This window comes from Lagopus leucura, unplaced genomic scaffold, assembly GCF_019238085.1.
Source record: "Lagopus leucura isolate 7727_CA_CO unplaced genomic scaffold, USGS_WTPT01 Super-Scaffold_100018, whole genome shotgun sequence".
Lineage (NCBI taxonomy): Eukaryota > Metazoa > Chordata > Aves > Galliformes > Phasianidae > Lagopus > Lagopus leucura.
In genome coordinates this window covers 12,277,884-12,349,972 of record NW_024962272.1, presented here as the reverse complement: position 1 = coordinate 12,349,972, position 72,089 = coordinate 12,277,884, and the positions used below count along the sequence as shown (strand labels likewise).

General features: G+C 39.6%; 1 protein-coding gene across 1 annotated transcript; it reads left to right on the top strand.

Moving 5' to 3' along the window:
* The first annotated feature begins 12,811 nt into the window (after positions 1-12,811).
* SLC28A3 (solute carrier family 28 member 3) lies at positions 12,812-51,877 on the top strand. Its single transcript, XM_042877491.1, has 18 exons — positions 12,812-12,868; positions 19,180-19,281; positions 23,292-23,374; positions 27,896-27,987; positions 29,452-29,641; positions 31,606-31,750; positions 33,222-33,335; positions 34,754-34,831; positions 38,659-38,739; positions 39,893-39,973; positions 40,965-41,090; positions 42,189-42,319; positions 43,163-43,331; positions 45,018-45,215; positions 48,295-48,376; positions 49,389-49,487; positions 51,125-51,248; positions 51,775-51,877. Exons 1-18 carry the CDS (start codon positions 12,812-12,814, stop codon positions 51,875-51,877), a joined length of 2,055 nt encoding a protein of 684 aa, XP_042733425.1.
* Positions 51,878-72,089: the final 20,212 nt, after the last annotated feature.

The window sequence follows — 72,089 nt, the reverse complement described above, 5'->3', positions numbered from 1 at the left end:
AGGCATGACCTTCCCCTGGTGAAGCCGTGCTGGCTGTCTTGGATCACACACTGATTCCTCCTGTGATGAAGCATGTTGTCCAGGAGGATCTGTTCCATGATCTTTGCAAGCACAGAGGTGAGACTCACCAGCCTGTAAATTGCAAGAATAAGAATAAGTGTATCAATTTTTAAGTTCGTTGGCAAGCCCCATCCAGTAGGATGCCATGAGTACACTGCTTACTAACAGAGCTAACCAAAATTCATTAGCTGCTTTCTTTCAAAATAAAACAAAAATAGACCCTTTCGCTTTATGTAACATCCCCAGTGAATAAAGTAGTCACACAAATGAGATAACCTGCTAGCTCTCTTACGTTTGAATTTCTGGCTCAAGCCATAAAATCACTAACCACCAGGTAAAGGTTATCAGAAAATGTGAAGTGAGGCCTCTGATATGGACTGGCATTCTTCTCTTCTGCCAGTAAGTTATTTCTGGAATAAGAGATGTTATACTTTTCTACTCCATCACAAAATCTAAACAGGAGACAAGAACTCTGCATGTATACAAGTGCCTTGTCTAGATGCAAATACTGGGGGACCAGCAACTCAAACCTATGTTGAATACACCTCAAACAGCATTTAGTACTCTAACATAGTAAGATACTTCACAGCAACACCTCCAAGAAAGGCATAAGATTTCAGCACACCCCTTCCAGGTTTTTCCCATTGGCTTGCTCTGTACACAAACTTTCCGCAGCTCTGTTCTGAAGCATAAACTGTCCTTATGAAGCACAGACTGTCCGTAAGGAATATGAAAGAAAAGAAAGCTCTGGGATTTATATTCCATTTCTGAACTACGTCTTTGACTTGTGGATGTTGATGTTTTGTTTGTTGTTTGAATTCTCAGTTTTAAGTGGTATCAGATCAGATCAGTACTCTTCAGAATACTCCTGTATACTATGACAGAAGAGCACTAAAAATCACTATTATTCAAGAACTATGTGATGCAAACATGTGTTGCAGTAACTACAATACTACCTCCTATCAGACTTACTCACTTTTTAGCTCACTTACAACATGCTTTTAATGAGGTGTTAAGTATTTCAATTAAAGGCAAATGCTGTGGAGAGATCTTTGCTTCTCACAGATGTGCTACTTAAATATTTCCCCTTCTCCACTCCCCTGCTGTTCCCCTGCAACTACTTGTCTGCTGGAGGTTGCCACCCTTGCTGAACAATGTGTGTGTGACGGATGCTTAATTCACTTCCCACAAAACCAGCTGCACCAATTTAAACAGTTCATATAGTGGTTTGAATTAACTTCGTTTATTTTGTATGATCTGGATTAGGGAGTATTCCAGGATCCTTTTAAGCAACCACAATTGTGGGTGGTGGAAATTTCAAGCCAGCCAAGAAAAACACCAAAAAGAGCAGGCAGTAATGTTTTCAGTTGGTGCTGGTGCACTCAAAACAGAGCATCTGCTCATAAAATAAAAAGAAGCTTTGGAGGCAGTAGTACTAGAGATTTTCACCACTGAACCAACCAAAATTGTGAATTTGATATTAAATTAGCAATGGTAAGTAATTTCTGATCCAATAGAACTTTGGAGAAAAGTGACACATTATTCTTGATCCAAAATAAAATTGGACAAGTAAACCCCAAGCAAAATATATTAAAACAACTTTGAAAAAGAAGAGTGAATTTAAATTTCTTCTGTGCTTTATGAAGAATACATCTTTTTTGATCTACATACAATTATTCAAAATCAAATTTTCCAGCTTCTGGTACTGCTGCTTCACAGAAGCTGATTCTGGGATGTTGTTATTTTTCTCATGATTTAGAATCACAGAACCACCAAGGTTGGAAAAGACCTAAAAGATCATCCAGTCCAACCGTTCACCTATTCCCAATAGCTCCCACTAAACCATGTCCCTCAACACAACATCCAGTCTTTAAACAGTCTTTATTTGTTGTAAGAGAATGCATGCTTCCTGAGTGTTTGAGAATTCAGAGAAGTCTGTCTATAGAACATGAACTCTACACAGCCAACGGTGATGAGGGAGGCCCTGTTTTACAGTGAAACTATGGAGACAGAAAGGCTGATTATGACTCTAGGAAAAACTGGAACAGCCTTCTTCATGCAAAACAGTCTTACTTCATGTGTAAACCTATGATAACTGAACATACCAAGATCACTGGGATCATGAGTGAAGAAGGAAGCATCTCATATTTAGGCAAATAGACAAAAACTTGACAACACTCAAATGGCAATGCAGATTTACCCTGTGTGGAAAACTTTGCATATCTCTTTGATTTTAATATTCTTCTGATATTCTGAAATACTGTCTTACTATCTGCAAGCCTTTCCTCCCATGCTCAAGCCAAGAGCAAACATTTTCAGTGATGTCTTTATGAGTTTAATTATTGCCCATAAATATAAACTGGTAGATTATGTTCTGATCCAACAATCTTTTCTTAAAATTACATACTGATGACCAAAATTTTCAAAACATTCAAAATCAAATATAATAGTGTTGCTTGGGCCAGATGATGGCCTGGAAGACTTGAATTTATCCTAAGTATTGCTTGCGTTAGCTAATATAATTGGAATAAAAGGTACAACAAAAAACAAAAGCAAACTTACAGAATTAATCATTCTTGACCAGAATGGAATAGAAATCAAATCCAGATATGTCTTTGAAGTGATCACTGTAAAGTCCAAAAAGTGGAAAAAAAAAAAAAAAAAGACATATCTGTGAAGAAAATCTCTTCGGTTATGTAGCATGAATCTCTAGTCCTGTTTCAGATTATAATTCTGCAGCTCAGGCACATCTCTACACTTGGGGCAGACTCCCCACTATACAATAGCTTCTTTAAACATCCAAGATTGAATAAAATTTATAGGTGAATTTAATAAGTTTCTATTATTATTTTTATATTTCCTCGAGGCACTGCAGAGAAACTGAGCATGAATAAATCAGGTTATTCAAACACGCATACAGAAATATACTAACCAATCCTAAAAAGATTTGAAAAACTGCTGTCAGTGAGAGTTTCATTTTTATGACTGACATTTGCAGCTTTAGATTAAATTATGGCACCTATATATAATGGGCATTTTAGAAATCAAGTCATTAACATCTTTGTACTCAAGGAGATAATGGGGCACTCCCTCCAAGAATTCATTTCGCATATAAAATAGCAGTGGAGCCAAAAATAGCATTGCACATTCTGGAGCACCACCTACTGGCACTTCATCTGTTCTCTCACTACTAGTAACAACTAGTTTATCTGATTAATGTTTTTTTTCTCAGAAGGTTTGGATTTCCTTTCATTAGTTGTCATTATTCAGGGGAAAATGATATTTTAAGAGAAAGTAGAGTGATTAAATTAATCAATAAAAAGTGGTGCAAATTCTTAATCCCACTATAAATGCTGGAAAATCTATCAACCTCTTCCAAGTACAGAGAACATTTTTAGACATTTCCATGTAAGGGAATTTCAGATTCCAAAGGGTTCGGCTGCAGAACAAGATTGCTCTGTTCATTGCTGTCTTGCTTATCCTGTCAATGCCAGTCATGCCTTTGGGAAACTAGAAGGGGCCAAAGCTCTCCTCTCTCTCCCCAAACACACACATATATGCATCTTAACATCTCCTGGAGCCATAGTGATTTCAGCAAATGTTTTCAATGGGCCCCACAACTTCACAATTTTGATTAGTTCAACTCTCAACTCCCAGCAGTATTGCTCCACTTAGCATAAATTATTAATTTATTACAGACCATTTCAAGGGAACAGAGGAATAATTCAGCGGGATAAAGACATCAACAGCAAAAAAGGAGATGGAGACTCTTAGTGAGAGGGAAATCTCTGTTCCCAGCTTTTCAGATGAAAACAGGTGGAATGATGCCTCAACTGGATATGAAAACTTCCTAGCTTCATCCCCAAATTAATTAATTACTCAGTGGATCTGATCCAAAGTCACTAAAAATATGCAATGTTAAAGTTATACTGCTTTACATCAGCTGGGGAACTGTCTTAGCATTTTGCAGGGATTAAGTTCTATCTTGCATGATTTTCTTTTCATTTCTAACATTGCATATTACAACAAAAAGGCAGTTTTGAGCAATGTGGGTGAATGCATGATTCTTGCATATCTAAAGCTGTGAAAAGCACGTAACAAGACCACAGAATAAGTTTCACCAAAACAAGCAGGAAAAAAAAAAAAAAAGATACATTATTCTTGTTCTAATTCACTGCAAACTCAAAGTTGCATTAAGAGAGCAGATATTTACCCAGAGTAAATGTTTGGCATTTTACAGTTTAACCAGAATGTAGATTTTACTATTTGCACCACAAACACTCAAACACTTCTGTCTGCTGCTCATATCTGGAAAAAAAAAAAAAAAAAAAAAAAAAAAAAGTAAACAAGCAAACAAACAAACAAAATCCAACAATACAACCAATAAAACAAAAATAAGCATTTCCACATCTTACTTGATAATAGGGTAGGGCTGAAAATGTGCCACAGACTACAAGTTTAAGGACATAGAAGAGGACAGAAATAGTATTTGATATACATACGCTTCACAAATTCTTCATGGCATAGCTTTTGTTGTGAGCTACACTGCACTTGCCAACTCCCCCCAGAATGGGTAGTTGCCAACATCTACCTCTGGCACTGGTGTACAATATTACAAGGGATTTCTTCAGTCATCTGCACAGAGGATGTAGCCCCATATAACCATTTCTAAGGGTATTCCCAGTGCCAGGTAATTAGTAAGCTCTGTAGTAAGCTGTTCTGCACAGGTCTTGGGAATCACTCTACCTATTCACCTGTCACAACAATCCTAAATTAACTGTTAATCAATATAACCCCTATCTATATTATCAACTGCATTTTGATAGATTTCAAATAACTGTTCATAAAATTTATGTCCTGAGATTGAGCAGATAGGACTCAATAATAACTCCTGAGATCAAAGGCCAACAAAACCAACCAGAAAAACACAGTACTTAAAGCAAAATCATGCCTGAAAACAACGACAATCAAATTGAAAAATTGTAAATGGAATCCATTGTCCTTCTCTTCTTCCTCTGTGATTCTCTCTTTCCCTTCTTTTCCCCAGCCAAAAAAGCCCACAGCTCTTCCAAGGCTGCAATGAGAACAGTGTTGGTAATGGAGTTACTGATGCAAGAACCCTATGCACATACTGCCATCAAGTGCCCAGCACATCTGTCTGCAGTGCAGGCTCCTGTTGGCAGTTACATGTGAAGGTGTGCACTTTCATGAGCCGTGGAGGCTTATAAATGAGTTCCTCTGGCACAGTGCCACAGCACTGAAGGATCTGCACATACAGCTAAAGGCAAAAACAATCCTCCCCAAGGCAGCAGAGCTGCATAAGATTTAAACAAAAAGCCATCCTTTCTACTCATGGCATTGTCTGTGCGTTTGCAAGACCTATTCCATCTCTTCGTGTGCCCCCAAAATTGAAACAAAATCCTCTTCCCTGATTCAGCACTTTGGTGTGTTGGCAAGGGCTTCAGGATAAAGAACAGTGAGAGGTATGGAATTGTGGCCAGCAGCCACAAAGGGCTGGCACCAGCATGAAGAATACCCTGAGCATAACGCAGCATGGCCCTGCAGTGCCTGGGAGGACAAAGCATTTTTTTATAATCGGTGACTTCAGTGAAGAAAACAAACTCTTCAGACAGGCATATGAGCTTTTTCCTTATCATTCTTCTGACCCATCTGGTACATCACAAGAATCTAGATCAGATATGTTCTCACTATTAATAATTTTAGTAATATTTTCACTGTTACTTTGAGCAGTTATAGTATGATGAATGTTTTCCAAGAGCAGGAAAAAAAAAAAGGCAAAAAAAAAAAAAAAAAGGCAAAAAAAAAAGGCATGTCCTCTGGCTATGTTAAATGTTACACTGTAAATGATTGTATCAGCAGCATGAACAGATGCCGCGAGAGAAACAACTGCAAATGATAGTCAGTAAGACAAACCAGCCGGGAAGTTTTCTGGCCAAATAAACTTCAGAGGGCCTTGAAGAGAACTGCTTTTGGACAGAAAAAGTGCAACTTTGTAATGTAGGAGATAATAGGACAATAGGTTGAGATACAGGAAAGAGAGGAAAGAAAGGACTAAATGAAAACATTAGTTTAAGAAGATTGAGGTAGGGGGAAAATACAATTAATTTAAATGAAGATTAAAGCAAAGTATGACTACATGGGACACTCAGACACAGCAGACATGAATTTGTAGGTTAATTGCTGCAGTGTTGTATGAAGCTTAAACTTGAATACTAAAATCCTGAACACAGTGTAGAAAATAATCAGTGAGGTGTTTCCAGGTGAGGTGATCCAAGACACTATACAAGAATTTAACTTTAAAGGCAAGTGTGGGTTAGATTATTTTCTGTGTGTAAAATATTGGTATTACAGTAATTAGCATTACTTGCCTTAGTTGAACTTGCTGATCCTTACACTATGTCAGATAGAAAATCCTTTATTGGGAAGACTAGACATATAAACAAGCTAAGGAATAATATAATGTAAAGCAGCAATTACAGACAGCTTATCTAGGAGATACCAGGTGACAACAGAAGGGGAATTTTGGTGTCAGTGAAAGAAGAGGCAATCAATGGTTTGGCTGCTGCTTTGCTTTGGCAGAGGCTCCAGGGCTAGATGTGATTTCTGTATCTGGGTGTCCACAGGAGAAGCCAGAAATTTCTCCCAAGTCACATTTCATAGAATCATAGAATCACCAAGGTTGGAAAAGACCTAAAAGATCACCCAGTCCAACCGTTCACCTATTCCCAATAGCTCCTACTAAACCATGTAAAAACCATGTAATTCAATTCTTGTCAGGAAAACTGATCCAAATGTACACCAACAACCATACTCATTCATATGCATTAACAATATAATTTTGTTCTGTTATTTGGTCAAGGAGTGAGGATGTACATATGAATAATCATGTAAAGCAATAGTTAAGATAATGCTTATATTTGCTTATATTCACTTTCCAAGCCTCAAAGACAATTTGAAAGATCACTGCTTAATAACGATGACATTGCAGGATAAACAGAAGCTTCCTACTCTGTCAGTCTCTGAGTGTGGCCTTTCTGGGGTACACCACACATATGCTGAATTTCTGCTACCAACAGATGTTACTCCACTGCTTAGAATAAGTTATTGAAGTTTTCCTTCCACCCAAGGAAAAAAAGGGGAGAAGTGAACCTGACCTTTCATAGTTAGTCCCATCAATCACTGCAAGGACTGTAATACAATTCCCACACACTGTGGTCTGGCGCTGCCTAACTAATCTCATACACAGCTGGTGCAGGGCAGCTCAGCAAGGTAATTTGCTTCCAGTGGAATTTTCAAATATGCTTTAAAGTACTCAAGTATAAAGCTTTGTAAAATGAATAATCTGTCACGAATGATTAGAACTGCCCTTAAAGGAGTTAGTCAGAAAGTCAGAAACAGATGTGTCAAGTAGTTAGCTTACTGGTTATTTGTGGCCAGAAGAGAGCTTTTCTGATAAAGGCCCTGACCAGAAAGTGTCAGTGGGCAACTTGTTGATGTGAGGAAAAGTCACAACTAGAAGCAAGGACAGAAAAGGAATTACTAAATACTTCTATGGTGTTTTTACCAAGATGTCTCATGCTTTTTACTTCATTGTACACTGTATATGTAGATATACATACACAGACACATATATATGTATGTGTATATATATATGTATGTACACATACGTATTTCATATGGTGTTCATTATTCAGGTAGCATTTGCTACTTCTCTGGCACAAAATATATTTTTTCTTGTTACGCTCTATACGCAATTCCATATTTAACTAGAACACCTTTCTTGGCTACATAGTTACAGTTCCTGTCTGCTTTTATATATATATATATATATTTCTTTTGGTTCCAGTAGTAAATAATTTAATTTTTCTCCTACTCTTCCTTTTAAGCAGAGTGTTACTCCACAAGGTGCCCTTCTCCTTCCACATTGCTGTATGTTTGGATACACAATTCAGGCTTGGAAATGGAGCCTGCAAGTATTTGAACTTGACTTTCTTTTCAGTACTCTTCTTTCCTTTCTAATTCTTCAGAATATTATTTTTCATTCACTAGTGGTGCTGAAGGATCACAATAGATCCATACTGGGCAAAACATGAAATTCAAAGATGTGCAGAGGAACTGCAGAATTAGGGTAGTATGGTTAGGTTGCAGTTGGACTTGATGATCTTTAAGGTCTTTTTCAACCTGAGCAATTCTATGATTCTATGATTCTGTGATTAAATTGCAACTTCTGAAGAGATGCGCCAATATTAAAAGCAATGGCACGAGGGCATGGGATCAGATCACTGAATACAGTAGGAAACATTTGCATCCAGAGACTTTGTGTAATATGTATCAGTCAATTATGAAAGTGTTTCCTGTGTTGGTTAGTTCAACAAGAACTAGTTATTTCTGCAATAATACTGTGCATCACCTGTCATTGGATCTAGGTAGCAAAAAATCAGCTAGAGGGAGCTCTGTTGTTGAAAAAGCTGGCAGAAAAAAATTACAAATTAAATACGGTGAACTGGAATAGATGATGGTTTTGTCTGTCAGAAACACAGGAAGAAAATTTCTTCAGATTAGGTTATGTCAGTTTTATGAAATAGATTGCTTTCACTAGCAGTATATTTAAGAAATTCAAAAAGGTCATTAGGTCAGCAAATATTTAACTGAAAAGGTACTAATAAACCATTAACACACATAACCTGCAGTGTGAAAACATAATAAACGTGGAAGATGAGAGCTTTGGATTTTTTTTGAAGCAGAGTAGACAAGACCTGCAAAATAGAGATTGCAAATCTAAACTACCCATGGAAAGATTAGCTGTGGAAACACAAGTTCTGCTGGCAGAAGGATTAATCCTCTGTTGATTTTCCAAATCCACTTATGTTCTACTAAATCCTTTGCCTTGACAGGCAAGAGGAAGTTTTATGTCTCTTGGAGCTGAAAGGTCTATATCCTGAACTACTTAACGGAGAGAAGCGGCAACTCCTTATAGTGTATTGTGTTTGGAATATACATATATATTTTTTTTACTCTTAGGAATAGTTCCAAGTCTGGTATCTCAGAAGACAGGCAAAAAAGGGAGATGACAGGTGAAACGTGTTATGTTGGAGTCTCCAGACTCCAACATAGGTTCCATTTCATTCATGGACAAAACTGGTCTAGCAACAATGCTGTGATGCTGAGGCACCTGCCTCCCTACAAATGTGCCCCAGGCCAAAACCTCCCCAAAAAGCCGGATTCAAACTCTTTATCAGGATGATAACAACTTTTGCTGTGTTAAAAGCATGTGTTAACAGTGGAATTTAGCCACTGTTAGCCTCTTCATCTCATCAGCTTCTGTAAAGACTTGAACTTCTAAACAGCTATTAAAAATTCAAAAGAATGTTTTAAATGGTGCCTCTCCTTCCCCAGGCATCAGCAGTTTAAAAAAAAAAAAAAAAATCCTTGGAGGTCTAACTGAGCAAGCATGTTGCTTTTGGCTGGAGTAGTATTTCACAACCCAGGGAATTCTCTTCTCTTCTGAAACATATTTTACTTCAACTCTGCATCTGGTCAAAAAGTGTAAAGCATACAAATATGGAAAATACCAAAATATGCCTTATCATGTTTTAAGTATTTCAGTGAATTGATTCTCTGGTATTTGTAGGAAAAGATTCTTTCTTTCTTTTAAAAAGTTTTGATGTTCCTATTTCTTTCAAGTTGCCTTCAGCATTCAAGGGATGACCTTTGACAGGATCATACTGGGTGTTCCCATCACACCAAGCTGAGAGACACTATGTTTTCTCTAGTACATCTAGGGAACCAATACAAGTGAGAGATTTAGCTCAGACATTTCAAGTAAATAGGTTATATTCAAACCCATTTGTCTTCAAGACTTGATGTCCACACTGGGTTCACTTGCTCTTGCTGTAGACACATGGAATATTTATTTAAATCTACAGTGAATGCTCATTCTGTTTCAAATTCATTCATCACATTCACCTTGTGACATGTAATTAAAGCAAGACTGCTAACAAAAATCAATGAGAAGAAAAAAAGACGAGTAATTTGCCCCAAAATAACTTGCATTGTTATGGTTCTATAGCCTTATTAAAAACCTTTTTTCTACTTCCTCTTGAAAGCACACACAACTCATGTCCTTTTGCAGGCCTAGTTAGCTGCATTAGATGAAAAATACTTCTCAGAGTAGTATGCTATATGAAGAGTACTGTACTTGAAGAAAAATACTTTGGGTATGGTACATTCCAGTCCTTTTTTCCCTACTAAATTTACTTTGATAGTAAGAAGACTCTGTGGCTAGAGGACTGTAAGCTGGGAGTCCTGCTCTCAGCAGTAAATTTGGGCACAATGCAGAGCTTTGTGGTGCTGAAAACGTAAGCCTATTGAACTAAGAGTAAGAAAAAAGCAGTGGAACAATACAACTATTAAAAAAAAAAAAAAAAAAAAAAAAAAAAAAGAAAAAGAGATAGAACATTCTTTTTGCATAGACCGCAAGAGTAAATCTCCCACCAGGTGTTGAGATAAAAGAAGCTTGAAGGTGCCTTGCAAATAAAATCATTTACACAAAGGCTTGCAAATGAGATGCCCTTGCTCACAAGTTGAGCAGAAGCTTGCAAATTCCTTTCCTCTCAGTCCGTACACTCACCAAATAAATTTTAGTTACAAAAGCTATGGAAAGCTTGAATTTATGAACTTTGGATTTACTACACAGACCTAAGAGATCATATACAAGTGAGAACATGTATACATTAGGCAGACCAGGAAGTCTGTAACCTCTGAGAACATCAGCCAGTGAGGGAAGGAGGAAGGGACAGTACAACCAGGCATTTAGAATCAAAGGGAATCTGCAAAGTCTGATAATTTGAGACCTCACAGGACTGTGTTCCAGTGGACTCTTCCTTTATGTGAATAAAAAAAGGAAGAGACTCTTCTGTCTCTTTTTGTGATAAAGAAAATTGAGCAGGCCTACTAGAGCAGAAATTTTCCCAACATACCTTATGTTTAACTACATGGTGCTTTGTCCAAAGGTACACTTTGCTTTTGGTATCCAGTAAGTTTGCTAACATAAAATATAATTTGAAGGAGTAAACTTTGCACTGAAATGATCAAGTAATTGTCATCCTGACACTTTTTCAATGAAAAAGAACTAGTTTTGCAGATGATTTAATGTGTTGCTAGAAGAGGAGAAACAGCAGAAAGCACTTGTGTATTGATCTAGATACTATCATAGGGATTTCTTCCAAGTGTGCGAGTTTAGACTCCAGATTTTAGTACTAAAGAGTCTGGATCTGAAAATGACTCAGTGCCACATTTCCTTTGTCATCTTCCTTGTGGTAGTAAAAGCATTTCCAAAACTAGCAGGGGGACAGAAGGCAGGAAGGAAGAGAGAAACAGCTGAGGTATGCAGCAATCAGTGGGCCATTATATCAAATTTGTTAAAAATTTTAGCAGCTATTTTTGTTGCCAAATAGTGTGCAAACAGAAAGAGGCAATTAGTCACAGAAATTGCTCTATTCACAAAGTATATACAAACAGGAACAAGCACTGATTTCAAAACCTGAGACATCAAAAGATTCTTAATTATATATTCTGTTTTCCTGCGTTTGAACAGGGAAAAACTACTCAACTTTTTAAGCAATAGTTAGATCCAAAGACCATGTACTGCAAATATGATTTATAGTATACATAAAACATATTTAGGTTATTTCCCAGAAAGATGTATCACCTTGTTTTTTATACAGTTCTGCTTTTCCATGCTAGTCGATTGTACCTTTATTCCTAAATCAGGACATATTTTTTTGCTCTTTCACAGGAAGAGGGAAAAACGCATTTCAAACATTTTCAATTTCCAAGAAGAAATGAATTCAGGAACCTAACAAGTACATAAAAATACACTGTCGTACTTTAAAGGAAGAGAATTTTTGTTTTCCTTAAAGTCAAAAAATATATTTATTCCAATTTTTTCAGAGATTTGTGTCAGTAAAAGAGCTACAGTGAATTTGCAGAGAACAAACTAAATGAGAAGTTCACAGGCAAATAAAAACATATTTAAAAGATCTAACTAACTGTTCTAAGAACAGAACTTCCTTATACAGGAAATGATATTGAAAACATGTAATAAGAAATTCTTTATTTAAAGGTGAATAAGGTGAATAATGTTATGACAGATAACCAAATGATCCTATGTCATACGATTTGGAATGCAAATTAAAAATGTGTAACATGTATCTGTTGAAGGTTTGAGATTCTATTTGTTGTTGTTTCTCTTGTAGATCAAATATTTAATAACTATGAAAATAGAATCATGACAACCTCACAGAAATGATGATTCAAAATAGCTGTTAAAAAAAAAAAAAAAAAACCCAAGACAAAAACTGTACTGACGTCATAAAGATCAGGGTGGAGAAAATTTTCCATTCACTATTTGCTACCCCAAGCCAGACTCCATGTGATTACATGACATGCCAGAGAGACATCTACCTTTCAGAGCATGAAGAAATCCTTCCTTCCTTTCTCAAGAAACACTGAATTCAGTCTCCCACACCAGCCAAAAGAGGCTGTCCAAGGGAGAGAGAAGGTGGAGCAAGAAGTGAGCAAGTGCAACCTGAGAATCCCTCCATTTGATTAGTCTTCAAGAGGTAGTCACAGACCTTGTGGATGGATTAACCAGATGCTGACTGCTGTTGCCCTGTGCTACAAGTAGATTTCAACACTCATCCAAAACTCTCGTGTCCATCCTAGGCACATGGAGCTGAAGGAGACCAATCGTGATCACTCAGGAGTACACAATTTGACCTTCCAGGTAAGCAAGGTTTCCTTTGTTCTGTCGGGAAAACTTAGAACAATGAATAAAGCTTACATCAGTCCCTGAACACTCTACATGCTTTGCACAGATATCTTGCCAAAATATATGGCTTTTATACAAAAAGGCAGAGCTATAATTGACACAGACTTCTCTTGCTCCCTCCATTACCTGGTATATTGGTATCTTTGAGAAGTCTTCTGACTTTGTAATATTTGATAAGCTGACAGGTCTCACAACTAACTCATCCAGTTTTCCTCTTATACTAGTGCTGCTTTTTTCCTGAGGATGCCTGATTTACACTTGTATTGAAAAGATCAGTGTTATGAGCAGACAGCAAAGCAATGTACATTAGTAATATGAAAAAAATATTCCTATAATCAGAGCAGGGCATAACTTTCTTCCACATGTAAGATAAGTGTAATTGTATGTTTTGCTCCAGAGAAGAATGCAGAATGGAGGTAAGGAGTCAACACAGAAGGTTCTGCATATCATGTGGACAAAGGAATGTTAGCAGCCATTTTAAAAATGTAGATTTCAGAAGCTGAAGCACAAAATAACAGTATTTAGTGTTAGTTATTGTTTCTCAGTGCTTGGCATCCTTGCACTGTCATAGGAATATCAGAGTGGGAACAAACAGAAACTTGTGAATCCACAGCCAGGCCAATTCACTGTCCTTTGTTTCTGGGAGTAGAACAGACAAGGAAAAAGTTGTGTCTCTTAAGAGTGCTCCAATGACAAAATACTCCTTGCTCTTTCCCTGAAGCTTCCAATCCTTGCACTGTCGCAGAGCCCAGCTAATAAGAAGGGCAGCATGCTGTGGGCATTAATATCAGCCAGCACCATCCAATACAGAAGAATATTTGCAGATGCTAAATATGATGTAGCACCAGTGACATACAAGCATTTTATACTAATAAATATTCACTGGGCTATATGATACACACACACAAGAGGTTGATTTGATAATGTGCCAGTTGAGGAATATCTGGAATGTAAGGGAGCTAGGGGCAAGTCCCTACTCCCATCAGTAGTTAATAATTCACAGTAAGTGGGACTGCTGTCTCTCTCCTGTAAGAGGAGAGTGATAACTCTTAAAACATGATAGCCTGGCAGTCAGGGCATTCTCCTGGCTAATTACAGTGCTCTCATAGCATCTCTGCTTCAGAGCAGGTAGATGAGCAATGTGAACTTGAGTGTCTCTCAGTTTAAATGGTTGAGGTAAGAGAGAGCATAATTCTGGCTTCATTTTCACAAAAAAACAGGGGCCTGAACCAGCTTCCAAAATCTGTGCTAACAAACCTATGGAGGAGTATCTCCATAGGTGCAGAAGCTCAGTGCCAAGTGCTCTTAATCTTCCCGAACCCCTTATCACTACATTCCTCAGCAGTCTTTGTGGAATATAGAAGAGTGACTTTGGTAAATCTCTTGCTTTGTGCAGCTTCCCCATCAGAGCAATGCACAAGTAATCCAGGTGCCTCCCATACTCATCACAGCAGAACTTTGCAAGAGCCTGGAAATCTCTGATTTACATTATCCAAGTGCCGAGCTATTGAGACCATCCATTAGTGAATCCTGGGCCTTGAGTCAGGTTTTCTAGTGGTTTGGGGGTTTTTGTTCTTGTTGGTGTTTTTTTCCTCTTCATTTGGGACACCAAAAGGAGTAAATGTTTATATTTATGCTGTTTATCTCTGACTCAACACATAACTCACTCTGAGGAAAAGAAGACAGAGAAGGAAATAGGTAACTACTCTTTATTATTTATTATCCACATTATTATCCACAATAATGTCATAACATACAGAAACACTATTGTATCCCTTGCTTTCAGCCTGAGTCAGTTTACTTTTCTGATAGCACCAGTTGGAGGATCATCATCATCATAGATTCACAGAATGGTTTGGACTGGAAGGGACCTAGTTCCAACCCTCTTGCTATAGGCAGGAACACCTCTCACTAGATTAGGTTTGCTGCCCTAAGGATTTCCCACTGATAAACCTGGAAATGCTAACAGTAACCTTAAAACTTAGATTTTATATATCTAGTTTGTGTTCATTCTACACTTAAGATGCAAATGTTTTATTTAATTAGTTCTGATGATTTGGATCTCTGCTAATGATGACGTTAAACAAAGAGCCATAAATCCCTCAAAGAACTTCAAGAGCAGGCTCGTACAAAGAAATGGTAGGTGAGACAAAAAAAAAAAAAAAAAAAAAAAAAACAAACAAACAAACAAACAAAAAAACCAACACTGACTCATGGAGGAACTTGGAGCTGTTAAAACATAAACTAAACACAATGCAAAGAGCAGATTGCAGCCAGTAAATATTTATTGTTCACTGGTCTTTGACTGATGGTGTTAAGACGCATTAAGCAGTCAGAACCGGTTTCTGTAGCCTTGTACATCATGCTTTCAAGAAGCTTACCCGAGGAAAGATCCCTCTTATACCAGCCTTTTATTGATGCTGCATAAGGACATCGGTACTTCCATGACATAGGCAGTTTTCATAATCCATTCCATTCAAGCATATATCCTTATAATATAGCTTTAAAAATGCCTTCTATTTATCTCTGTATTTACTGCTATTCTCCAGAGTTTCCTGAATTTTTATGTCTTTGGTTAGTAAAGAGTATATTAAATATTTCCATTTCATGGACATTGTTGAAATTTTACTGGAAATTATGAAGGCATTGTACTGTATACCACCATCAGACTCAGGCAGGAAAGTATATTATATTTTCCTATTTTCTAACTTGCTTTTCAAAGCCATGTTTATTTTAACAACAAATACTTAGAAGTTAGCCTACTGTGATATGCTGCTCTGTTCCTTACAGGAAATAGTGAAAGTTGGTCATACCTCTACGATCTTTTGTGCTCAGGTAAAGTTTTTAGGATTTTGGTCCTTGTCATACTCTTTTTGTTTGTGTTTACTGCAGTGCCACAATGCCACAACTAGAATGGTCATACACACCTTGTCATCTTCTCAAGAATGTGGAGATGTTCTCCCCTCTCACTTTTTCTAGATTTTGCTTTCTCTTTCTCATACACTTAATTATTCTATTTCTTTTTAATTACTGCCACTTGTGCCAATCTATAACTTGTTCATCCAGCATTTCAAGATGCCATTCAACTGCCCCACTCACGGCAGACAACTTGAGCGTTTTAAATAAAACCCTAACATACTCAGAGGTCGATGAGCTTAATTTACAACCCATTTCAACACGTGAACACTGTGATTACTAATTAGAAATGTTTCCCCTCCGTATTTAAGATTTATTTTCTGTCTTCCAAAGTGGGGACTCTGGCTAATCAAAAAGAGTTCGCGGGGGCAGTGGGAGGGAAAGCCCAGGGGAATGGTCTTAAATAGCACTGAATGCTAAAAGAATAGCGAAGGTTTGAGCTGTAAAGTAGGTGTTTTCGTTTCGATTTACCGAAAACAATCTATGAAATCCATCTAATCCAAATAAAAACATTTGCTTCTGAAGGATTTCAAAAGAGATACACAAAAGCGCTGAGTTCCATAAGCACTCTGATTCTAATCTCAAAAGCTAATTCAATGACCCACATTTAAATGCAAAATAGTTAAAGCAAGTGCCTTGGACGCACTGACAGCCAATCTGTTGTAATCACTAACTGGTAGGGTGGAAAACCATCTGGAGTGGGCGCAGCTGTTAAAAGAGCAACCGAAAGTGAGTTTCTTTGAGATCTTTCTGGGAAGCGCTCTCCTCCGAAACTCAAGAAGATAGGAAGGGAGCTCAAAGAATGTAGCTATTGAAAAGGCTTGGTGAGCGAATAGCTCTTCTGACGAACAGAATGCTGACCCTGAAAGAGCTCCCTGCGTAGAAGTAAAAGACGAATCCGTGCTTTTGCTATTTAATCAAGCATTCTATAAATAAGAAACTCCAATCAGGAAGGTTCAGCAGAATGTGGAATTTCTGTGATATTGGTCATATTTGATACTATTCAAAGTAAATTGATCGAATCTGTAACCTTTTCCATGTATGCTATCAGAAAGAGGAATTTCACATTCAACTTACGGTAACTTGTTTTTAACTTCCTGCTTCCTTGTGTCACTGTATACTGAGTAAATTCAGAATTAGCTTGGCACTTTCTCCTGTTTTCTGTTACAATGTTTTATTCTGTAGACTTTACTAGGGAAGTAGATGGGCAAATAAAGCAGATGCTTGTTTGTGATGGGTGCTCAGGCAGCAATCTATAATAGCTGTTGATAAACACAAACATTGATATTTAGTGGAAGATTTTCTTCAGTAAACTCAAAAATACTCTGAATAAGTGGGGCCCCCCCCCCCCCCCCCAAGAAAGGGATATGGTGGGGTTTTCTTGTCACCTGAATATTGCTATTCTGATGAGAAATTTGATAAATTATTTTTCTTCAAGGTCTAGGGTAAAATAAGGTTAAAACAACATGTTTTTCACCAAATAGGATAAGAAAATTTTAAATGGAAAGGTGGAAAGATGATTATTTGCCAATACATTAAAAATGCTCTGTTTCATGGCACTCATTCAAAGACTGTTCTTAGTCTTTTACTAAACCTCTCTGACTTAATCTTGCTATCAATAGTGATTAATCAGTTCCTACTAAATTTGGAATATGCCAGGAACATGGTGTGATCCGTTGAAGTGAGCACTTCTTATGCTTGTAGAAAATAATACATTGCTATCATTCAATGTGCAGATTATTAAGAGTTTCAGCAACAATGTCATCCTCCATATTGCTCATACATTCATATATTTTAATCACTCTAAAAATGAAACTCTTACATAACCAATGTGGTTGAGAACAGGGTTGTACAAAGCAACTTCTAGACAGACAAACAACACAAATTATTCTGTGCAACTTGTCTGAAGGCAGCAATCAACATACTTTCTGTTTTTCACGTGTTCTTGAGCAAAAATCCTAAGAAATCACTGCCTTTTCTTGCTCTCAGTAACAAGCACTGAAATCTTCAGGGAGAACATCGTTCTTTGTGCTTATTAATTATAGAACTGGATCAGTTCAACTTCACTATTCTATGTAGAATTTCTCATATATTAAATTTAATTCCCACAGTTAAGCATTGCTTTTACTTTTTTTGAGCTGTAGGGAATGTTCAGTAGAGGCTTTAAGCATGGACTGCGGGACTAGCTATAGGAAATGTATAAGGCAGCATAGTCAGAAGACAGACAAGTAACAGAGGCTCTCTGTCAAAAAGAAACATCACTCTTCGAAGGGGATGTAAAGCTAGTCTTTTCTTAAGACAGGGAATGGAAATTGTGTATTGGCTTTTGGTTTATCGAGGCCACAGAGACAGCTTTTGTGATGCCTTTCTCTTTTCTCAGTTCTAGAAACACTTTTACTGACACTTCTGTGAAGTTAGACAATCTTTAAGAAGAACACATTACTGTAATGTGTTCTGGGTGCTTTTAAACTCACGTTTCTGCTAAAAGGCAAAATTAATTTATATAGAAGAATTATTCATTTTTGCCTTTATCATAATGCACTATGATTAAGGTTATTTTGTATTGTTCATCTGAAAACGTTTATTTTCTTAGAAGACTAAATGTAGGTAATATGCTGTTTCTTACCATATTAATGACATGCATCATAGAATAGAACACGCTGAAATGTCTGTTTTGTAGGAAGAAATGGGGGCAGGGGGAAAGGAAGAAAAAAGGAGAGAGAAAGATGGAAAGAAAAAGAAAGAGGGAAACAAGAAAACTTGGCTTCAAAATAGAAATATGTAGAAATAGTGGAACTTGTTACAAGTGGCAGAAAAGTACAGCCAATTAGCACACACTAATAAAAAGCATACCACAGAGAGTGAGTGTAATAAAGCTAACTACTGCCTTTAAAAACACTCCTGAGTTTTATTCCAGAAGCAATTGAAATACATGTTAAAATATTGTACACATATGCCATGCATGCATTAATAAAAAGCACTGTCTTGAAAAAAAAGACTCTAACAGCCTGGGCCATTAACACCCAAATAAGTCATTTTGTTGTAATGGGAAGAATGGACACATCTTTGTTAGTGTGTTAAGCAAGTTCTGAGGCAAAGAGTAGAAAATGCTGCTTTAGGTCAAGAAAACAGCAGACTGACACTGAGTTGTGTTTGTGATCAACACAGCTTTATGTAGAAGTACAAGGACAAGAGTACATGCATTTCGAGTACTGAGTTTTGGGCTCTTCTGTACTAAAGTGAAACATGGAAGCTCAGGAATCATAGAATAAATCAGCTCTCATTTGACATAAGAAAGGGTTTTGCTTTTGATACGAATTGACACCATTTTTGGTCTTCTTGTACCCCAGAATGACAATGAAGACATTGACATTGTAAATAAGGAAGATCTTCAAGACAATTTACAGAGAATCGAGAATTCACAACATGAGAAAAACGTACATACTAATCAGGTATGCTTCTAGCCTTTTTCTTTTGGAAAAAAACCCACAGTTTTTAGAAGCCTGATGTAAATCCATTGGCAGCAAATTCCATGTGAGAGGCTGTTATGTCTAAGACAGATATTTGTAAGCTAACAGGGAGGCCAATTTTGTTCTCTGAAATATATTAAGGAAAAAAAAACCACAGAAAATTAACAGAACACTTAAGAATAGGATTCTGAAAAATTTAGTTTTCTAGTATCGCCGTAGCTTCATGCAAGATGCAAAACAGGTATCAGAAATGGTGTTCAGAGGAAATATTGTTGATAAGGACTTGACACAGAAGTATTTTCTACTGAAAAGTTGAAAACAGAGGACCTGGGAACATTATTTGTGATTAATGCTGTCTTTCAGTCAGGTCACAGATATTATCATATATCTATGGATCCAAAACAGGGAATATTTCAGAAAAAAACACAATCTGGAGGCAACAGCTCTGGCTTGTGACTGACCGAAGAGAGAAAGAAAAGAATAAAGTACAAAAACAATACAAATGATTTCATAAACATAACTATTTTAATTTTTTTTTACTGTCAGTTTGTCTAAATCCACATAGTGAGTAGCTAACTATGAAGGTAGGAATCATTTTTACACAAAACTTTTTTTTCCAAAAGTGGATATTTTCTAATGTCATCTATTTTCACACCCATACAAAAAATAAAATAAAATAAAATAAAATAAAATAAAATAAAATAAAAATAACCCATTGTCTTGAATTCTTGATAAATACTTTATGTATATATATGTATACATACATTCCTGTTTTGTAATCATGTCTATTTAATAAGTATGATGGTAGGATCTGAAACTACATAAAAGAAATAGAGCTTATTTGGTGTTGGATGTTCCTCTCTTTCTTTCAATGAGTTTTGCATATAAACAGAGGCAGAAATTGCCAAAGAAATGACTCTGCTTTCCTCCTGCCTCTCAAAGCTGAAGTGATTCTAAATTTGTAATGATGGAAGGGATCACGCACATTATTCTGATACATAGACCTGGAAACTGGGATGTGACATCCTAGGAATGTGGTAGGCAATGTCTGTATCTGCCTCTTCAAAAAGTCATCAAGAAGGAAAGAATGCAAAGAATGGAATAAAAGAACTTTCAGAATTGTTGGAAATTTTAAAACCAAGAGAAGTAGTGGCAGTCAATGAAAGTTTGGTTTCTGTAAGTTACTCTGAAAGTGATACCTTCTATTTATGCAGTAGCACTTGAAGAGTGTCAGTCTTCAGACCCACTAACAGACCACAGAAAAAATGGGAAGTTTTAGGCACGTGCAGAATGTTGGAAGTCATATGAGCCTAAAAATGTACATATTTGATCAGATCCTTGAGTCACTGTCCCTGGAAGTGTTCAAGAAACATGGGACGACATGATTTAGTGAGGAACGACATGGTTTAGTGAGGAAATACCTACTAGTGCTAGGTAGATGGTTGGACTGGATGATCGTGGAGGTCTTTTCCAACCTTGGTGATTCTATGATTCTGCTAATTTCCATGGAAACTACAACAGCTACAAAGTGCACAGTAAATATATTTGATAAAGGAAATGCTAAACTACAAAACACTATTTCTCAACATAGACATGATCATTAGCTATGCATTTTGCCAGTAATGAACAAGAGTCTGCATGCTGTGCTTGTAAATACCTGCAGCAATGGAAGTGAACCACTGTTTAACAACTGCTACAGTGGCATAATTGCTGGGAAAATGTTGCCCACACAGCCCATCTTTCATTAGATAATATTTATCTCCAAATTGGAGGGATGTGGATTTGATGGGTGGGTCACTCGATGGATAAGAAACTGGTTGAAAGGCCGCAGACAGAAGGTGGTCATCAATGGCTCCGTGTCCAGGTGGAGGCCGGTAACAAGCAGCGTCCCCCAGGGGTCTGTCTTGGGACCGGTGCTCTTTAACCGTTTTAATCTTTTTTAATGACATCGATGTCGGAATCGAGTGCACCCTCAGCAAGTTTGCTGACAACACCAAGCTGAGTGGTGCGGTGGAAGGGATGCCATTCAGAGGGACATCAGGAGGTTTGAAAGGTGGGCCCGGGTGAACCTGATGAGGTTCAACACAGCAAAGTGCAGAGTTTTGCACTTGGGCCAAAGGAATCCCAGGCATCCATACAGACTAGAAGGAGCGGTCTTTGAGAGCAGCCCTGCAGAGAGGAATCTGGGGGTCTTGATGGATGAGAAGCTTAAAATGAGCCAGCAGTGTGCCCTTGTGGCTCTGAAAGCTAATGATACCCTGAGCTCCATCAGAAGAGGGGTGGCCAGCAGGGACAGGGAGGTGATTGTCCCCCTCTCCTCTGCTCTTGTGAGGCCCCATCTGGAGTACTGCGTCCAAGTGTGGAACCCCCAGTACAAAAAAGACAGGGAGCTGTTGGAGAGGGTCCAGAAGAGAGCCACAAAGATGATCAGGGGACTGGAGCACCTCCATGTCTCCTACGTGCCATTTTAATCACTGGCTACATGTCCATCCTTTGCCAGCTTTGCCCATGAGATTTTCTAGCCAGATGCTAATGGAGAGCTCACCAGAACTGTCAGTAGAATGGCAAGATCCCAGCATGGGCAGAAGAGCCATTCTGAAAGCAGGGTCATGCTTCAGGATATACTCTGATATACAAGAGGCAGCTTGGGGAACAAAGCTGCTATAAATATTTGTGACACAGAAAAGTTGAACTCACTCACAGGCCAGTCCTGTAGGGACATTTCCTCCCTGCAGTATATAGCACACTGCCCAGTACAGGCCAGTACATACCCAGAAAAACAGGTTTGCCATTGTGGGAGTTTCCAGATACCATGGAGCACGTGACCTGTCACGTTGCTCAGGCTGGGTGTTAAAATTCAGGAGGGCAGCTAGGCCATTCAGTTGCTGTGCTGACTTTGGATGCCAAGGAGTCCCAGCAGCAAATATGCCTGGGTGCCAATCCTGCCTTAGTCCCTGCCATGAGCACCAAGGTACATACAGGAGGTATGGGCACCTGGTGGGCCTCTGAGTGGCACTGAGCCAGTTCCAGAGGCATCTGAGAAGCCACATGCCTCCCAGACACCGTGAGGATAGCCACCGAGTGTGACAGAGCTGAGTGCATGCTGCAGCACTGGAACAAAGCTCCCTGCCATTTTGGCAGAGAAATGGAAACTAACCAGAACATGCAAGTGCATAAAATGAGATGAAAAGAGGAGCTTCATAGTGTTTCTGATAAAAAATTGCCTTGTTAGACTGCATATATAGTACAAGGTAAAATAAGAAATTTAAAACGAGCGATGAAGTACAGGAGGAAACATCAGAATTTCTCTGACAAGGGAAGATCCAGCTATGAAACAGAAGGAGATTCTGGATTTCATGCTAAGCCCGCTGGCTGTAGTGACATATGCTTCTGGGTGAAGGCAAAGTGTCAGCACAAGCACCTGTTTTTACAAACCATATGAATCCAGCTCCCTGCCCTCCTGTCCACAGGACCAGTGCCAGCCCATGCTCTGCCCACAGGCTGTGCCAGGAGCACAGCACAGCCAGCAGGAAGGGAAAGGTGCATATACTGGATGTGTCCCTGTGGACAAGATCACACTGTGCTCGTAAGTGCTGAGTGAGTTGGTGCGTAGGCAGTTATACAATCCCCACCTGTAACATTCACTGTTTAGTAGGTATGCACAGCTGCTTTATATGAGTGCCTCTTTAGCTCCAGATAACACTGGAAGGTGGGTTTTTTTTCCTTTATCTTCTCTTTCAAAATCATGTGGAAGTCTTGAGAAAGTTTGTAACTCAAAACAGTCATGAGTTGACAGTCACAGATTAACTACCTCATTTGCCTGCTAGTTATCACAGTGTTGGTGGCAGACAGGACAACTGTAGCTGTGTACCCAGTGCAGAACAGGGAAGTCTTGTGACTGTTTCAGCCATCTGCCTGGGGGGATCTCTGCTTTTTCGTTACTTAACAAGTATGCATCCCTTTGACAGTGTTGGTACTGATCTGTTTTCCAGGAGGATGAATTCATCAACATTGAGAATGATCTGCATGAAAACAAACATGACTCAGCGGGTGATGAGAAACTACGCTTAAAAGGGTAATGTCTTCTGGATGGACAAATAATCCACTCACTTCATAGCAGCCTAAGCAGTCAGCTGCCAGTGTTCCAGCTTCTGGAGCAAGAGCTCATATCGTTGCTGCCATACCCTTGTGCAGTGCAGACCTTTGTATCACGATTTGAGTAATACAAAAACACATTGTTTTTAAAATCACTTTACCTTTCAGCCAAAATACGTGTGGAATTATAATTATAAAACCTCACAAATTGAGCCAGCAGTGTGTGTTTGTATCCCAGAAAGCCAGTGACATCCTCGGTTCCATCAGAACAGAGGCAGTCAGAAGAACAAATGAGGTGATTGTCCCCCTCTATTCTGCCCGTGTGGGGCTCCAGCTGACGTACTGCATCCAGTTCTGGAGCCTCCAACACAGGAAAGACGTAGAGCTGTTGGTAAGAGTCCAGAGGAGGGCCACAAAGGTTGTCCAAAGGCTGGAGCACCTCTCCTATGAAGACAGGTTGAGGGAAATGGGCTTGTTCGGCCAGAAAAATAAGAAGCTGTGGGGAGACCTCATTGTGCCCTTCCAATATTTTAAGCGAGATTATAAACAGGAGGGAAATCAAGTTTTTGCAGGGGTAGATGATAACAGGGCAAGGGGGAATAGTTTTAAACTAAAGGGGGGGAGATTTAAATTGGATGTTGGGGAAGTCCTTTTACTGAAAGAGTGGTGAGGTGCTGGAACAGGCTGCCCAGAGAAGCTGTGGATGCCCTGGAAATTACATTTCCAATATTTCTGAAAGGGGCTTTTTAAAAGAAAGGCCTTAAACAGTGAACTCTTGCAGAATGTCAAAGATTCAACATTGTTCTTCATTTTACATATCTGGTTACCCCACCGCAAGTTGAGAGTAGAATAGACAAAAAATATATATATCATTTTGCTTTAGCAGCATTTTTGCCTCTCATGCAGTGTTACTAAGTCTACACAAAAGTACACACTCATAATTATTTGCAGGTTAGTATCCTTATGAGAACTATAAATCTCATGTAAGACATCTAAAAAAGTGAGATAGAAGACTTAAAATAGTAATTTATATCTTAATATTTTTCCACCAGACTGATGCTTTGTTTAAAACCTCATAGAAATCATGCTGTAATTTTTCTGCTAACTTACATTTCTCCACCTTAATATACATCATGCCATTTCAGCTTTGAGTCTCTGTTTTTATCAGCTGATTCTAGGTACTGACTTGCTGGATGTTCCAAACAGGAGCTTTTCTAACTCAGACTGAACAACTTGAAATGATCTCATGCCTGAACAAACGGTACAGTTATATACTGTAGCAGTAATTGTGATCATTCATGCTTTTGAGCTGTACATACAGAACTTCCAAGACTTCTTACTGTGATTAGGCTTTCTGATGCCACTGTATCATTAAAATGCTGCTTTAAAGAGCCAGCAACAGTCTCTAGATGTCCTTAAAGTCTTTAAATTTTCTCTCATTTCTCTTCTCTGTTCTACAGAGAACATTTCATAGTTAAATATTTTCAGTGTTCTTTACAAAAAAAAGCTGAGATTTGATAGATCAAATGTCAGTGACATGTACCCAACACATATTCCAAAATTATCTAATTACACAATAAGTGTTGGTACATGAACAAGATTAGTAGTGTCTGTCTTCCCTCAGACCCAGGTCCAGAGGTTCATTGGACTGGAAGGCATTCTGTCCAGATAGGCACTTGGGCAGTGGTAAAGTTCCATATTTGTCACTCATTTTTGTACTCCTACAGAGAGCCAAGAGCTAAGTAGCTTTTAATTCACAGGGCCTTATCATTCTCTAGGCTATCTTGTTCTTCCAGCAATATCTGGTATCATGCCTTGGGCAGTGAGAGCTTCTTTGCAGGCTGGAAGCTGAAGAACACTTTGCTCTATTCTAATTATATTCAGGCTATGGCTTGCCCTATACTGTTGGGCAGTGCCATAATGTGATCTAATGTTTTAATTTTATCTGCTTAAAAGGAGTGTTCACAAAGTGTCCCTTAATTTTGAATGCATCATTGATTTCTTTCAAAAAATGGCATCAAACAGACTGTGATTTGAGACACAAAACCTCTGAAACATCAGATTGTGGATAACAGTAAGTGTGAGCACATTCACTCACAGAGCACATGCAGATCAGAACAAGGATTTCTAAGTTGTAAAATGCAAGCAGTAATAGAGTTGGTATGCAAAAATGTATTACATTAAAGCTCTCATTTAAGTATGCTTAAAATACATTTGCTTTTTCAACATCTACAGTTAAGTAAAAGCCGTCAGCAATGTGCTGCAGTATAAATCAATAGTCTTCAGCAAACAGTGTTTACTTAGCAAGATAACCAAACATCATAAGGGAGACTATTTTCTTCTGCTACCTTTCAGAAACAGAGCTGTATATTTATAACATACATGTTGAAATATTTAAGATATACTGGTATCAAAGTGATAATCACTAAACAGATAAAATAACAAGATAGGGAAAGATGTTAGATTAAATAAGAAATTACAAGGAGTTGTAATATTAAGTAGTGATTTAAAATCCCAAAAGACTCATAATACATAGTTCCAAATCAAAGCTATTATTTTTTTCCTTTTTATGTTGGTGGTGGATGAACAATAAATTTGATAAAGTCACTCTGGATTGTTTGTGCATCTGTCTTTCATTTCTCCTTTTATTTCTTCTCTTGTATCTAATCTTGAATCTAATCTCACTGTTGAGATTGAGTGGATAACCTAATTTTCTAACAAGTAAAAGCAAAGGACTGTGATCTGTAAGGCAAGAGGAATTCCTAGGAAGAAAAAATAAAAAATAAAAAACAACTGGAATATCAAAAGCAATCAAGATTTCTCAGAGATCCTGTTACTTTTTGAACTAACGAAGAACGTTACTTCTCTGCTGTTCTGAGTACAAATGCAGTAGGGCAGAAAAGCAGGGTATTCATGCTGAATGTCAGCATGTATCTGACTCCAGATGCATCTGGTTTTTCAACACATACAGTCTGGACAATTAGCAGCTCTAAACATATTGTTGCTTTGATAGACTGCAAGGGTGTGAGACATGACTTTACAAGAACATAAACTGTAGCTGTAATTTCCCTTTCAGTTTGAGCAATACTAAGGGATTTATTTAGCTACAGCTTTTGTAACTAAAATACACCAACATCATCGGCATATTTCACATCAGAAATCTGTGCAGAATTATCATCTAAAATGCTGTTTTCCTAAATCTCAGCCTTCCTAGTGAAATCATTTTGTGTTACCACTAGTAAAATGAGAAAAGAACAGACACTAGAAAAACGTATTCAATATTAGAAATCATTTTACCTCCCGTGAACTGAAGAGTCTTAGATGAAACATTGGTGTACAAGGGCTACTCCCAAAAAGTAATGCTTCCTACTTCTTTATGTTGGCCCACAACATTGCAGGGGGGTGTTGGTGACATGGTAGTAGAGGCTGAACCTTCCCACCAATATTCTGTTACCTTTTGTTGCCACGTGACTGATTGCAGCAGGGAGGCAGTGTGAGAAAATGGCATCTGACAGGGAAGTGCTGATGGAGCAAAGATGTGGAACTGAATTCCTACATACAAAAAAAATCGAAACCACTAGCAGTCAATGATGCTTGCTGTGTACAGAGACCAAACAGTGGATGTAAGCACAGTGAGGCAATGGGTGATGCATTTCAGCGGTGATGACAGTGTTGAGAATAGCCGGATAGCCATGCAGATTTTTACAAGCAAAGCACACAGACTTGTTCATCATTGGTTAAATGCATGGATGATGGTGGTGACCATGTTGAAAAACAGGGCTTTGTAGCTGAGAATTTGCTCTATCAAAAAGATTTATTGTGCTCTTTGTAGCTGTTGTAGTTTCCATGGAAATAAATGACAGGCATTACTTCCAGAGCGACATAGGTAAGTAACAAATTTTAAAGTCAAGAAGCATCTGTGCACACTATAGTAAGATTTTTGCTTTGTATTGATTATTTTGCATCCACAAATGCAAAAGTGCAGGTGGAAGCTACAAGTCTTGAGACAAACTCTTACTGTCAAATTTTCCTAGGAAATTCTCCTCTAACGTTGGGCCTTCACAACAATAGCAAAACTGCCACTCTATGTAGCAGTGATAGACTGACTGTACTAACAATCTCTGTGGGTCTAGTAATGGGCACTGAATCTTTATCTAGTTTGCACCAACCTTGTAAACAGAGTTCCTCACAGAATTAGAGCTGGCAGAACTGGCCTGCTAACTTTGGTCCGACATGTAGATACCTGCTGGACTGGCCTGTTAGATAAACTGCTGGATTTTCCTTTTTAGTTGTCAAAGCAGAAAAATAATCAACAATCTTAGCAGACATCAAAATGATTTTCCTTAGCACTCATGGATCCAAATTCAGATTTTACTCCAGTTAAAAACATTCCAGTAGATAAATTTACTCCAGTAGTCAATTTAAACTGTTAATTCTGTGGAAACTACTTTTTTATTTGCAGCTCAAGTTTCTGTTCTGTTTGTTTTTTATGTTTTCCTAGGCTTTTAGAAAAGAAATATGATAAAGCCTGCATTTTTTGCAAGAAATATAGAACCAGAATTAAGTATGTGATGTGCAGAATTTTAATAACAGGTACAGTATTTTACACCCAGTGTTGGTGAACCTTTATTTATTTACCTGTATGAGGTTGTAAACTGTGCTTGTCTTACATCTGACACACACAAAGAAGCTCTAACAACTACTCCTGACTCCCTTAAAAATGCATTTGAAATGAGGTTAAAATGAACTTAGTCCTAGGGAAAGCTCTGAAGTGCAAACCTTTGCTCGTTTCCAAACATAACAAGAGCACAGGCCTTGCTACAGTGCTCCTTCAGTATGTTTTATCTTTGACTATCTATTACTTAGAGCATAAGGGTTAGTTTAGTCTCTGTGTCTAATCAATTTCTAGCCCAGTCCATGTGGCTTGCAATTAAATTACAATGTCAGAAACATGCTCAAAACCATGAAATCACCCAGAAAGAATCATGGACTAACCTGGATGAGACTTACCTCCGCAGGAAATGAAAGTTTTTTGTTCTGACCTACGTCATGCAATAGCAACAGCAAATGTTTTCTATAGAAAATGTTCTGATGTATGTCAGCATGCACTGCAAAGTAATTCAAATATTCCTGCTTGTTGCTTTCCTAGTTATCCAGTAGATTGGTTTGTTTCCACTTCACCAAGTTTCTATTAGAGATCTTTCTTTCTACTTGAACACTTACTGAGAACACGTAGACCTACAACATGTCTATGAGATAAGCATCAGCATAATATAAAGTGGGTATAAGAAAGACTATTGCATAGTGAATATCCTGTCCTCCTAGCATCAGCTCATCTTTGTAATAGTGTAAGTGCATCTTGGCTCAAGAAAGGAGGTGAGGTCTAAGATTGTCAGGGATTTACATGTTAATTCTGTGAAAAACAGCTTGCCTAACGAAAATCAGTAGTTCTTTCTTACTTGCCATAGACAAAATTAGTTTATTATTTAAAAGCATTGAAAATTTCATTGGCAATGAAAGTACCAAATGACAGATTATTTCATTGCTACTTTATGAAATAGATAAACTACTTTTAAGTTTTCCAATTATTTCAGAGGCCCATCAAATCAGAAAATTGGCAAATGTTTCTACACATTTGTTCTGATCTTATTGGATAAACTCACCCTCTTGCGAAAGAAAGATCAATTTTTCTTAATTCACTGTTTTTAATATAGGATAAAGCATTTGTGCAGATGGTTTTATTTTCTCAAGTGATGGATATATTTGATATGAATTTGACTTGGTGAAAGCATACATATTCTGCTTCCACAGAAGAAAGCCAAGAACAATTCCACCATTTCCAGCAGTACATTTTATATCAATGAGCATAAGTAACAACAATATCCGTGAAAGCAGAATTTCTCAGTATCTAAAATAAGAGTCAGAAAAGCACTCAAAGCACTCAAAGCTAAGCTCAGACCTGACTTTAGCCCATGCTCTTATCACTGAATTTAATATTTGATTCTCTCTATAAAGAGACAAGACATAACTGACATGTATAATTTTGTTTCTTGGCAGCTTATTTGGCAGCAGTTACTGCAGCCTGCAGCTTGAATTTTCAGAGAGCCTTGCCACTCTTCATCATTACTGTCCTAGCCATCTTCCTCATCTGCTGGGATTTTTTAGTAGCAAAGTATGAAGACAGAATTGCTGCATTTTTTTCCCCTGGAGAAAGATACTTGGAGAAACAGTGGTTTTGGCTAAAATGGTAAATATGAACGACTACTTACAAAAGAACAAAGTGTTAGTTTACTTTTACGGCTTTTTTTAAGCTTAAGGACCATAAACAAAGAAAGATAGATTAATCATAAAAAGTAAAACATTATTAGATAGTATACACAGACTAATAAATTACTTCCAGTTAAGACATGTTAGAAACATCCTTAACATCACAATGCAAAAGCTAGGTATAAAAATCTTAGCAGAAAGAGTAAAAAAGTCTTCAAATTGAGGTATGTCGGGTTTGTTGCTGTGGAAGCATATGTCCAGAGAAGTTCAGGAATGCCATAGCCTTCTGTATTCATTCTACAAGCCAGAAATGCCATTGTCAGCTGCTCAGAGAACTGTGAATTTTGTGAAAAACAACAACAAAAATCACCTTAATTCTAACTTTAGTAGACTATTAAATACCGAAATGTGTTATTGAAGCACTACTTGTTCACAAATCCCCACAGAAATGAGCTAAGAGCCTTTCTGATTTAATCTTCAAAAGTCAAATCATAGCAGCCACATTTGATGTTGTAATAACATCATACAATCTTATTTGGAGTGGTAAACATTTATCTGGTAGATAACCTGCAGATACTTACATATGGAAGATTTTTATTCCAAATACTTCTTAACAACTATCAGGAGTATTTAACTTATTCCTGGAAAAACGAGGGATGAAAGGAGGCAGACTGAGATTCCAAAGACCAAGTGAAATGTCTTTAAAATAAAAAAAAATTGTGCAATATCCTTCATTCTCGGCTGCATCACCTCATCTCAGAGGGAGACAGAGCTGTAAGAAGGAATCATTGCAGGCTCGCAAAATAATGATGAATTAGTCTTTTTCTTAAGATTTTTAATTGGTTTGCCCCAGGAGAATAAATTTCAAAGAAAAATGCTACAAAGATTTTGGTCCTTTTTCTCTTGAGTCACATCAGGGAGCAGCTGCACCCGAAAACCTATGTTAGGCAATTTGGCAGGGGAAGGAACAGAAAGCGCTGGAGAGTCTTGGTGGGTAGATGGAACAACTCAGAGGCAGTAAATGCTGAATTAGGCAGGCTGCAATCTTTAAACAGCATGTTCCAGGTTAAGTGGTTAACTGTGGATCACAGATCACCAAGAGAAAGAAAGTCTCTCACGTGCAGAAGGTGCTATTCAGCATTGCAGGAGACAATTTTGTGAAGCTAGCCTGTAGTACTTGTGTTTTAGGTCAAAAAAAGAAATTTACATAGGTAAATTTATTTAAATACCACTCCAATCAGTGGAACAGCAGTTGGACATAATCAATATGAAATAAATTGAACTGTGTTTAGTTTTCCCCTCTGTAAGCTATATGCTGTATTCCCCTATCTTTCAGACTGTTGTTAGGATAGTTGCCCTAATAAGGAAACTGTGCATAGTTCCTTGTTAGTGGAGATTGATGGATACGTTGCTTTTGTCATGTAATCGCTGTGACTAAAAGTTGTTTTTCTAAACAGGCTACAGTCAGTTGGAAAGAAGTAAGCGGTTTGCAGCCTGCTCTTTAATGCTGTGTATTTTCTGTGCACAAGGCAGTTTGAAATGAAGCTCCCGCCCAGATCCAACAAATTAGTCAATGGGGAAGACATAAAGGAAAAAGAGAATGGAGTAGGAAAGGAGGGCATATTTTCACATTTCACTTAGTAGAAACAATGCCTAGTCACTTGTATTTTACTGAGTGTTCATCACTCCTCTGGGAGCACAGGTGCAAGACACTTCTGGTTGACACCGAGGAGTGTAGCAGTGAGAGCAGCACTAAAACAGGTTCCTGCTTTTGTACAACTAAATGTTTCAGCTTAATACTGCTTTTGTACAACTAAATGTTTCAGCTTAATACTTGTGTTCAGAGATCTTTTTCACAGAGACGTAAATGTCAGGGACAGATAGGAGGGAAGGAATCTCTGAACTCCTCCACAATGTCATGCCTGACACTTTTTTATCTTGCAGGGTAGTGTGTGCAGTTGTTATTGTAGCTATCATTTTCTGGCTCATCTTTGACACAGCAAGACAAGGATCCCACCAGCTGATCTCCTTTGGTGGGCTTGTGATGTATATTCTCTTGATGTTTATATTCTCCAAGTATCCAACAAGAGTGAGTATTTAATCTATTTTGGATCTTTCTTATTTTAAGTTTAATGTCTCAAAAACTGTTTCCCTGTTTAGGGCTAAGTTCAGTAACAGTAAAAGAAAACTCATTAAAACCAGAATTTAAGCTTGTCAGAGTACAGTGATGTGTTTCACTTTGGAGGAAAGCCATTTTGCTCTGACATCTTGGGAAACATTCATGGGGCTGTATGAGCAACTGTCTCTTAATTGTTCGGGAGGCCATTTCCTGTCCTTTGTACCAGCAGAGCTGTGGGTGGGAACGCTTTTGCTTCCAGAGCGTGAATGCAAGCCTGAGCAGGTTGCTCTTTGCCTCTCATCCACAGCAGGCTTACCACAGCTTCCAGAATGTCGGGTTATAGTGACAGTGTACATTCTTGTCATGTTAAAGCACACTGCATGAACTGGAGCTCTTGTACTCTCATCAATTTCATTTCCATTGCAAATGCCAAGCTCAGTCCCACAGATTTCACTAACAAATTGTTACAGGCTCCCTGATGCCATTTACGTTAATTTTCCAACTGAGATTTCCACCATAATTCTCTGCACCACTGTGATATCACAAAAGCCATGGCAACTCCCACCTCAGCTTCCAAAAAACTTTGTGCTGTCCAACGGGTCCTGGTTACACTTAATTGGTTCATATTATTAAAATACCAACTGAATGAATTAACAAGAGCCATCTCAGCAATTTGTTAATTATCAGATGCAGTTTTCACGAAATAAAATGAAGTTTTCCTGAGGCAGCAGAGCAGAAATCTGTGTGTGTAGCAAAGAGGGGCCATTCAAATACAGACTCGGCTTTTCCTGTGGTTGACTGTGTCGCATGACTAGCAATAGCTAGCACTAAGTAGCTCCCAAGTATACAAGCTGGAGAAGACAAATATACAGCTGCAATTACTCAAACATATGATAAAGTCTGTGTAGAAATAATGTTTTTTTATTAAAAAATCACCTTAGTTATTTCTTTTTGGATGATGATTCCAGTTTTAAAAAAAAAAGGGAAAAAAAAGAAACAACAACAACAACAAAAAAAACATGGAGAGGGAGGGAGGGAGGGAGGGAGGAGGATAAAGAAAGAGAGAGACAGGAAGAACCCTGTCAAAGTATCACTTGTCTGCTGCCATCATGTCTGTTTATTTCAACTTTAAACTGTAACACAGGAAGAACTGTCTCTCCTTTTATTATTACTTGCTTGCTTGCAATCTGTGTTGGTGAAATGGGCATGTTCACACTTATATAACCAGATTTTCAGCACTTATCTCAGATAGATATAGCCACACCCCAAAGTTCTCCCATTAGGAGCGACTTATGCTCTAAGACCCTTGCTTTGGCAGCTGCTGCTACCCTGCAGACTAGCCAAACAATCCATTAAGCATTATATTAAGAAACATCTGAACTATATTGTTACATATTAAACAACAAGAAGTTTCACCATTTTTACTTTCCTGTCCATCTAGGTTGCTTGGAGACCAGTGTTTTCAGGAATAGTAATGCAGTTTATTCTTGGGGTTCTTATCCTGAGGACAAAACTGGGGTTTGATATATTTAACTGGCTAGGCATTCAGATCCAGGTAAGCTACTGGACATAACTGTTTATTTCTGATGTCATTTTCTGTTTTGAGGCTCTTACCTAACAGGCAGTGCAACAATCTATTTGCCCCTAGATGTTTTTCCCTCATGAGGAAAACTGAGTTCTGAATAGTAACTGACAACCTACATTCAGTCTTCTCTTTTGTCTCACCGAGATACCACAAGACCACGTGCAACAGGTTGATAAATACTGACCAGAGTTTGTTAATGTCTTCACCTTCCTTGGGATAAAATCATATCTTGCAACCCTCCAAATGCAATATTGCTTTTATCCTAGTTCCCTCATGGAAATACTAACACTTGGTCCAACACCAAAATATCCCTCTAAAAATCTTGACATGCTGAAAAGCTTTGAGATTTAGCAAGCCTGAAAAACCACTATCTTCAGAACAGTTGTAGTTCCAGGGGCTTGTAAGACTTACCACAACATATAAGAAAGTAAGGAACAAGTAGAAGAATCCACCTCTGGGACAAAGCAAACCAGGTCACTGCAAACAGTAAGAGATCTCTAGAGGGGGACAGGATCATAGGTATCTGTAAAGGTAGTCTGCAGACACAAAGGTTTTAAAAAGCTCGCTGTTGCAAAGTACTAAATAAGAAAAATCCAAAAATCAGACTAGAGAGTACTCACTGAAGGACATTCAGACTTTTCATCACAGAGTTACTATTTATGCATCAGTTCTTCACAGTACAGATAATTAAGTGCCTTTGAAGTAAGACAGGGCAGAATGTACTCTCTGCACAGGAGTGGAGGCACACATCTGACGTCCATTTGCTGCTACCCTGCAAGCAACAGAAGTTACCTGGGTTTTGTCATTGGATTCTCAGCCTTCCCTTTCAGTTCCCACTGAAGCACATCTAGTGCCCCCTCTCATTAGCTCCATGTGGCTTATGGCCACTGTCATTGTAACTAGCCATTTACATCTCCATTTTACATTTTATCAGTGATAGCACATGTTGGTGTCAGGAATATAAGAATGAATCACAATACCAGAATTAAAAAGTAAAATCTTCTTTTATGTCAGCTTTTGACTGTTCTTTTTACAACTGATTACCTCAACCATCAAATCTCCCTTTCAAACAGTATCATTTATTGTACGTATTTACATTGGGAGTGTAGAATACCACAGTATCAGGATTAAAAAATACATTCTCCTCTTAGTAAAGCAGGAAAACTTGTCCTGTGCTGTTCATTTACACAGTTGGGAATAGTATGCACTTGTGGCAGAACAGAGCAGAAACCCCTAACTGATGCAGCTCAGTTAAGCCTTGACCCATAAATAGCATAGCACAAGATCCTTGAACTGCACAAAATTGCTGCAACAAATCTAGCAATATTGGTATGCTTTTTGTTGATGACACAGAGCCTATTACTAATTTCATTTTATTCTGTGTGTAGACTTTTCTGGAGTACTCTGACACAGGTGCTAAGTTTGTCTTCGGTGAAAAATACACAGATCATTTCTTTGCTTTTAAGGTAAGGTAGCTTTTATAAGTACAGTATGGGAAGTTAGGTCACAGAAAGGAACAGAATGTTTGGGAAATATATGCATTATATGTCTTACTATAAGAGTGTAGTAACCTGAGAGATCAGCTAAGAGGCAAACGCTTCCATATTTTATTCTGCATATAAGATCTGGGAGTCTCATATATAATGGACTGTAGTTAGAGATCATGTAGTAATGGCTTTAAGTTAAAACAGTATAGATTCCTGTTAGATGTAAGGGAAAAAATCTTTACTAAGAGCATGGCAAGGCACAGGCTGCTCAGAGAGTATGTGAATGCCCTATCCATAGGGAGGTCAGGTTGGATAGGGCCCTGGGCAGTCTAATCTGGTGAAAGATGTCCTTTCCACTTTAAAGAAACATCATCTCCTTCCTACCTTCCTCATGTCTGCACAAGGTTCTATACTGTGCTATACTGTCATATCCTGAATTGCTGTATAGACCACTAAGTGACAGACATTGCCTATTTAGAAGTGGAAAGCCTAGGTGTATTTTCATACCAAGGAAAAGGTGCCCATGCAGAAGCAGGGAATACTGCAGGATTCACGTCTGCCAATAGCGTGATCCCCAGATTCTCCATCTCTCCCTTAGAATTTGTTGGGAAAATGCTGAAATACAGCTCAAGTGCACTCTGCTCCATTACATGTGTCAGTGTTCTGCCTGGCTTTGTTACCACACATAGTTCCTGTCATGGCACATGCTTAGTTTGGAATCAAGAGCATTTATATGTTCAAAATAACAACACAACAAAAACACACTAAGTGTATCAGGATTCTGATAGGGGCCATTTCTCTGTCTAGCACTTTAGACATCTAATTATGGATTTACACAGCTTTTATCTTCTTTCTTACCTGGAGATATCAAAGCAGGATATTCTTACATTTTTCACAATGAGCTCTATCACTTCTTAAAAGTAATTAAAAATGTTTTTACTACAAATATTCGTAACAATTTGGGGGAGGAGGGGGGAGGAAGAAAGGGCTGTAGGGAAGCATTTCAACAAGAAATAGAAATCATATTTTAATATATTATATGGGGTAACAAATTAGGAAAGGAAAGCAAGAGACTGGCATGGCTGAACCAGGACCTGCTGATCAAACTGAACAGCAAGCAAATACACAGGCAGTGGAAACGGGAATGTACTGTGGGAAGAGTATAAGGAAGCTGCTAGGCTGGCGTGTAGGGATGGGGTTAGGAAAGACAGAGTTTAGCTTGATCTAAGCTTTCCAAGGGATGCCAACAAGAACGACTTTTACAGATAATTCAACCAGAAAAGCCAAGTCCAGGAGGGACTGAATATCCACAAGTTTATGGGTCTCAGTGAGATGCATCCCAGTATCCCGATGGAATTGGCTGGTGTAGTCACCAAGCCACCACTCTCAAAATATCTGAAAAGTTGTGGCATTCAGGTCAAGTCCCCAGTGATTGGAAAAAAGGCAACATCACACACATTTTTAAGAAGAATAATAAAGATGACCCTGGGAACTACTGATTCGTCAGTCTCACCTCTGTGCTGGAAAATGCAATGGAGTAGATCCTCCTGGGAGCTCTGCTAAGGCAGGTGTAAAGCAGGGAGGTGGTGCGGGAAAGTTATCATGGCTTCACCAAGGGCAAGTCCTGTTTGACCAACCTAGTGATCTTTCGTGATACCTGTAACTGCTTCAAGCAAGGTAGCTAGATTTCTAAGCCTAGACTTCTAGCTCTTTGTTACAAACTGTACATAGAAGTTACTGGCTTTTTCAGGGTACTCATTACATTTCTTCATCAGTTAAATCTTGCCTATCTAAAAGTATGTGGTAGGTACTAGAAACAGGAGACTGAACTTTCTGAATGTTTTTTCATGGAGAGAGATATAGTTCCATTAGTTTGACCAAGAAGGTATAATTACACTACAGGACCTATCTGTTCTTCCCCAAGTGGAAACATGCTAGCTGTTTATGGAGAGAAGATCCAAGATGAGGTCCATCTGACTTCTGTGTTGAATTTTCTTTCGTAGTTCTCAATCCACTTTCCTTGGCACTGACATCTTCTTCACCTACAGGTTCTACCTGTGTGTACCTTCAAGCTTAACTGATGAATAGGTTTTGTTTTAGTCAGTTGACTTTGATTTTCATTGCATTTATTTCTGCAGACAGTGTAATTGAAAATCCATTGCAATGCAGTGTGTTGCATGTAGCTGATTTCCATGTGCTTGTATTAATGATTTGCAAATATTTTCCATGTGATTTCATTATGCCCTAGATGACTGTTAGCCTGAATAGATCATTAAAACAGCTATTTACCTGTTAAACGGTTGCTGCTATTTTCTGATGAAGACATAACATATTTGGTACAACATTAAGTCACTGGGGATTTAGTTTAGCTTTAAAATAGTCTCCAGCTTTTTATGCAGTCAAGGCAGAAATTGTCACAACTGGAAAATAACCTCTCTGTTTCATAAAGAATAACTCTACATCCAGAACTGCCTGCAGCTCAGAAATGGAGAAGCGTGATTTACAGTTCTGCAGGTTATTTTCACAGGAAGAAGTGATTGAAGTGAGGCAAAGGGATGCTAGCTGTCACCTACCACAGACAGAACACGGGCTCCTCTCTCCTTCAGCCAAAAACATTCTGCTCCATCAACTGATAGCTCTTCTCATCCATCTGGAGTGAAATACACTCATGATTTTAACTGACATACACAGCAGACTTTTGATTATCTAAATTGAGTTTCCAGGGTTTATCAAAATTGTTGATTGTATTAAGGAACAGCTTTAATTTGCTGGAAAGTTCTGAACTAACAATATTTTTTGGGTTTTTTTTTGTTTTGTTTTTTTTTTTTTGTTTTTTGTTTTCTCCATTCCGTTTACCTCTTTTATTTATGATATATTATGACCTTAGTTCAGCACACACAATACCTTACTATTCTTAGTGGCATGGTTTTAACCATCATTAATTTGTTTGACATATCCTGGAGACTTCTGAGATTTTTTTTTTCTATTATTTTTTTCTATGAGTATAGAAATGAAGTGCTCCCATGTGTTTGACAACTTGAGAATTAAATGATATTAATTTTATTCAAAGTGAAAAACTAGCACATAGTGGGTTAAACATTCTTGGAATTGTTTTAAATCATATGTTTAAGGAAAATGTTCCTTCTACTTCCACTGAAGGATACATATTTGATTTTCCTTATATTTAATAAGTATAAATGTGTGAATTTGTTTTTAAGCAGAATGTGTCTGTACTTACAGTTACAGAGTTCTTCCATATGCCACACTCAATGTTATCAATATAATGGAATAACAAAACAGAGGATTTTACTATATTGTGTTATTAAGTGGCAGCTATACTGCTTGAGCTTTCTAAGCAAGCTGCCTTTTATTGTGGGAAATCGAGGTAGTTACAATTCCCATTAGAATCTCTCCATCTTCTGAAGGATTTCTGTCCCAGTACTTATATAGCTGTCTAAACAGTATTTTTTTTAAGAAATAAACACAGAGGAGCTGAACTCTGAATTCTATGCCATTGTATATATTTCATGGCTTTCAAAAGTCGGTGCATGTTTTAGAAAGTGCTAGTGCTCAGTAAATGTTTGAGCTCACATAAATACAGCTATAAACAAATACTTCACAGATAGACAATAAATAATTCCAGCACAAATACAACAATTCATGAAGGTTAGAAGTTTTACAGCATAGATGTAAACTTAATGATTAGTTTTCAAGACTTCTGAGTGTATCTCAAAAAACATGAGTCTACAGAATCATGGACAGGAAAACCATTCTAGAAGTTTAATGATTTTATGCTTCCCAATCAGGTCTTGCCAATTGTGGTTTTCTTCAGCACAGTGATGTCTATGCTTTATCACATTGGATTCATGCAGTGGCTCGTTGGAAAGGTAAGAATTGCTAACATTAGGTTCTTGTTTGCCTAATATGAGACACCTTGAATGCCTGTATCCTTTCAGGGAAGACATATGGAAAGTAGTTTATTTTTAACCTGACAGTAGTTTTGAATGTCACCACTACAAAATCGTAAGTGACATCACCAAGCGCCGTTTCCACCCCAGACTGTACTGTTAATGCCATAGTAGCCAATGGCTTTGCATGGCTGCTCCCGAGCCCCTCAGATGCTATCCTTACCTAAATCTTCCTTTCCATCTGTCACATGTCCATTTTTCATCCCACAAAATGCAGGATTAAGGCTACATTGCAGCCAGTTGGATTGCTGCCTACTACAAAGTATTGCAGGAGTAATTGTGAACACCACCCACACACAGGCTGCCCAGAGAACTTGTCTCCCCGAATAAGATTACGGAATCACAGAATCAAAGAACCCTCTGAGTTGGAAGGGACCACAAGGATCAAGTCCAACTCCTGAATCCATACAGTACCACCCCAAAACCAAAGATTGGAAACTGTTTCCTCATCTCATACTTTGTCTTCATTTTTGTCAGGTCATAGGTCTGCTGTCCAGTCTGTAAAGTTGGCTAGCAAGTCTACAATTAGTCTTTCTACCTATATGCCCAGTGAATTTATCAGATGAGGGAAAAGATCTTTTTATTGGTGACAATTACAGCTTATTTCTGAATAAACATGAAAAGTCCTTTGTCGTTCACATTTACAGGATTATTACACAATAAGCACAAACTTCTCCATGATGAAATACTGTGTACTAAAATTTTTGCCGTAATAAAATTCTGCATTTTGTTCCCCTTCACATGGTCAAAGTCCCTTTGGAAAGGTACATAAGTAATAATGACATATCAAAATATCTACTTCAGTTAATTTAGTTCAGCAGCTAGTGCCCAGGAGGAGCCTGAGGTCTTTCAGAATTTTACCCTCAGTTCTGTTAAATTATTCCTCCTTGTCTTATTTAAGCATGCTACTCCTAAATGAACACACATTATCTTGATGTTGAAATCATTAATATTAAATATTTATGGAGTCTCAGAGCCCTGATACTGACATGATTAATTCAAGAAGTTAATGGATCAGGCACACCAATGTGTTTATCTGTTTTTTCTTTTTTTTCACTTTTTATCACTTTAGGTTGGTTGGATAATGCAGATTTTTATGGGGACAACTCCTGTTGAGTCTCTTGTAGCTGCTGGTAACATATTTGTGGGACAGGTGAGTTTAAGCATGGAAAAACATGCTAGAATGAGATTACTGAATATTGTGAAATATAACTATTCAGCAAGCATCTGTGTATAAAAATTAAATTCAGATGAAGTAAGGACAATAGTACAGAAAGTCTGGTGGTTGATTTCCTGGAAGATAGAATTCTTCTAAGTTTATGTGTTGGCCACAACAGAACATACTTTTGGAAATACATCTGTTCCCGAAAGATGTTCAGATATAAATGTAGGTAATAGATCTCCCTTGTGAGACTACTACAAGGCTATAATTTTTTTTCTTTTTTTTTTTTCTTCTTAAACTAAGGAGAAAAGAAATGGGATGAAAAGGGGCACAAGGCAGATAGTGATAGAGAGAATGGGATCCTGCCTCATCTGCACAAGGCCTTAGCCACGGAGGCTTAGCACATGGTCCACTTAATGGAAAATCCAGTAAAATTACACTACAGCAGTATCAATCCAAGACTTCAGAGAAGAGTGAAAAGATCACTGAGTAGTGTCCAATCCCCAAAAAACACTTACCACATCATAGTTATTTTGCAACAGTGCCTTACTCTTTCATACTTCTTCTAGAATGCCCTTAACACTACCCTAAGGATATGTTCACACTCATGCCAGAAGTACTGGGAGCACCTGCCCATAAATACTGGCTGGTGTACATGTATCCCACGATGCACAGCTCTACCTGCAGCTCAAATCCATGGCTGTTTCTAGCTCACTCAGAACTCGATTTGGATTTCTTGGCAATTTCACTTGGCCTTTGGAGGAAAGTTAAGATCTGCAAGAATCATCAGTAAGAGACATTCTCTCCTGAAGAAAAAAGCCCTAAATTATTCATGTTGTGCACTCATTAGCACAAAGATTGACTGGTGAAAAACACATAGGAGTGTGCGATGCAGCTGGTGATTTTCCTGCCCATTTAGTAAGATAAATTTCTGAGGATTTATTAGGAAGTTCTGAATTTGTTGTTTGTTTTTCAATTCCAGACAGAGTCTCCTCTCTTGGTACGGCCATATTTGCCATACATCACCAAATCTGAACTCCATGCAGTCATGACAGCAGGATTCTCAACTATTGCTGGAAGCGTCTTAGGAGCATATATTTCTTTTGGGGTAAGTGAGAGAGGGAGAACTGAAAACATATGGTTTAGCTTAAACTATTTAAGTAGAGAAGCCCAGCTAAAATATTGGGAAGTACAGCTGAGTTATTCCTCTACCTTCTTTTTTTTTTCTTCCTGATAGAAGTTATCACAAAAAAGAAGAAGATAACATGGTCTGATCTTAAGTAGAGTAGTACACCTTAGGTGTACAGAGAGTCTTCCTGCCTTAGCTGCAAGGAAATTCTGATTTCTGTACATTTCTGCAGTCCAGATGAACTAACATGGAATATGCTTGCTGGTCACAGATTAAGTCCTTCAGGAGTGGCTGCTAGCCATACAATCCTAAATACTTTGTTTGTGACCAAAGTTCTAGTAATACTGTATAAACACAGATAGTGAATGCCTTGTCTTCCATGAGGCTAGCAGCACAAGGTTAGACAGAAAAGGAAGGCTGAAGGTGTGATTTTCTATCAAAGACATCAGGGGATGGATGATAAAATTGTTCCATATCTGAATAAAATACAATGGAGAGACAGAGGCAAGAAGAGAGGACTGACTGAAAAGACCAAGAAGCAAAGAGAGGAAGAGCTAGAAATACTGCAAAAGCTAGCAAAGTTTTTTGCATAGAAATTTATGAAAGAAGAGATGAAAGGGTAACAGAGAAATTAAGCCAAGTACATTTTTTTTAATTGCACTTTCAAGAGACAGAAATAATGTTTGGCTATCAAGGAACATACATGCACTGTTACAGAAGCTAGCTCTCACTCTTCTGTTCTTCTATTGCTGCATGCAGGACCTGGATTTGGTTTTGTTCTGCCATGCATCTGGCTTTTTCATTTCTTTCTTTCTTTCTTTTGATTTTTGGTTTGGATAGGAGAGAAGCAGCTCTCCTCATGGAAAGATTCCTTTGTACTTTTTACTTCTTAGGCTTCCACTCTCTCCAGTTAGCTTTCTTCAGTTTTCTTTCTTTCCCTACAAGTAATGTGATATTTTTAATGACTCCCTGTAGAAAAATAATCCAGTCATCTAATGATTTTAGTTGCTTTCTACATGCTTGTTTATGTTCATGATGCAGTTATCACAGCATATTTTCTGTCACTCAAAATTCTAGGTTTCTGCTTCCCACCTACTGACTGCTTCTGTCATGTCCGCACCAGCATCGTTAGCCACCTCCAAACTGTTTTGGCCTGAAACTGAAAAGCCTAAAGTAACTTTGAAGAGTGGCCTAAAAATGGCAAAAGGGTAACTCATCTAGGTTCTATGTTAACAGTAATAATCTTGTGAAAACACCATTCAGAAAACTAGTTAACTCCTTACACATGAGATTTAGGGGCAGCACATGATGAGTGGGCAGGAATTAAATCAAGTATATGCTGCTATGTGCCAAGCTAGCAGTTTATGAACTCAAGTGCAGCATGCCCAGCTATAACTATCTGAAGGTACCTACCACTACTCATCAGGACAGGTGCAGAGCTGCTATGGACCTGGGCTTGACAACTCTTCAGGAGACTGAAATGCCTGTCCAATGTGAATCACCAAAAGATTCTCCCATTTGCTCTTTTCTTTGCAACAAATCTACAAATACAAGCAAACAAAAATAAAGGTAGAGCAACCATTTCAGTGACGGCACCAGCAGCAACCTTTTTGCCCGTCTGCAGGGAGACTTACTTGCCTCAGGAATGACAGACAAAGCAGCAAGTCTTGGAAGAAGCTGCTTCTGAACAGAATAAGCATCTCTGCAAGGGCTGCCTGCAAAAAGATCAGTGCCCACTCCCTCATCCCAGCAGTGTCTCAAGCAGTCACAGCACTGGGATATGATACAGATTTTGCCCCACCTCTATTTCCAAAACACTCTTACTATCAACCATGCCAGAATTTGTCCTCGGGGTACCAAAGACACACCCTCCCAGTATCTCCCAGGAGGATCCAAGGCACAAACCTGACCGTTATTTTCCTTATGACTGCACACACAGTTCTAGGAGTTGATTGCTAATCACATTCATGAAACTTTTAGATCTGTGATTTTTCTTGAATTACAAAATGTTCACAATCTGTTGTGTTTGCTTTTTTTTTTCACTGAATAAGTGAATCAAATAACCTGCTGGAGGCAGCCAGTCAAGGTGCATCCAGCTCTATTCTGTTGGTGGCAAACATCACTGTGAATCTCATCTCCTTCCTTGCCCTGCTGGCTTTTGTCGACTCAGCCCTCTCTTGGGTGGGCAGTTTGTTTGACTATCCACAGCTGAATTTTGAGGTATGGTCTTCAAGTCCTTAATACAACTTACATGTGTACATAATCTGCTGTTCTTAAATTAAGCATCTGTGTGGCTTGTTGCTGTCATCTGTTTTGTTGTGTTGATTTTTTAGTATGATCTGAAAATTTATACTTTTGCACACGTATTCTTCAGAAATGTCTTTACTATCAAAGGGAAATTTTTGCCATGTAAATATTTCTGTTCATTAGTCCATGTAGAGTTTCCCTCTGAACTGTTTTTGATAAGTGCACTTTTTTGAGCATTGTGTGCCAATACTTGTCTCTTCTGGCTTGGCTGTGTACTTGCCAAATCATTAACATCTCCTTCAAATAAACATTGAAGTGCCTTTTGTTTTAGGTAGCCGCAGCAAGTCCTTAAAGCTCCCCAGCTTCACCTAAATAAGGACAGTGGTACAAGGCTGGACTTGTTACCAACACAACTGTAAAACTACAACCAAATCAATCAGCTGAGGAAACAGACTTTAAATAGGACTCAGTTTTTGAGGATTTTTTTTTAGCTTAGGATGATACATCGTTCTTGACCCAACAGAACAGTGATTCAATGGATTTGGTCTTTCTGTTTTCCAAATTCCTGATACAACAGCAGTATGAAACATGGATATAGCATTGTGATACAGGGCCTGAAGAAGTGGATAGACACTCACATTGGCTTTAATAATATTAAGATGCTATCCTACAGAAATTTCTGCAGATTATTTCACTACATGGACAACCACAGCAGAGGAAAGGCATGTGTATGCATACCTCAGCCACATTCATTGCAAGGGTGGTGTTTCAGAAACTAATGGATGGAGCAGGATTTGGATGAATGGATAAATTATAAGAAGATGCAACACACAAACATTTTCATTTGGCCATTTCTTTTGAGAGTCACTAACTTCTGTTGTGTTCCATTCCGCTCTTGAAGAAGGTCCAGCTAGGACTGTAAGCCTAGTGGGTCTGTGCTGTAGATGTACAGGTTAGCTGTGCATTTTTGTCTTGAATGGAAAAGGAAGATGTTGGTGTGAGGACATACTTTTTGTGGGGTTGGGGCAGAGGGACGTGCAAGAACAGTAACTGCTTAAACATCTCAGTTAGGTCCACAAAAGACAATCTGCTTTCACTGCTTGACCTCCTTTCATTTGCAAAAATAAGCTATACTGGAATATGAGATACGTTTTTTCTTGCATAGTTTTTATACTAGGAAAAACATGTATCATTCTAATTATGTCAGGAGTACAGCTTTTACGCAGAAATAAGCCCTTTTCTTTATACCAATTGGAGTTCAATAACCTGTAAAGCCTGTTCATTAAAACGATTTAATCAGCATATGAACCAGATTTCTATTCTTTTGTCGACACTTTTAACTCAAGCCCTTTTATTTTCTTCAAATGCTCTAACCATCCAGAAGTCATTTTTGGCGAAAAATAAGACACAGAGACTTATTTTATATGAAGTGTTTGAAGTATTTGGATAAAATTAAGGATATATCTAATTACTTTTTTAGATCTAAATTGTGAGTTGATATTTTAAAAATTAATTCCCAATCTCTCAGATGTTCTGGCAGTAAGAAAACCAATGTTCCTACACTGAAATAAACCCACCTTTACTTTCAGTCTATAGAACTTATCAGCTGTCATTGTTTTTAGATCACTTTTGACCAGTTTTGTCTTACATATTTTGCAGAACATTTGTGCATATCTCTTTATGCCATTCTCCTTTATGATGGGAGTAGACTGGGAAGACAGCTTTATTGTTGGTGGACTCCTAGGTTACAAGACTTTCTTCAATGAATTTGTGGCTTATGAACGTCTCTCAAAACTGATACACAATCGAGAAAAGGGTGGGAGCATGTACATAAATGATGTGAAACAATATATGACGGTAAGTAGCGTTTTCTTTTATAGATATTTATTCAATCTAATTCTTTTTTGCTGCAGCCAATATATCTTTTAGTATGAGCTCATCGGGACAGTGGTGGCATATTGGTTTAAACTGTGTCTTTCAGCAACAGATCACAATTGTTAAAATGCAGCGTTGTCTTGTGAGCCTGCCATGACTGTTACCACACTATATCTCAAACAAGTAAAGAAAGGAATAGCTTATGGCTAGAGAAGTTTTAAAGAATATGCCATATCCCGCAGAACACTTTCCTGAAGACCACGGCTATCTTCAAAGTGACTTTTTTCTTACTTCATTCTTAGGTAGCACTTCCCTATGAGATACTCTCCTAGGAAAATTCTGGGCAAGAACTGAAGGATATTCCTGTCCATAGAGATTTCCTCAAGCATTATGCTTCTGGAGAGGAATCCAGGAAGCTCTAGCTCATAGCATTTAGAATAGTATCATCTTGTCCGTGCAGCACCTCTACTGGAGGTTATTATCCCCATGCAGAAGGCAGTAGTACAAGGCATATAATATGGCATACACCAGGTATTTTTATGCCATATAATTTGCACTTACTTGCACAGTGGCAAAGACTACAGTGATCAAGACTGATTTTTGCAGCTGTAACTCTAGCACCCCCCTTTATGAGCTCTGCCACCTCCACTGGTCCTTGCTATTCCAATCAAGATAAGCTGTCAGTGTAGAGGACCCTTAGTTAGGGAACCTTCTTAGGTACAGGCTTTAATTTTCATTTTCTTTAGTATGATACTTTGGATACCTGCCTTGGTACAAAACTAAAACCTTGTTCCTGACCACTTGCATTCTTTATTCCTGGAACATGTATCAGAAATTGAGGTATAAAGCCAGTTAGTCTGATCAAATTCTCCCACTCTTGTCCATGTTTCCATTATCAGTGGTCCTAGAGAAAGATCTCTGAGCTAGATAGACCTTTGGTCAGCCTTGTTATAGCCATGTTATGTTCCATAAGGGAAAATGGCTGTGAATTCAATGAATTCTTAGATTTAGTCTGATTTAGATCCCATCACCTGTATTTTACTTTATTTTTTTCCTTTTTATTCAGTAAAATGCAGTATAAGACTTCTTTGTTCACATTTAATACCCTTACAGAGCTGTATTAACTCCCACAATAAAAGTCTCTGAGACGTAAAAGCAATTTTGATTCATAACACTTGTAAAAATGGCCAAGTAATCATTTTAATTGGCACAACCGTTCATCCGAGAGTAGCATAGCTTCCAGTTCTAATTTCTGATCTGCATAAATAATAACTAGTGTATCTAGTAACAGATATTCAGAAAGAGAAAGCAAACGAGCAGTTTTGTTTACTGCCTGATCTAAGTAAGTAATTACAAAGCTTCCAATTTTTTAAGCTGGGAGAATGCAAGTGAAAGCAGGAAATCATGGTACACAAAACCTTTTCTAGGAAAAGCAGGCAGAATGTGCACTTGAAACACATTTTCCCGCATATGTACAGATTGATTGAAAATTTCTACAAATTGGTTTTCATAAAATAGGAAGGGAAATAGAGGAAACTTCTAATAAATAGAAAACCTACTAGGTTCATCCAGCTGTCTTGCACATAAAATACAGTAAATAGAAGTTATGAGCTGGCTGGGAGCAAAAGTCTATTTGCTGAGGGATGCTACATTTTTTCCCAAAGTGTTGGAACTACATTTGCCTTGAAGTTTCTATCTTGATTCCACGCACAGTCATTCTTGTGTCCTGTGAGGGGTCCCTCCATGTGGGAAGGGGTCCTTCCAAGAGAAGGAAGATTGCTAAAGTCAGGAAGCAAATAAATTAGTAGTAGGGATTCATAAATCATAACATTTATCTGCCTGTTATTACATCAAAGCATCCACTCTGAATGAAACATATTTCCATTTCCTTCTTCCATCCACAGGGTGGAGCATACACAGAGCAGCTGGGCTCATAAAACTCTCTGCTTGTTAGGGACAGCATACCAAAACTTGAGATTTCAGCAGAGTGCTACAAAACCAGGCCAGCTATGAACACCAAGATGAATTAAAGCTCTCTGACTCATGACATGATGTTCAAAAAGGCCAAGTGAAAGGTGTTGCACTTGGATCAGGGCAACAGTCTGAGAGAATTCATCTCAGCGAGCAGCCCTGCAGGAAAAAGCCTGGCAAATGAAAAAGCTGGTCGTGAGCTCACAACCTTGAATGCCAACTACTTCCTAGACTGCAGCAAAAGAGGGGTGGCCAACAGGGAGAGGGAGGGGATTGTCTTCCTCTATACTGCCTTTGTGAGGCTGCATCTGGAATACTACATCCAGGCGTTGGAGCAGGTCCAGAGACGGAAGCATCTCTCCAAATTTAGGCAGAGGGAGCAGGGCTTTTTTGGCTCAGAAAAGAAAAGGCCCCAAGGAGACTTCATTGCAGCCCTCCAATAAAAAAAAATAACAAACAGGGCTTATAAAAAAGATGTAGGCTTACTTTTTAAATGGTCTGATAGTGACAGGAGAAGAGGAAATGGTTTTGAACTAGAAGAGGGGAGATTTAAGTTAGATGTCAGGAGGAAATTATTTACTTAGAGCGTGGTATGAGATGGTAACAGACTACTCAGAGAAGCTGTGGTTCCTGGAAGTGTCCAAGGCCAGGCTGGATGGGGCCTTCAGCAGTCTGATCCAATGGGTGGCAGCCCTGGCCATGGCAGAGGGGTTGAAACTGGCTGGGCTTTGAGATCCCTTTCAAACTACATCATTCTACCAGTCTGTGAGTCTGTGACACTCTGAAAAAATAATATCTAAGTTGTCACTATGAGTTAAGAATAATTTTTGTCTTTACTTCTACTCATCAACGTATATGAAGAATAAATCTACCACGTGGTCTTTGAGTCCTCAGATATGAAAGCCAGCATATCTGCAGGAACAGAATGAGCTAACCTTGTTGCAAGTCACACGCTGCGATAGCAACCATGTGCAATTTAATAATGTGATTTCAGTTCTCAGAGCCCTGGGCCACAATGCCATAGTTTCAGACTTCTAAATCAGCCTGTGCTGTCTTGATTCATTCAACTGAGTATTTGTTTGTTTTCCAGGTCCGTTCTGAAACCATTGCCACCTATGCTCTTTGTGGATTTGCCAACTTTGGCTCTCTGGGAATGGTAATAGGAAGTCTAAGTAAGAATGCCATTCATGGATTATTTATTAGCAAGCAAATACCAAGGAAACACCCAGAGGGATGGGCTGCGGGGGTGAAGCTTGGCAGCTTTAGGAGCTGAGTATCTCTCTTTCAAGAACCAGTAGCCCGCTAGGCATGGGAGGACTCCCTAAGGGATATTCACACTGAGGTGCGGGAAATGAGCTGAGAACGAGGGGAGGGGACTAAGCCCCCAAGTCTCCTTATCAAAAAGTCATGCCGCCAACCACTGCAGCTACTATAGATCTTAGGATTGGGATAAGCAAACCATCTCTGTAGCCAACTAGTTTGCAAGACAAAATTAGTGTTTTTCTTCAAAAATGTTACGTATATGCAACTGACTTAAAGGGGAAGAGAAAAACAAAAAGAAATTTAAAAAAAAACACAAACTTTTCAGAATTCTAGGAGAATTTAAAATAAAGAAAAAAGAAAAAGAAAGAAAGAAAGAAAGAAAATTCATCTGGCTTTCTCACTGCAAAGCAGAACTGCTATTAGATCCCTTTACCATGGAGCCCAGGTGGGCTTTGCAGTGCCAGCATCACAGCAGTGTGTAAGAGCAGGATCCAGCTGAGGGGCTAGATCCCAGTACAGTGACTGAAATTCACTTCTAAAAGCAGCTGTTGGCTGGCAGAGATGTGCAAATTGCCAAAGCAAACATAATTTGCCTTTTTTGTGCTCAAACCAGCTTCTTAACATTGTAAGCAAACCTTGCCACAAGGCTTTAACTAAACATACCTAATTTTCCTTCTTGATTTCTTCTGGTTAGAGCCACAGGGTGGGGCTTTGCTCACATGAAGAGAAAACTAGCATGTTAATTTTCTTTGCATCTACATGTATTTTTCACAGAATCACAGAATTGTAGGGGTTGGACAGGACCTCCAGAGATCACCTAGTCCAATTATTCCAGAGCTTGACTACTCCCTCACTGAAGTGTTTTTTTTTTTTCCTGATATCTAGCCTTCTATTTTATGCACACTTTACTTTTCTTCCTAGCAAGCATGGCTCCCACAAAAAAAAAGGAAATTGCTAGTGGTGCTTTCAGAGCAATGATCGCTGGAACTGTTGCCTGTTTCATGACAGCATGCATTGCAGGTACTGTACATGAGTTTGGTACATTTGGTGAAAGTGACCACAGGGCGGCAGCACATCAATGTGATAATTACAGGGGGGAAGTTCCTGCTACTTGAAACTTCATGAGATTGAGAGTCAACGTTGTATTAAAAGCTGCTGAAAAGTGGAGTATATGAAATATCTATTTCTTTAGTTTAAACTTTTTTGTTAGTCTTTGTGTAATACCCCACAAGAAAAAAAGATGTTGGCAAGTTATATTTAGGATAAAATCTCTTCTTTACACTGCTGCCTATTGCAATAAAGAAGTAATTACAAAGCAGAAACAGTGAGTTAGATGAGAAATAGAATGCAAGAGAGAAGTGAGAGAAGCTACAAAATTTTTATCATAGTGCTAAAAGAATGCTTGAGGCTAATAATATTCCCACTGTACGTTTAATTTAAACAAACTGTCGTAAGGTGGGACTCAACTGGAGATCCTTGTTTGCAAGTTCTCACATTCATAGTGAGTGAAGAATCACAATGAAGCATCCAGTTAAGGGAGGAAATAAAAAAGAACATGTAAGTCTCCTTGGAGGTATTCCCAGGTATAATTCAGCAGACAGAACTCACCCCTAGTATTTAACAGTGCATTTCACAGCTTTCTTTTTGGGGCATGTGATAAACACTGGTATTTATCCAGTGAAGAATTGTTGAAATTGTTTCTTCATTAAGTTGAAAAAGAAATCTGTCTATAGGAACCACAGCTTTCTTGTCCCTTTGTGATCACAGCAGCAGCAATACCATACATGCTGTAAGGATAATTCTGCTGTGTTTTCTGAAGGTTATAGAAGTAAAGTACCTGAAATTTCATTAGGCACACTGTGCCCATAATGTTTTAATGCATGAAACTACTTAGTATAACTGAGGAATCAGGAAGTCTTACTAAATGTTGTCATTTCACAAACTTGGCCTTAAGAATAAAGTTGTGAACAGGTACTGGGTAATCTTTCCAAAACAACAAAATCTACGATGGAAAGAAAATTACATTCTTGCCTCTTCTGGAATGGGAGATGCTTTCATTTTACATTAAATGAAATGTTTTCATTTACACAGAAGGCGAAAGAGACATAGAATTTCTACTATCCCATGTAAGATAACATATTAAAAATGTGACCATGTTTCACAGCACTAAGTAGAAGGAAGAGCTGTTATTTTCACATTTTTTGTGTCTGCATCTACACTGGATGTTAATATTTGTAATTTTGGAGAACACCAAAACAGGTAGATAAACCATACACATTCTTTTAAAACAAAAGAAAGGCTTGCATGTATACTTGTTCTGCTATAAATGCAGCATAGCTCCATTTTTATTGAAAGCTCACTGGCCCAGCACTAGCATACGTTTTTAGAAACATGAAAAGGCATAAAAAGCCCAGATGTTCTTAATGCAATGGGTCACCACAGTTTAATTTCTGTAGGTAAAACATATGTGATTACTTAATCCAGTTCTGTAAAAATTTTGAAAATGTCTAAGATTTTTGAGGATTTTAAACTTGCAGCATTTTATGGAACTATTTCAAGGGATGATTTCAAATCAGCCAGAGCATTTTATCCAACCTTGCTCCAGTAACTGGCGCTCCCTAATCTTAAAATTACCAAAATTGTTCCTTGTTTAACAGGAATGCTGGCCATCCCTGATGTGGAAGTTCCATGCCACATTTTGTTACAAACTGCCTTCAACTCTACAAGTTCCCCTGCCAACATCACAGAGCTGGTCGAATGCTGCCAGCAGACCTTCACCAGGTAATGAGGGCCTGAGTATCCTCCACAAGTAGTGCAGGCTCTGCTGCAGGCGTTCCTCACCCTATTTCAGTCCCACACCAGTGGGAGGGAGCACATGGGTAGAGGGCTGGACCAGTCCCTCCTGCCAGCACACCCTGGCCCCTTCCTCAGACAATTCCCATCTCCCAGCCATCAGCATGGTGGAGTTGAGCTTGGGAGAGAGCTACAGGCAGAAGGAGCAGATGGTGATGACACCCTCTGTCCCACTACAAAGGCCCAGGTGGGCAAGGGTCTCATTCAGCAGCTCTGCACCTAGTAACAAGGAGCTCTTTATCTTTCTAGCAGCCCTTTTTTTTTTTTTTTTTTTTTTAATTCTGTTTTCTTTTTCACCTCCTTTTTGTGAACTTTTAAAACTTCTGAGTCATGATAATTTTAACACTTTTATAGTCATTTTTTAAAAATTATGTGTTCGTGTGTATACATGTGTGTGTACACAAACTCACAAAAGAGGAGTAAATCTGATTTCTGTTTTTTCCTTCTTCTCTAGTGCAAACAGTTCTCAGGAGAGCTTCTCTGGAGGAAACTACACCCTGAGCTTCTGGAAAAAATGTTGCCAAATACTGAATCAAACAACTTTTAATTGCACATGAATTAAGCTTTAATCTGGAGTGGGATATTCATAACTAAGAGCCATGTTTGTTGGCAGAAAGGCAGTAAAAAGCTTCCTTTTCCACAACTGTGAATAATATGGACCTTTATTTCCTATCTCCTGCAAGTCTACTTCTTATGACATGCATAGAATTAAGTTCCAAATTTAAACTGGGATGAAAGCAAGGGACCTTCTGCTACAGATCTGTTCTCCTGTTACACATCAGAAAAGAAGGAGAACAATTCTGATTTCATTTCTACTGTGAAACTGATGAATCTGTAGCATAAAACTACTATTGGCAAGAAGAAAATCATGCTCAGGGGATCTGACTTACAATTACAGAAAGTTGTGTACTCCAAATAATATTTTAGAATTATCATCCTTTCTGCTCCTTTTTGATACTTTAGAAGTGGTTTCACTGCAGGTAAAAGCCTCTGTTCTCAGAAATCTCTGTACACTTCTTCTGGTAACTATGGCTACATGTGAACTGAGCTTCTAGCATGGGATGCACCTCATCCCCTTGGCCACCAAAGTACCCAAACCAAGGGACTAGCCACTGTGTGCCCCAGCTCCCATCTTTCTGCCCTCAGCAGAAGGTAGGAGGCATCCTGTCTGTATCTGAATTCAAGAGGCTGATTCATGCTTAGAGGTAACTCACATGACTTGGAAAGGTCCAAATCCCAGAGGAGGTTTCCCACATCAATTTGTCCCAAACTTTGTTGCTGAAGGTCGATCCCATGGTCACCAAGTGGGTACTCACTGTCATATTCCCAGCAGAATCAACAGAGCATCAACAAAATGTGGATAAGATCAAGTCAGAATCCAGCTCTCTGTGAAAGCAACACTGATGGATCCCAAATACCAGGCTCTAAATGGAAGAATGTGCTATCAAATAAAATATTTCAAACAAAAAACCTGATTTTATTTCCTCTGGTTATGTTTTCTACACCATTGTAGAGGGTGCAGGATTATTTCCAAATTTCAGTGAGACAAGTCCTGTAATAAATTGAATAATAGAATAGATGTTTTAATAAGATGGGGACAACAAACAAACAAACAAAAAAAACAACCAGGAATTTTGGTAGTGAGTAAATCTGACATCCCTTTAGATGCCAGAAATCCTGGTTTCATGCAGGACTGACTTTTCCCATAGTGATCTGTGCAGTTCTTAACCATGGAGAAGTCCTTCATGGGTCTGTTTGATGCTGCCTAAAAGCAAGGTTTCCAGCACATAAAGGAACATAAGATTTATTTGTTATATTCCTTTTTTTTTTATTCTAGGATGTAAGATTTACTTGTTATGTTCCTTTGTTATTGTCTTCAAACAGTTGTACTGCCTGCTTTAGCTCTCCCCATGCAGAACACTGTGTTTATGTGTGTAAATATAATTAAAAAAGATTACCTATGTTCAGGTAAACAAATATGAGTTTTCATAATAAAATTACTGTATGTTTTTGAGAATGTGCCAAAAGTGCAGAATTTATGTTAAAAAAGAATGTCTGTTATGTTTTTAAGTTCTACTCTTTTCATGTGCTAAAGAGCGGAAAAGTTTTGTTTTGCAAATGCCAGTGGTAGAGCATAACTCACAGATAGAAATGAATCTATCGATTCTGACAAAACAGTATGCATTAACTTCTCATCTTTCCATTAATTACTGCAGAGTCTGCTCTGGGAAAACCAGATTAATAAACAGCTGCCAATACAGCTGTTTTCAGTGGGCTTTGATTTGGATTTACCCTAAAAGGTCCAAGTTTCCTGTAAAATTCAGTTTTTTGACTCAATTCTCCAAAATTACAAATGCCAATAGTACTACCATTTCTGAATTTCAATACTTGTTTCCTGTTGTTAGATGTTTTTCTTTGGCTTCATTCTCCAAGATTTAGGAAACTGCATGACAGCCTCTGGTTTCAGAGCTCTTAAAGTGTGTTCCTAATCCTGTTAATTGCAGATCACGCTCAAATGCATGATGCAAATGTGTCTTAAAGATTAAAACAGACTGAGTGCACAGTTCTTAGTGACCATTATCACTATAGCACAGCGTAGCTTTCAGATAAGTTCTGAGTTAGCTGATGTGAAATACAGAATTTTCAAGAGAAATGAATCAGAAACAATTCTGTCAAACACACTGTCCGATGGTTTTGCTGCTGGCTCAGTCAAAAGGTGATACAAATGGTGCATTGCGTCCTAAATGTAACAAATGAAGCAGAGGGCTGGATAGACTGCTGAGTACCACCATGCTTCCAGGTAAATATTTTCCCCCCTTCTTTGTGATGGTGTTATGAACACAAAAGGGGAGCCACGTATCTCATAAGTTTTGAGTTAACCTGGCAGCTTGGGCCCAGGGTTATAAGTGCTCAGGAACACATTTCCAGCAACAGAGTTCTCAATAACAATGAACACAAAACACATAGCTACAAAGACATTCTGCTTAATCAAATGCTTGCTAGCACTCCATTCTTGTATAGATTCTAACTTCACAAACTTTTAGGGTTAAGCAACGGACAAAGCCTGTGTAATCATATCACAGTTACAAAGGTTCTACAAAAAAAGGGAGAGCTTTACCTGCTTTGCAGTTATTGGCCTGAGAGTATACACTGCATTGTAACTAAGGCAGATGACTAACTAATGTGCCTCAATCTGTCACCTTCACAAATTATCCCCTGGATGTCACTATTTGTCTGAAAGCCTTGTGAAGCTCTGTACTGAAACATTTACGGTCGCTAAATATCTAGTCACTAAAAATCACTGTTAACAATTCCAGGAAGTGTTTTACATAGGTGTACAACAATTCTAGGAAATATAACATGCAGCCTTTATTATGCTGAAAGCATATACTATCAAATCCTAAATATAATACAGCTTTTCTTTGGCCTCAAACAAAAAAAAACCATTGAAATATGCAAATGAGGAAAAGTGGTAGGTAACGGGATGTATAACCAAGATGTTATAATTGCAATATAATCAAAAGAGTAAGGCAAACAAGGATCACAAAAGAGAATAAGTAGAAGAGCTTACCCTTGGGTTGAGCTCACTAGAAGATATCAAAGAGGAGGATCTCCAGAAGAGATCCTTCCCCTCTGGTAGCCAGCTCTTAAATAGGTCCAGGAGGGGTGGAGCCTGGCTCCACCCCTTCCAGCAGCACAGGTGAATTGCCTTCACCTGTGCTCCTCTGGCTGACTCATGGCTCACCTCAGGTGATCAATCAGAGGTTCAGGCCGTGACTCAGCAGTTCCCATACACTCCACCCCTTCACGGCGTGAACCAATGATCAGGTTAACAAAAGGGTAAGCTTTCCCTAATACAGAGATCCGGTATATCGCGACGCTTATACAATTTTATCGCGACGTATGTTGGTACAGTTCAAGACAAGTGATGATTAGTGGATATCCATACTCTTCTATGGGCCAGTGCTCGATGATGTGCCTGGAGGCATGAGGTCCTGAGGTGCAAGTCCATTCTATGTTCCATCAGTCCCATGTAGACCATCACCGGGTGTTGTACGTGATCTGACAGCAGCACTGGAACGCTTGATGGCATTTTGTTCCTTCCGGTGGTCCTGAAGGCTCACAGACTCACGGGGAGTAATACAGATGTTTTACAGGTACCAGGAGGGGAAGGTCTGCTCTCCAGGGCAAGATACAGGCCGTATTTCTGTCTTGGGTCAACACTTCCGCTTGTACTGGGGCACGTCCTGGCCGCCTGTACCACACCTTTTTGCCGGATATCTGCGGCTGCATAACGATATCAGGCACCAAAGGAGGTGTCCTGATCTGCCATAGGGACATGATGGGGGTCCCTTTAGCAATAAAGATCGGAGTGTTGACCATAATATCAGTAGGCCATGTACCTATTACTGGAGGGACTACTGAGCCTCCCACCTCCAATAGTCTCCCCCAAGGTGCAAGTAGGCCATACCACTTGGGTCCTACCTGCACCTTCCAGGGCCATTTTATTTTATGGGTACCTGGCTCTAAGTTTTCAGGGGCAGGGAGCAGAAGATTATTTTCATTACCAATTTGGGGTCTTACCTGATGATCAGTGCCCGTAATTTGGATCCTAAGCGGGGTGGCCCATGTCGTCTGCAACATTCTCAGGGCACTGGGTCTGCCATCTCGAGGTCTTTCATTCAGGTCCCGCAGGGTTTCATACAGTCTTTTTGTCCACCCCTGCAAGGACTGGGAGTCTGTCTTCAGGGCAGCCTTAAGAATACCATTATAACGTTCGATGAGGCCTGCCCCTGTTGGATTATATGGCAGGTGGAATCGCCATTCGATGTTATTTTCTTCTGCCCAGCGCTGTATCGTTGCACCAGTAAAATGAGTCCCTTGGTCGCTCTCGATGACTTGAGGTGTCCCGTAGGCAGACATCAGTTTAGTGAGTGCCTTGATGGTATATGCCTGGTTTGCTTTCGGTACTGGATAGGCCTGCAGTAGCCCACTTGCAGTGTCGACACAGGTCAGGGCATATCTTGCCCCTTCGGAACGAGGAAGGGGCCCGATGTAATCAACCTGCCATCGCTGGAGAGGATTGTGTCCCCTAGCAAGATGGGCTGTTGTTTCGGGCAACGATCTCGGTCTCATCTTGGAGCAAACGTCGCAATCCTGGCATGCCTGGACGATATCAGGTAGTTGTATGGGCAGTCCCCATGCTTTAGCAGCTGCCCACATTGTCTTTTGTCCAGCATGCCGTAGCTTCTGATGTAGCCAGCGGGCGATGTTCTCAGATGGTGAATTCTCAATCCATCGAACTCGGGCCAACGTGTCGGCTTCATCGTTTCCCGGTGACTGTAGGGGCTGATGACCAGAAACATGGTAGACACGTACAGTCCTGTGTTTGACCGTATTCCATATATCTAACCACATGTCTTTGCCCCAGATCGGTCGGGCGTGGATAGTCCATTCCTGGGTGGCCCACTGTGCAATCCAGAGAGTGAGCCCCCGGTACACAGCCCAACTATCTGTGCAGATGTTCAGGATACCATCACCGGGTTCCTTGGTTATAACCATCCACACGGCTCGCAGTTCTGCCCATTGGCTGCTCTGACCATCCCCCTCATCGAACCAGATTGTCTCGGTGGAAGGATGGTATGCTATTGCTCTCCACTTGCTCGGGTTGCCCTTGCTGGACCCATCTGTGTACCAGGCATCTTCAGGGATAGGATATTTTCCCTCGTGAACGGGACTCTTCTCTGGTGGAGCGACCAGTATTTCTTTTGGTGCATCACTGTGATATGTAACTGGGCCTAGGATCTTCTGAAGTTCTTCTTTCAAGGGGGATGAAGACAGACTGCTCCTTTGGCTGAGATAGGCGACCCATCGTGCCACTGTTTGTGCTTGGGCCACCCCTGTCTTAGGAAGGTGGGTCAGATCCTTCACCCACCCCTGAATTGGCAGAGTGGTCTTGACTATAACTGCAGCTGTCTGAGTTATTGGCTCTACTGCCTGTAATGCCGAATAGGCAGCCAATAACTGTTTTTCAATCATACTGTATCTTTCTTCTGCTCCGTGCCAAACCTGAGACCAGAAACCAATGGGGGTCCGAACAGAACTCTGGCGCTGCCCCAGGCCCCAACCGAAGCCGTCTTGAGTAACATGAACGTCCAACTCGGCTGGGAGGGTAGGATAGAATATACCCAATGCCTGAGCTTGTTTAACTGCCAGTTTTGCTTGTTGGAAAGCATCCTGTTCGGTTTTCCCCCAGTCCCATAGCTGCCCCTTTTTTGTGAGTCTGTATAATGGCCTTAGCAGCTGCGCTAGGTGAGGTATAAAGGAACGCCAATAACCCAATATACCTAGAAACTCTTGCAGCTGCTTTGATGTTGTAGTGACTGGAAATGCCTGAACCTTATCTATAACAGCACTGGGTAGCACTTTGGTCTTTCCTGACCAAACCACCCCCAGGAATTTTACGGACAGGCCTGGACCTTGCACCTTTTGGGGATTTATAGCCCATCCCCTTTGTTGCAAATAGGCAGTTAATGAATCAGCTGCCTGTCCTACTACCTCCAGTGAGTCGGATGTCAACAGGAGATCATCAATATAATGATATAGGTTAACATCATCAGGTTTTCTCCAGTCAGCCAGGTCACGCGCCACTAGATTATGACAATACGTTGGTGAATGCACGTACCCCTGTGGCAGGACCTGAAAGGTCCACTGCCTGCCTCCCCACGTAAACGCAAACTGATCTTGCGATTCCTCAGCAATTGGGATACTGAAGAATGCATTTGCTAGATCTAGGACACAATGATAGGTTTTTATCTCCCTACTCAATGTGTCCATTAGGGAAGCAATATTGGGTACGGCCGCATGAATAGGCGGCGTGACCTTATTTAATTCTCTGTAATCTACTGTCATCCTCCATGTGCCATCCGACTTTCGCACTGGCCATATGGGGGAGTTATACGGGCTGTGTGCAGGTCTTATAATGCCCACTTTTTCTAATTCCTGCACCGTTCTCGATATTTCATCTTGCCCACCCGGGAGTCTATACTGTCTAACATTAGTAATCCGGCGCGGTTTCGGCAGGCAAACAGGCTCATGTTTCGCATGGCCTCTTAATATTGCCTGCACCGCCCGGATACTGATACATCTTTGTCGAAGTCTGAACTCTCCCACAGTTGTTTGGAGAGCCAGACCCCATAGAATGTCTATGCCCAGGATGTATTCTTGGACTGGGGCAATAGACATCTTGTACTCCCGGGGTGGGAGACGCCCAACCCCCAATTTTAACCATGTTTGGGTGACAGGAATAGTCTGTCCCCCAAAACCACCAATCATCACTCTGTCGCCATGAAATTTTCCTGGATCTCCATAGATAATTGATGTTTCTGCTCCAGTATCCACTAATGCCATAACTCTCTGAATATTTTTTCGGGACCAATAAATTGTTAATTCTACATAGGGCCTCCGGTCCCGTCTGGAGGCCCTACGGGGACTAACACCCCTCGTCACTGCATGAATTGTGCTAGGGCCAGTTCTTTTGCTTCTGATGGCTCAGGCATTGTGGCCCGAGACACCTGAGGTGGCTTCTTTTTCCTGTTAGGAATAATAAAATCTTCTAGGTTCCATGTTGTTGTTGGAACCCTCTCTATAGCTCTTACCCTTGATTTCTTAGGGTAGCTCTGGAATTTTTGATTGTCCTTTAGTTGTCTCCAGAGCTGGAGAAGGACGTGGTTGGGCTGGCGGTCGATCTTAGCAAATTGGACCCCAGCCCGAATTAAATCATTAAACATTTGTTTTCGGGATACCCTTATGGGTCCCGATCGAGGAGCTCGAGTAGCCGGCATTCTGGTTTTATTTACCGGCAGGACCTCTGCTTCCTCCAAAAACCGAATATTGCGCCTAGTCCGCAGGCGTTCTGTTTCTCCCAAATCGGCAACTAACTGGGCAACCTGCTGGACTACGGCTTCTGATGCTACAAGGGGATTTAATATCGAAACTAGGGTGCCGTACAGATGGGAGGGAGCTTGTTGTAGAATTAAATCTCTCATCCCTGCCGAAAATTTAACCATATCAGGGCCATCAAATGTATCTTCATAAATGGCCTCTCTTACACCCAGTTCACGGATATAGTTCTGAAGGTCCTCCATGGAGGACCACATACCTGTATGTAACGGTATGTCTGATTTATTCGGCCATACCATACGGCAGGCCGCCATTAACCATTCTAGTATGGAATGGTTTTCATCACGATATTGATTGCCCACGTATAACCTTTGCCTAAGAGCAGGATGGACAGTCATGGTGGCCAACTTAGATATTTCTGGGCCATTCACCACGACACTTTCTGCCCCAGAATCCCACAGTCTCAATAACCAAGCCGGCACACTTTCTCTGGGCTTCTGCCGAAATCGTTGTACTAAGTCCATTAATTCTGTTGCCGTGTATGGCCGAGCTGTCACATGTAAATGAGTCTGGGCAGGGGGCCATTGATCAGGCGGCACCCCTGCCGGTCTGTCCTGTACTTTTTTTGTTTTTGGGGTTATCACAGGACGGACCTCCAATGGATCAGTTTGAATTGGACATTCAAGGTCTGATTTGGATTTCTTGTTGTCCTGATCAACGAAGTCTGTTGATTCAGGAGCCTGGTCATCATTTATTGAAATATTACGAATTTGGCTTACAGGAAGATGTAGAATTGGCTTCTTCCCTGTTAAAACGCCAAGTTCGTGCTCTAACTTTTCAATGCGATCTTTCAAAAGCTGATTTTCGGTTTCTAAAATATTATTTCTTGAGTCCGCATGATTTAAAGCGGTTAATAGTGGCCATGCCACCATGGAGGCAGCCAATTGTCTTTCTTTGGTAATGAGAATGTCCTTGCCAAGTCCTTGAAAATAGTCTGCCATGCGATATGGGGAGAGATTGCCCATAACACGTAAGGGACCCCATTTTTCAATGATGGCAGCTAACTCGTAATAGGGCGATTCCTCAAACCCTGGGATCTGCCCTGGAATCATTTTCTCTAGGGGAGTATTGTTCTCCTCCTTGACCCATTTATAGAAATTCCACAGGAAAGACATGTTAATTTTAGTATATTCAGCCTGCCTGGCTCGCCAAGTGTATAACCAAGATGTTATAATTACAATATAATCAAAAGAGTAAGGCAAAGCTGTATAACCAAGATGTTATAATTGCAATATAATCAAAAGAGTAAGGCAAACAAGGATCACAAAAGAGAATAAGTAGAAGAGCTTACCCTTGGGTTGAGCTCACTAGAAGATATCAAAGAGGAGGATCTCCAGAAGAGATCCTTCCCCTCTGGTAGCCAGCTCTTAAATAGGTCCAGGAGGGGTGGAGCCTGGCTCCACCCCTTCCGGTAGCACAGGTGAATTGCCTTCACCTGTGCTCCTCTGGCTGACTCATGGCTCACCTCAGGTGATCAATCAGAGGTTCAGGCCGTGACTCAGCAGTTCCCATACACGGGAATATTTCTGTTTTAACTGACTGAAAGGAAACTGCTATTGGAAAAAAAAAACACAACACCTTATGAACAACTTTTTTTTTCCAATTCCAACATCTCAAAATAGCCCTTGAAACTTGTATACTTTTGTGATCATATGAATAATTGTTTCAAAGACGCAAGTCATGACTGCAGCAAGTAATGGAACTACCAAGTGTTCTCCAAAAGAGGTCCAACATTATCACATCCTTCTAAGAAAGTACACAAGTAGAGAGAGGGAAGTTTGCTAAAAAGGCAGAATATAAACAGTAATTCTTTTATTTTGCGGAATGAGATCACCCCCACTAAATTTGTGGATAACACCAAGGTGAGTGGTCCAGCTGATAATGTACTGGGAAAGGAAACCATGCAGAATGACCTTGATGGGCCTGGGAGGTAGGCTCATGCAAACTTCATGAAGTTCAGCAAGTGCAAGGTCCTTTGTGTGGGCCAAGGCAGTTCTAAACATCAGTACAGACTGACTGACAGATGGATTGACAGCAGCTCTGCGGAGAAGGACTTAGGGATACTAGTGGCTGAGAAACTTGACATGAGCCTGCAGTACATGCTTGCAGCCTAGAAGATCCACAGTGTAACTAAGCTGCATCAAAAGAAGTTTGGCCAGCAGGATGAGGTTTTTACTCTCCTTCTCAGCTCTTGTAAAGCCCAATCTGAATCCAGATCTGGGTCTGGAGCCCCCAGAACCACATGCAGAGCTGCTGGACAGGTCCAGAGGAGGGCCATAAAGATTATCTGAGAGCTGGAGCATCTCTTCTGGCTGAGAGAGTTAGGATTGTTCGGCCTGGAGAAGAGAGCTCTCGGGAGACCTTGTAGTGGCTTACCAGTACTTAAAGGAAGGCTATAGGAATGATGAGGGGGTACTTTTTACAAGGGTGTGTAGTGATAGAACGAGGTGTAACAATTTTGATATAGAAAGGGTAGGTCTATATTAGAAATAATCTATGAGTGTGGAGGTGATACAGTGGTAAAGGCTGCCCAGAGAAGCTGTGCATGCCCCATCCCTGGTGGTGCTCAAGGTTGGATGTGGCCCTGGGCAGCCTGGTCTTGTGGCTTGCTCATGACACGTTGGCTGATATTGAATGATATTTAAGGTCCCTAACAATTCAAGCCAAATTTTCATTATTCCCTTAAATAGATATTGCTATGCAGACTGCTATGTTAGACTGCTTTTCAGAATGAAGTGCAACAAGTCCATGGTTCCCCCATTATGTCAGTCTATGGATCAGTGCAAGACCACTTGGTCTTGACCCAGACAGCTTCAAAATCTGTCAAGCAACATGCACTGACCTCTTGTCAGTAAGGTGGCTCTGAATCTCAGCCCCATCAGCAGTGGATGAAGACAAAGCTGTGTCCAAAGCAAAAGTTGCTTCCTGTCCTGGCGGGGTGCTTAGTACAGAGAGCACAGAGCCCTGCCTGTCAGCCAGCAGCACAGACAGATATGCCCAGAGACAGCTGGCATTTGCCCCCATATTCACTGAGGGCTTAGGGCACTCTTCACACTTGCGGCACCATCCTTTCCTTCCAATCAGGCTCACAGAATAAGTAAGGCTGCTAGCATCCTGATTTGAAACAAAAAAAGAAATGACCCTACAAGTATTTAATGTTTGAAATTCTGCATCAAACCATTTTCTCACTTATATCAGTCTAAGCTTGGGGAATGATCTCTGAAATTTGAATTGTCACACATTTAAACCAAGATAACCAAGACAAGAACTCGTTTCCTGGGATTTAATTCTGATTTTGAGCTAGTTTTAAAGTCAAATCAGTTCATGAGCTAATGGAAGTATTTTAATTATGACAATATTGTGATAGTGATCAGTTCACGAGTTTTTGGCTTGCTTACTGAAGATCTGAATCTGAAACTTAGAATTTTCACAAAAACGTACTGGTGAAAACCAGCTCAAAACTACTTCATGATGGATTAAAGCATTTTCTTGTTGCTATGGCATAGAGATTCACTATAGCAACCAGTGTGTTAACTCAGAAGGCACTGATCAGAATGGATAGGTTGCCATTGTGAAAACATATATTTTCTTTTATGTATATTGATTGCATAGCGATGTTTGGAGTCCCACTGTTTGGGAGAGCAGATCTGCGCATTAAGGAATAAATGTGGATTTGTGTCCAGCTGATAGTTCTTCTGCAGACCCCATGTATCTTTTGAAATTTTCCCTGTGATTCTGTGATGCCTCTGCTTGTGATATGCAAAGAAAAGCAGAAGCCTAGGAATGCTCTTAGCAAACATAATACAGTAAAAATTGTTCGGCAGCAGGAATTGGAGAGACAGGTCTTTGCAGCTGTGGGCCTACACACCCACAACTCCCTCCAGCCTAATTTTGTATTGGGAAGTAATGAGAAATTGTGCATTGACTTGACTATTTTCTGTCAGAGGTTCTTACGTACGGTTCAAAACAACAACAACACCAACATCCTGACCCTTTTCCTAAACTGAACAGCTCTGGTTAAAGTAAATAAGGAAGTACAAGAGCTAGGAAAAGAGAAAGAAAGGGAATGAGAGAGGGAGGGGAGGAGAGGATGTTACAGGGGAAGGGAGGTGAGGGGAAGGGAGGTGAAAGGAGGGGAGGTGAAGGGAGGTGAAAGGAGGGGAGGTGAAGGGAGGTGAAGGGAGGAGAGGAGAGGAGAGGAGAGGAGAGAGATTGAAAGAGAACCAGAAAAAAAGGTAAGACTATATCCATAAAGACATAGTCACTATGGAGAGGAGAGGAGAGGGTGAACAACTCACCTGATGCCAAATGAGGTGTTCTCTGTACTTCCAACATAACCAGAGGATTCTTGAGTTTTATCCTTCTCAGATCCCTAGATGGCAGAACACAATCAGTGAAAGCCCTTCAGAAATAAATAAATAAATAAATAAATAAAAATTTGTTGGGATAGAAGTATCTTGCATTTTCATTTGGATGTATGTGGTATATTTATTGTTTCTTGTACAAAATGGTGGGCTAAATATCTTTATTAGTTGCCTCAGTTTCCACGTAATGTAAGAAAAAGACACTCTTTGGCCAATATATTTTGTTTTAATTGAAATACTGCAGGTCCTTTGAATAACTTTGAAAGCAATGTTTTCATAAAATGCTATATGCTGATTCCCCCAAATCACTTGTTACCTCTATAGATTGTGTTGAAGGGTATTACTGCCTGTTAATAACAACAATAGTAAAAGTAGTAAAAGAATGATTATGGGATAATATGCAGGGATGCGTGGCTGATATCCCAGAGTGCTGTGTTACCATGATTAAGAGGGATCTTGACAGTCTGGGGAGACCGGCATGGAGAAACATTTTGACGTACAACAAAGGCAGTGCATGGGCCTGTACTTGGGAACGAATGACCACATGCGTCCGTGCAGGGAGATGATCTCTGGAGAGAACCTGGGTGCTCTCGTGTGCGAGCTGGCCGTGAGCAGGCAGTGTCCCCTTGTGGTCGGAAAGGCCAATGGCATCCCGGGGTGCATTAAATAGAGCTTGGCAAACGGGTCGAGGGAGGTGATCCTTCCCCTCTGCTCTGCCCTAGTGAGGCCACATTAGGAGTATTGGGTCTATTGTTGGACTGTCCAGCACAAGGCAGGAGTGAGTTCCTGGAGAGGATCCAGTGAAGAGCTACTAAAATGATGAAAGGACTGAAGCATCTCTCCTGTGAGGGAAGACTGAGAGAACTGGAGCTATTTGTGTCGGAGAGGAGAAGGTCTGGAGAGATCTGATAAATGCATACAAGTGTCTGAAGGGAGGGTGTCAACAGGACAAATCTAGACTCTTCTCAGTGGTGCCCAGTGATAGGACGAGAAGCAACAGGCCCAAAATGAAAGACAGGAAGTCCTGACTCTACATGAGGAAAAATTTAATTCCTTCGAGGATGATGGAGTAATGGAACGGGCTGCTCAGTGAGATCTTCTTTCCTGGAGATACTCAGAAACCACTGGCACACAGTCCTGGGTAATGTGCTCTGTATGTCCCTGCTTGGGCAGGAGGTTGAACATGATAATCTTCAGAGGTCCTTTCCAATCTCAACCATTCTGCAGTTCTGTCAATAAACATAGCCACAGATGTTGCAACAGCCCCACAGGTGTTGTGAGGAGAATGTTGTGCAGACTTCCACAGTAACGCCACGCTACTTGGCTACAGCTAATACAGGGACTAAAGGTTTTTGAGCAGCTACATAGCTCATGCATAACCCTAAATATCAGCACCAGTAACAGTATCAAAGTCTGTTTTAATTTTATCTCCACCAGGAACCCACCTCTCAGCATGTCATCTTCCTTGATGCTTGTGAACTGATCTCACATTCTGATAGAGTTTTCCTTAGATGCACTGTAGTGGTGAGAGGTTCTTACGTACGGTTCTTACGTACGGTTCTTATGTACGGGAACAGGAGAAATCAGCTCACTGCTGTAAAGTGAGTAAAGAAAAACAATAACATTTTCCATAATTAGAAGCCCTAGAAAATCATGCTCTTGGATAGGAGAGAGAAATGTTATTTTGTGGAGAAAGAAATGATAAGATTCATTCCGAAGAGATGTAACTCAGGTAGGTGACTGTTTCTGAACTGTCATTGGTTGCAGAGTCTGGCACACTCTTATTTACAGGGAGTAGGGAAGCACAAAGAGTTTTCCTTGCCTTCCAAATATTAAAAACGCTACTGAAGAGTTTAAAACTTATTGCTAAAAATGACCACGTAATCCACTTTGTAGAACAGTAAACTGTTCACAGTGAATTTACAGAGCTTATATCATATTTTAAAACCTCTTTAAAAGAGACTGGATGGGTAAAGTCTTCGCAAAATCCAAATGAGGATGGTCTCTCCATTATTTTAGATCCAGTTGAGAAATGTTTCATCAAATAACATGAGGCAAAGCACCTGCTACTACCTGCTTTGGGCTGTTCTCATCTCTCAGAGCTGTGATTTAACATGAGCATTCAGGAAAGGCAAAGGGATGTGATCACCCATCCTTCAGAAACCTGAACTGAACAACCCCCAGAACACTCCTGGAAAACCTGAAAGGTGCAAAGGTGGAGACAACATGCTGTTGGGACAGGATCAGTTAGATTCTTACTTTCTTACATCAGCTTTTCTTCATTTTTCCTAATGAGATTTTGCAAGGTCTGTAACTCATGTTTATCACCAGTCAACTGAAGTCTTGGAAGGGAATGGAGAAGCTCTTACCAGCTAGACCCTGCATCAGAAAGTCTCTATTTTCTGTAACATTACTCATGAAAGTATTTCCACTTGAACATGAAAGGGAACATATTCTTTAAAGATACTTTCAGACAGTTTCAAAGGTGCATTACCACCATGCAGTCATTAATTGACAGTTTTCACTGGAAAAGTTGCCAAATAAAGACCAACAGGAAAAGAAAAAAATGTTGATCTAATTCACTATGTGTTTTGTCTATATTCTTTTTCTTTCAGGGAAATGCAAGAAAAAATATTTTTTCCTTCTGTGAAGGTTGTTATGGGGAAGTCTCTGGACTCTCAGGACGCGCTAGAGACATAACAGCACAGCAATGTGGTTAAAAGCTATTAGTCCACTTTATTGTTAAGCACTACTCTCTTTATACATGTTAACATATTAACATATTCTGCAAAACACTCTTCAACCGTTCACACAGGCGCTTAGCCAATGATAGCCGTGAGATGTCCTTTCTTCTTCTAAAGGTGTCCTTGGTTCTCATGCCGCTTATCTCGCTCCACAGCTGCTGCTCTGAACAGTTTTTTTCTTACGTTCCCACAGTTGTTGTCTAAAGTTCCTTCAAAAATATTAGCATCAAATGGGAGTATTTCCTTCTCCATGTCTGAGCATATGTTGACAACTAGAATAATGTAATTCTTTAGCTAATCACCGCTGTTACACTCATTTCTTTGCAGTTCCTTGAGGATTCAGCAGGTTGCTAACATTGTGCAGAACTTTCTCCTGCATTAGGGGTCACCTTCAGAATCTTCTTACTCTTTAAACGGTCCCTACAATAGCAAAAACAAAAACTGCTTTCAGCTACATCTAGTTTTGTTTCTTCTCTAAGACAAGGACGTGATTCTCTGCAAACATCTTCTGTAATTCCATACCAGAAAAATCTATTGATGGTGATAATGATAGCAAAAATGGCTTCTGCACTTTGTATATGCTCACATATGTGTGCTTAATTCTCTGACAAAAATATTCTTCAGTGTATTTGATTCCCACTAGAACTGCTTGTGGCACTGACAGAACAAACTTGATTTCTTTTGTCTTTCATACTTGTTCACATGTAACTGTTCTAGTTATAGTTCTGTGCACATCCAGTCAAGTTAACTTGTTAACCACAGAACAGAGAACCAGCTTCATTCCTAGGACCTATGTGACTTTGCAGCAGTAACAGTGAAGAAAAAAATAAATCTGACAAGTTTGAATCTACCAAAGAAAGTACCAGCTGAGTCTGACGTCCAGCGCTGCTCAAAGCAGGAAAAATGGCAAATCTTTCCCTTGTCTATTTCAAGAGAGGACACTGAGGACACTGTTTTTCAAATGATAAAAAGCCTTCCCTCTGTAGATTGCCTTTACCAATACAGACATTCCAGAGAAACAAGGACAGATCTTGAGATCTTGGTACAGCTGAGCCAGGAACCGTTCTGGTAATTTTCTCTGTTCTTTCTTGAAAAATAATCTCATCTAAGCTTCTTGAAAGAGCCTCTTACATTCATATGCTGCAGAACAAATCACTGTTAGAAGTCTTTTCCTGCATAGGACAAAATGACTACCTTACTTGACACATCAGCTGTAGCAAAGCATATTCAGAAACTCAGTAGGTATACTGTGAAAGGCATTATCTCTATTTTACTCTGTATAGTACAAATAAGTAGGCTAAGCATCTATAGAGGGTTTCTGATTTGTATTTTTTAGGAAATAGAAGAACAACATATTTATAAATCATGGCAGAAACCGAAACTGTTGCACAGAACAGTAATCAGGGTAGTGCTATTTTGGATAAAATAAAGGCAGTGTGAACTAAGGAGCTGTTAATGATGTAGTATAGAGCAAATCCAAATAAAATCTAGTTATTTTCCTCGACAAGAGTGTAAATGTACTGCACTTCTATTATAGTGTAGCATTGCCCTCCACTACACATAAAACAGTGCAAATCAACCAGGTGATCGCTCCCTTTCGCAGCTGTGATCCATGTCCATTATACCATGGGAAGGTCTGGGTTGGTTGGTTACACCACTGGACAACAATAGGAGTTGAAGTTCTCATTTGTCGTCACAGATGAGCCCATGAGGCTTTGTTTCTGCCACAGGCATCCAACTGCCTCTCAGTGGCTTGGCATCTGAGTTTGTAGAGTTTATAGAGTTTTCTGAATGGACTCTTCAATCACTTTAACGTCAGTAAAAATGGTTTAGAGAAGCTTTTGTTTTAACTGTTGTTAATGTCAGCTTCTTCATCACGAGCTTAGACAGACTAAGACTGAAAATGCATATAACTGGCACTTAAGTAAAAAGGATAACAATCACAGTTTATTCACAAATGAAAAGTTTGTAAAAACAGCAACTTTGTTAGTTCATATGTCTTGTTTGCCAAGCTTATAAATAGTCAGCTTTATAATGTTCAAGAGTGAAAGAAGATATAAGTTGTGTAGCCTAATCATAGAATCACAGAATCACAAAGAGCCTTCACGTGCTCAGCAGTAAGCTGTTTGTGTCCTGGTACACATAACCAAAACATCCAGAGAGATCAACATCCAGAACCTTAAACATTTGAAGAATTTGCTTCTTTTCTGATGTTGAAATAGGAAATGAACCCCTTTGAGACTGACTATATACCAGCTACTGGTATGCTCTTCAGATAAGATTCTACGGAATATTTAGGCCTGCAAGCTATGGTGGGCTCTGCAGCCAGCATTTCCCTGGGATGAATCATGTTTGACCCAATGAACTTACACACATCCAGCTGGAGCAGCAAATCTCACTGTCTTGGAGTTTATGTTTATAGAATCATGTTATATAAACACGAATTATGTTTATAGAAAAATCCAGCTCTGCGCTCCAGGTGTTCCAGGGCTATGGAAGATAAGAAGTTAAGAAAGAAATAAATGTCTTTGCCTGTGATTTGTCCCTGTCTGTGAGGTGACCATCCTCATCAAGTAATAGACTAATGCTACCTCTGGTGTTCCTTTTGTTGTTAACTCTAAAAGAACTTACAGTTTGTCCTCCATAGTACTGGCCAGCTTCAATTCTTATTAAACTCTGACCACACAAATCTTCATATGTCATTCTTAGTTTGTACTTCCTGATGTTAAGAATCATAGAATTGCTCCAGTTGGAAAAGACCTTAAAGATCATCGAGTCCAACCATGACCTAACCATACCACCCTAACAATCCCCTGCTAAATCATGTCCCTAATCATGCACCTCAATCAGTCCCTTAATCATGCACCTCAGTGTCGTTTCTATACCAAGGTGCCCAGAACTGAACACAGCACCTGAGGTGAGGCCTCACCAATGCGGAGTACAGAGGTAGGGGTAGTTCCCTAGTCCTGCTCACCACACATGCGTCACATATCTGACTTAAATTTTAAGGACACTTAACAAGAGTCGTCCGTAGAGTAAGGGAAGGTTATCTGTATGAGTACAAAGGATAGAACAGGACTGGGAGTTGTTAATGAGGATATGCTGGATAAACCAAACGTTAAAAAATTGGTATGGAATAAGGAGTGGAAGTGAAACTTGTCTGGGATGATACAGAGCCAATTTTCTTCACAGCAACGTCTATAGTGTTCACTATCTTAGGGGGCTCATAAGAACCTACGCAGTTCAACAGGGCCAAATGCAAGGTGATGCACTTGGGTCAGGGCAACCCCTGACATGAATACAGACTGGGAGAAGAACTCATCCCAGTGATCAGCTCTGTAATAAAGACTTGGATGTTCTGGTGGATAAAAACCTGGACATGAGCCATCAGTGTGCACTCATAATGTGGAAGACCAACTGTTTCCCGAGTTGCAGCAAAAGAGGGGTGGCCAGCATGAAGAGGGAGGGTATTGGGCCCCTTTACTCTGCCCTTGTAAGGCCCCATCTGGAGTGCTGTGTCCAAGCCTGGGAACCCCAGTGCAAGAAAGATGTGGAACTGTTGGAGTAGGTTTAGAAGAAGACTGCAAAGATGATCAAAGGGCTTGAGCTTATCTCCTATGAAGAAAGGCTGAAGAAGTTGGGCTTTTTTAGCTTTGAAAAGAGAAAGCTCCAGGAAGACTTTGTTGAGGCCTTCCAGTACCTGAAGGGAGCTTATAAGCAGGAATGGGAGTAACATTTTACACAGTCCAGTAGCGATAGGGCAAGGAGGAATGGCTTTCAGCTAGAATGAGGAGAAAGAAGGTAGATTTAGGTTAGCTGTTAGGAAGAAATTCTTTACTTAAACAGTGGTGAGGCACTGGCATAGACCGCTCAGCGAGGCTGTGGATTCCCCATCCCTGGAGGTGTTCAAGAGCAGACTGGATTGGGCTCTGGGCAGCATGGTCTAGTGTTTGGCAACCCTATTCACGGCAGATAAGCTGGATCTCAATGATCTTTAAGGTTTCTTCCCACCAAAACCAGATCTACTTTCCTGCAAATAGTTAAATATCTGCCCGTCCATGGAAAGTACTGAGCTTGTGCGTACCTTGTTTGTACGTTGTGCATACTTCTGTTTTACCTCTTCTGTATCTTTATCCACATATCCACTATACCTCTGGGGGGGTGGAAAGTGAGTGGTTCTTAGGGGCTGTGTCTTTTCCTGAGGGTCAAAACACAATGCTGATAACTATCAAATTTAATTATTTAAAATTATGGGTTTTCAGTGATGCAAAAGAAAACAAGATTTTTATTTTAAAATTAGCTGTCAGGCAGTTTTAATGGTGCATTTGTAATAAAAAATGCTATAATTCACATAAATGTTGAAAACTTCCTCCACTTCTCATTGTGAGTCTCTTATACCTGTATCAATTTAGGTTTGTTGCCTGTCATTTTTCCCAAGTTCTACTGTTGTCTAGTTTCAAAAATATCATTCCTAAGAAAAACAAAGAGACTACTGGGAATGTTCTTCAGAGGTAGAATTCATTTTTCCTCTTTGAACAATTTTATTTTACAAAATTTTCTTTTGGTCTGTCACAACATTTCTTCACACCGCTACTTTGATGAGGAATGCCCTAAAAATGCTTGAGACTGTGAGCTCTATGAGAATGAACCCACTTTTCCTTCCTGGCATTTCACTGTAAACTTTCAGGCTCAGACTCTCTAACCACCAGAGAACTGAAAATGACAACATCTGAGAGAAAGTGATAGTAAGTTAAGTGCATTCATTTTTCATCAGGTAGGTTTGCTGCTGTAATCACTCTTGAACCCAAAGAGAGATGTTATTGAAAACACTCATCACTAGAAAACCACCAGCTTCAACAGCAGCTAAATAGCCTTTCTGACTTGTCTAGACTTTCATAGAAGATTCTGTAGTCTGTTGTTACCTTGTCTTTTCTGGCTGATTCAAAACTCATCTCCATCTGTTTCACTCTTTGAAAACGATGCAAAATTCACCTACTTTAGAAACTCCTGTCACCTTCTGAAACTTCTTTCTTTTTACCTATCTCCTCCTGTCCCACTTCCTGATAAGTTCCAAGTTGTTCCACTTTTGTCCTCTTGCTCACCTAAGTGCTCTTTCTGTGGCTTGCTGCTTTTTATTAGCCCACTAGATTCATTGCCTTCTGTTTTCTAGTCCCTTCTCACAGTTCAGTTTACAATTCAACCTTTTGGACAATTAAATAGGCATTAGTCCTTCCTCAGCTGACCTTCAATTTTGCCTCTTTGTGGTGAGTCTTCCTTAGTTCAATGCTGAATTTCCTCTTCTCTCTCCTTTCCTTCTGTTAAATGCTGTTGAATAGGGAGTATCTGTACAGCTCCCATGTAAATATATGACTGAAAGTTTATGTATCTCCTAGGGGAGGAGAGAAGAGTGCAGATCATACCGAGCATCACTAACTTTAGCAGTCTACTACTCTGTCAAAGAATCATTGAAAGGTAGAGGTTGTTTCAGAGCCAAGTGGAGTAAGAAGATAAGACCCATCAGTTCTGCCAAGCTTTTGGGTTAAATTTATAATTTGAGCGTGGTGAGTACTTGTAAGATGATGAAATAATAGTTTTGTAAATGTAGAACATTGATTTACTTGTCTGTCATTTACAATGCCACAAGCACACAGGCAGAAACTGTATAAATTATGAAGATGCTGGAGATGTCACTGTCAGGG

Excerpts from the sequence above, each read along its gene's own strand:
- SLC28A3 (XM_042877491.1), top strand. The coding sequence starts at position 12,812 with ATGGAGCTGAAGGAGACCAATCGTGATCACTCAGGAGTACACAATTTG. Across the intron at positions 23,375-27,895 it reads GAGAAACTACGCTTAAAAGG|GCTTTTAGAAAAGAAATATG; the intron begins GTAATGTCTTCT and ends ATGTTTTCCTAG. Across the intron at positions 42,320-43,162 it reads GGCCTAAAAATGGCAAAAGG|TGAATCAAATAACCTGCTGG; the intron begins GTAACTCATCTA and ends TCACTGAATAAG.